Source organism: Malaclemys terrapin, chromosome 13 (genome assembly GCF_027887155.1).
Source record: "Malaclemys terrapin pileata isolate rMalTer1 chromosome 13, rMalTer1.hap1, whole genome shotgun sequence".
Taxonomy (NCBI): domain Eukaryota; kingdom Metazoa; phylum Chordata; order Testudines; family Emydidae; genus Malaclemys; species Malaclemys terrapin.
In genome coordinates this window covers 32,166,684-32,238,198 of record NC_071517.1, presented here as the reverse complement: position 1 = coordinate 32,238,198, position 71,515 = coordinate 32,166,684, and the positions used below count along the sequence as shown (strand labels likewise).

Below are 71,515 nucleotides of genomic sequence, written 5' to 3'. Positions count from 1 at the left end.
TAGCAGCCGTGTTAGTCTGTATCCTCAAAAAGAACAGGAGTACTTGTGGCACCTTAGAGACTAACAAATTTATTAGAGCATAAGCTTTCGTGGGCTACAACCCACTTCATCGGATGCTTGTAGGTACAGCGGTGAACGGGACCCCTCGGCCGGGTCCATTATGGAGTTCAGAGAGCCAGACACCCACGTCTGCCCTCACTCCTTAGAGACTAACAAATTTATTAGAGCATAAGCTTTCGTGGGCTACAACCCTGTCCAGTTTGGCCAATGTACATAGCAGAGGGGCATTGCTGAGGACTGTAGGTGATGGTAGGAAACTACGATACCCACACAAGGAAATAAAGAAACAAATCAACAGAGCCAGACGTGTACCCAGAAGCCTCCTGCTACAAGACAGGCCCAGAAGAGAAACCAACAGAACTCCACTGGCCATCACCTACAGTCCTCAGCTTAAACCTCTCCAACGCATCATCAGTGATCTACAACCCATCCTGGACAATGATCCCTCACTTTCACAGACCTTGGGAGGCAGGCCAGTCCTCGCCCACAGACAACCTGCCAACCTTAAGCATATTCTCACCAGCAACCACGCACCGCACCATAACAACTCTAACTCAGGAACCAACCCATGCAACAAACCTCGATGCCAACTCTGCCCACATATCTACACCAGCAACACCATCACAGGACCTAACCAGATCAGCTACAACATCACCGGCTCATTCCCCTGCACGTCCACCAATGTTATATATGCCATCATATGCCAGCAATGCCCCTCTGCTATGTACATTGGCCAAACTGGACAGACACTACGCAAGAGGATAAATGGATACAAGTCAGATATCAGGAATGGCAATATACAAAAACCTGTAGGACCCTCTGTTGCTTTTTACTAATCGGACTAAGAGTGCAATGTTTTAGCTGGTACCTAGGCACTACTCTCTCAGGACCAGATGTGATGAAGTGGGACTGTTCTTAATGTTTCCTCTGAATACTGTGTGGGTGCCTCAGTTTCCCCTATGCATTTCTTAAGTCTCTAGGTGTTGGGGAAAGGCCAGTGTGCATAAATCACTGACACTCTGTCGCCCTGGCAACAAATGGCCAGGGCCCCTTCCCCCCCCCCCCCCAGGCAAGGAAATAGCTAAAGGTGAACAAAGAGATCAGGTGACCTCCTGGCCCAGGAAAGAGAAAAAGCCCAGAGAAGGAGGGGCTGGAGGGGCTTTCTGAGTTAGAGCTACCTGGGGAGTAGGAGTGAGGGCAGACGTGGGTGTCTGGCTCTCTGAACTCCATAATGGACCCGGATGAGGGGTCCCGTTCGCCGCTGTACCTACAAGCATCCGATGAAGTGGGTTGTAGCCCACGAAAGCTTATGCTCTAATAAATTTGTTAGTCTCTAAGGTGCCACAAGTACTCCTGTTCTTTTTGAGGATACAGACTAACATGGCTGCTACCCTGAAATCTGTTTTAGACCGTGTTCCTGTAGGAGAACACTTCAACCTCCCTGGCCACACAATAGCAGATGTAAAGGTTGCCATCTTACAGCAAAAAAACTTCAGGACCAGACTCCAAAGAGAAACTGCTGAGCTCCAGTTCATTTGCAAATTTGACACCATCAGATCAGGATTAAACAAAGACTGTGAATGGCTATCCAACTACAGAAACAGTTTCTCCTCCCTTGGTGTTCACACCTCAACTGCTAGCAGAGCACCTCACCCTCCCTGATTGAACTACCTCGTTATCTCCACACTGATTTATATCTGCCTCTGGAGATTTCCATTACTTGCATCTGAAGAAGTGAGGTTCTTACCCACGAAAGCTTATGCTCCCAAGTACTTCTGTTAGTCTCAAAGGTGCCACAGGACCCTCTGTTGCTTTTTACAGATTCAGACTAACACGGCTACCCCTCTGATACTTAGTCTGATTAGGGACCATAGGGGGCACAGATCAGCATGCACCGAGGAGACTGAAACCAGTGTGAGTGTGGTTCTAGTCACATAAACTGAGTCCCACGGGGAACAGAATAGAGCAAACTCAAAGCCTGATGAAAATGGCCAGATCCCTCAAATTGACCCGGTGTTATTCGGGGACAGGGAATAGAAAATATGGGTAATAAACCACTAGTGTTAAGATGGTTCCGGGGAACTAAGAAAGGTGAACCACCCGTTACATTTACAGATGATTTTGTTATTGGTTTTGTGCATTGTATTAGTGAATGCTATCACGTGTAAGATAAAGAAGTGGACATAGAATGTTAAACATGTTAAATGTTTATATATATAAAATGCTCGTACATGTTGTTAATGTGGGACCTGGATGTGCTGATGTGGACATTCTGGATGTGGCAGAAAGGGGGAATGTACGGGGGTTGTTGGCCCTGTACTGAAACTTAGTGGAGGTTTGGCATGCTCTGGAAAGAAAGGGGAAAGGCTGAAGAGAAATTAAGATCCTAAGACTGGCAGTCCCCAGGACCAATGGGGAGAGGACAAGATCTCCAGGTCAACCTGATTGACAGGGCAGGCAGGCCAATGAAGGAGTCAGGAGCCCAGAGAACCATCCTCCATGTGAACTGGAGCTGCCTGACCTAATCCGTCACAATTAGCTACCCTGGACCAGAGGACAACAGAGATGAGATATAGCAAATTGTGACAGATGGTTGAGGCTCTGTCACAATTTGCTACTATGGGACCAGAGGATGGGAACGGCAAAAAATTAAGAGAGGTGTACCCCCATTTGTTATAATTTACTATCCTTAGAGCAATTAGAAAGGAGGGAGGTGTAGCAAATTGTGACAGGACATCATGGAAGTCAGTAACTGCTACTGGTAGCAAAATCTGCTTGACTTTTCCAACATGGAATTTAGTATCAGTTGTATAAGTCTGTCTGTATTGCTGGTCTTCAGAGTCCCTTCATTGCACGCAAGGACAGTTCAGGGACTAAATGTTCTCCACTTTACACTGTCTAAAGGCCAGGAGAATTTGGCCAATGCTTGCCCTAGAAAGCAAAGGGAGGTTCAAAATGGGAGGGGCGTTGAATCGTTAGTGTTCTGTAGCTTTTACAATGGCAGAAATTTCCAAAACTTCCATAACCCTGACTGCCTACATAAGCTTTGTGATATTCCTGCCTCTCCTGAAGAAGCAGAAAAATCTTCTCAGTGCACTTTTAACTCACTGGTGAATGTGAGCTATGTATCCGCCTCTGGTCCAGAGTCACAGAGTATATTCAGCTTTTACACCTCTCTACTCATTGTCCACCCTCCTTCCTTCACCATCTGCTCCTCTCTCCTGCTGTTAAACAGGATCACAGATTGTAATCGGGTCACAAATGACACAGGATGATGGGAAAGTTCAGTCTGAGTGTTTCTTTGCACTGGGTGGGGAGACTGGGTGGGGTCAGATCAGTCAGGCAAATTATTTACCAGGCGCAGGGAGAAATAGCAGCCGGTGAAGGTCTTGTGTCCTCCTGCTTGGCAATCAGGGTATTTCCACACTGGGGAGTAACCTGCATGTCACTGAGCTGCTAACATGGTATAAACACAGTGTGGAGTGGACATCCCCATATAATCACCAGGTTTAAAAGCCTGGTTCTGCCCTTGTAGAGGGAGGAGAGCAGGCTAAGGTGACGGATTTTGGGGGCAAGCAAGCTAAGGTGACTGGATTTTGCCCCGACATCTCTCTGGTGCCATGTGTGATACTGAGCCACTGGAAATCGCATGGGAGGTCCCCACATGGGGCCTGGCTGCAGCTCTCACTGATGTCAGTGGGGCTTTTAACCATTCACCCAATGGGAGCGGGATGGGGGCTCACAGGTTTGAAGCATTGAGCTGAGGAGTGTTGATTCCCCCTCCCAGCCTCAGGAACAGACAGACCACGTGGGGTGATCCTGAGGCTGGATTTGCCAAGGACAGAAGGGAACAGGCTAAGATAAGAGAAGGGTGGGACACTGGGAGCGGGCAGAAGGGGTAGGTGGCAGCAGGAGAGGGGGCGTTTGGGGCAGGGTGAGAGTTTGCCCCATGAGGGGTTCTGTACCCTTATCCCTGTCCCATGTGTGAGCCAGGACCTGCTGCTATTGTTACATTGTTCAATATTAGATGAAGTTTTCTAACTTCTCTTCCTTCTCTTTTTAAGAATGAAACTTCCCAAGAGCCAGACAGTTAATGTGTCACTGGCCGTCACAAGCAACCGTTGACCTGATAAGGAAATGTTTTATGGTGCTACCCATATTGTTTATTGCTGTAAAGTCTGAAGGTTACAACAATTCCTGCCTCCAGAGACAAGGAGTCTTTCAGCACAAACTGGTGTGAAGAAAAGTTACCAAATACGGAGGTGACTCATGTCCCCCTGCCCAGATCTGCTCTCACAGGAAACCTCTGCACCATCCCCTGCTCCTATGTGAATGGGGCTCAGAGGTCTCTGTGGCACTGCCCACCATGCAGAGTGTGCTCCATGGATCCGACAGCAGATGGTGAGGGGAATGGATGGGCGAGAGCTGGGGACACCCATCGTCCCTCCCTCAGCCTAGTGGAGATTCATTGGAAAAGGCAATATCACCTGGGGCTGTATGATATTTTCTGCACCTTCCCATTCATGGTGGGGATTCTCCTTTATGGGGTTCCCCAGGGGCAGCTGTGATCACAGGGGCCTCCTGCTAGTGCGGCTTCCTAGGTGCTGTGTTTCCCAGGGCTGGCCATGGGCACTGCCTGGGGCTTAGGGCCTCCTGACTTCCTGCTGGTCCCTCAGCATCGGCCAGTTTTAGGGCAAGTCTCTGGCTCTGTCTGTGGGAGAGCAGCCCCCACCCACTGACAGAGCTGTGTGAAGGGTATTCCTGTATGGGAGCCCCATGGAGACATCCTGCAGCTGCAACCCCTCCGGTATGTGTTACCACAGCAGGGGTGTGTGATCCTTCCTGCTCTAGTCAGGTTCTTATATTGCACTCATCCCTGTGTGCTCTGCGACCTTATCATTTATATATTTAGTCTTTAATTAATTTTGGAAGTGTTTAAAAAAGAAAAAGAAATCAACCTTACGGAAAAGCAGAATACAAATGTTCCCAGCAATAATTTGTACAAAAGATTCTGGGAAAATCCAGGGGAGATATTGAGGTATCAAACCCAGAAATCAAAGCAGCTAGAAGGACAAATATAATCCAACGATCCTTCAAAAAGGTTTCTGTTACAGGGAAGTGGCTGGGCATTGGCACATACCTGGCTTTCACCGCTACGGCACTGGTACAGTCAGTCAGTAATAGCATAGGACAATGATACATGGACGTCTGGTGACCTTTGTGAAGTGAGCTCCTGGGTCTTAGTTTTCATAGAGAACTGGCACCACATCGCATCATCCACCCTCACAATTGGCACTGATACAGATGCTGTTTGGAGTCTCAGCACAGAGACAAAACATCCACTGGACAGGGAGACAGGTTTCAGAGTGGTAGCCGTGTTAATCTGTATCAGAAAAAAAAATGAGGAGTCCTTGTGGCACCTTAGAGACTAACAAATTTATTTGGGAATAAGCTTTCATGGGTTATGACCCACTTCATCAGATGCATGGAGTGAAAAGTACAGTAGCGAGGTATAAATATACAGCACATGAAAAGATGAGAGTTGCCTTACCAAGTTGGGGCGGGGGGGGGGGGAGTCAGTGCTAAGGAGGCTAATATAGTCAGGGTGGATGTGGCCCATTCCCAATAGTTTACAAGAAGGTGTGAATATCAACAGAAGGAAAAAAGTACTTATTGTAGTGCTAACGAGGCCAATTCAATCAGGGTGGATGTGGTCTATTCTCAACTGTTGACAAGAAGGTCTGAATATCAGCAGGGGGGGAAATTACTGTTTGTAGTGACCCAGCCACTCCCAGTCTTTATTCAGGCCTATTTTGTCAAGTTTGCAAATTAATTCCAGCTCTGCAGTTTCTTGTTGAAGTCTGTTTTTGAAGTTTGTTGTTGTTGTTGTTGTTGAAGAATGTCTACTTTTAGGTCTGTTAGTGAGTGTCCAAGGAGATTGAAGTGTTCTACCACTGGTTTTTGAATGTTACAATTTTTGACATCTGATTTGTGTCCATTTATTCTTTTGCATAGAAACTGTCCGGTTTGGCCAATGTACATGGCAGAGGGGCATTGCTGGCATATGATGGCATATATCACATTGGTAAATGTGCAGGTGAACAAGCCCCTGATGGTGTATCTGATGTGGTAAGGTCCTATGATGGTGTCCCTTGAATAGATATGCGGGCAGAGTTGGCAATGGGGTTTGTTGCAGAGATAGGTTCCTGGGTTAGTGTTTTTGTTGTGTGGTGTGTAGTTGTTGTTGAGTATTTGCTTCAGGTTGGGGGGCTGTCTGTAAGCAAGGACTGGCCTGTCTCCCAAGGTCTGTGAGAGTGAGGGATCGTCCTCCAGGACAGGTTGTATATCCTTGATGATGCGCTGGAGAGGTTTTAATTGGGGGCTGAAGGTGATGGCTAGTGGCGTTCTGTTACTTTCTTTGTTGAGCCTGTCCTGAAGTAGGTGACTTCTGGGTATCCATCTGGCTCTGTCAATCTGTTTCTTCACTTCCCCAGGTGAGTATTGTAGTTTTAAGAACGCTTGATAGAGATCCTGTAGGTGTTTGTCTCTGTCTGAGGGACTGGACTGTATTAGCCTTGTTAGCACTGACCCCCCACTTGGTAAGGCAACTTATCTTTTCATGTGCTGTATATTTATACCTCAATACTGTACTTTTCACTCCATGCATCTGATGAAGTGGGTCATAACCCACGAAACCTTATTCCCAAATAAATTTGTTAGTCTCTAAGGTGCCACAAGGACTCCTTGGTTTTTTTGGACAGGGAAAGTGACTGACTTAAATTCCTAGAGAGACCCTGCCCTTGGGGTCTCAGCCTGTGCAGCTGCATGAAGAGAAGGTGGCCACAGACTCTGCTACATTGTTTTATTTAATTGCACCAGGAAATCTATGAATGAAACTGACACTGTGGAGAGGGTTTTCTCTGCTTGTCTTGGGCGGCTGCTGAGCTCCTGCCTGGCTGCCGGCCCTTGTCACACTCCTCACAACCAGATCTGTGTCAGGGTTTCTCTCTAGTGCGGCAGGAAGCCTGGGCAGGTGGGTGTTATGTAAACATTATTTCCTTAATTACACCTGGGCCCAGTGAATTCCTCAATTCTCAGGCTGCAGAATTCACCTCTTGCTGCAGAACTGGGCTCCAGAGTCTCCATCTACATCGTTAATAATCATAGGTGGGATTTTCAAAGCCCCACAGAAGATTTGGGTGCCCAGCCCCCATTTGAAATTAATGGAGATTGGCACCCAATTCATTTACTCATCAACTTCAAGGGCATAAGGGACCATTGTGATCATCTAGTCTAACCTCCTACATGGCACAGGCTACAGAACCTCACCCACCCACTCCTGTAATAGACCCATAGCTGCTGCCTGAGTTACTGAAGTTCTCAAGTCATGATTTAAAGACTTTTGAGCAATAAATGAGTCTTGAAAATGAGAACAGGCAATGACTGCCTGAGTCTGCAGACAGACTGAAACAGTAGCTCTGAGAGGAGTGAACTGCCCCAGACATCTGAGCTAAGGTCCCCTGGAGGGGAGAGAAAAGAACAGCAGAGAGAGAAAATGCAGCTTCTGTCTGTGGGTCTGACTCTGGAGAATCATAGCACATGGTCTGATCAGCCACTGCGAGGACAGAGCAAACTTGTACTAGCATCCGGCTGTTTAGGTCATTGCCTTTAGTGCCTCTTTCTGGCCACAGGCTTACAGCTATTTTGCAAAATTATACAGAAGGCAAAAGGAGAGGGACTGGACAGAATAAAAATAAGGTAGGGAAGGAAAAGGACACAGAGAGGTAGGGGTGTATGTGTGTGTATGTGTAAGTCTCTTATCCCAAGGATGTAGCCAGAGTCAGTGGAGGTGGTGATGTCATCTGGGTCCCTCCCTGGCTCAGTCTGGTCAGTGCATCTCGGTGAATCAGGGCTATGAGGGCCCAACAGTGTAATGGTGGATTCTGAGGTCCCAAGAGATGGTGGGGATGGCAGCCATGATGGTGAAGCTCGCTCTTTCCGGCCCACCTGGCTCCCAGTCAGTCAGCGGCTGCTAATTTCCCCCCCAGGTTCTCTTCTAGAGGTCCCCACAGGGGGAGCGGTGGGTGGAATAGCCCATCCCCTCATTATTTGGTTCACCAGCTAGGCCTAATTTCACACACACCCATTGTGCTCCATTGATTTCCCATCACACCCTCCTCATGATTACCAGGCATGATCTGAACACAGTCCTGGAGTTAAACCAGGAGTCTGTCTGTGGGGATTGATTCAGTCGGCCTCTCTCCCACCAGAGCCGGCGCTCGGCATAAGCAGACTAAGCAGTTGCTTAGGGCCCCAAGCAGCTCAGGGGGCCTGATTTGTGAAAATAATGCAGTTAGAATTCACAGGGGTGGGTAAAGGTCACCCCCCACCCCCACACACAGTATTCCTGCTTAAGGCCCCCAACGGGGTAGCACTGGCTCTGTTTGCAGCTTTTCCTATCAGCATTTATTGCTAGCAGCTATTGTGAGATTTTATCAACTTTCTCTCACTTCTCACAGCTCAGCTGACAATTTGGGTGGATGTGTGGCCCAATTATCACAACATTCCCCAGTGAGGGAATTCAGCATTTTCCAAGATCTCACAGAATTCAGGAGGTTTGTTGCATGCAGCCAGGCACCATTTTATTTTTTGTCTCCCTGCCCTGCTGGGACCTGTTTCTAGGGGAAGAGCAGAGCAGCCAGGGCCCAGGAAAGAGGATCTGGGCCAGGCTGTCTGAATAACACTGCAGGAGTGGAGGCCCAGGGAGTAGGGCTGGCCCACTGGAGAGCATAGAGCAAAACCCTGTCCCCCAAATCATCACTGGTTAATGTTACATCAGGGAACTGGAATGAATTAACATGGCCACGGAGTCTAGGGGCTGCTGCAGCAGGATTTGGTCCCTTTCTTTACACAGGGATGAAGTAATTACAGAGATTCGTAGAGCAGGGGACAAACAGCCTGCAGAACTGGCGGTCACCAGGCAACGTGCAGAGCTGAGGCTGCTGGCACCGAAGCTGCTCTCTCACTAGCCCTGTGGGTGTGTCTGAGAAATTTGATCTTTGTGCCATAACCATCCTGTGAGGCGGATCCAGTCACAGTCACGTTCCAGCCTCGATCCTTCTTTCACTTTTGAAGCTGGTGGATGTGCCAAGAGAGGACGGGGCTTCCATTCAATATAAAATGCATTAACTGAATGAAAAGCTCCGGGGCAGGCTGGAGTTAACCCTTGCGGCTCCCAGACGCCTCCGGCGGGATGGATGTTACAGCCTGGGAAAGGGAACCAGTCACTGGGAGCAGGAGCTCTGCCTAGAGGGAATGGCTCTGGGTGCTAGCGAAGCTGGGAGCCCCGTAGAGAGACTGGAACGGCTCAGAAACGACTCTACAGGACACCGCAGGTAGGGGGTCACTCACTGCAACCCCAGCTGAACTGCTCTCCTGGATAGTTCCAGGCTGATTAGCCAAAGGAGCTGCTGCTATCAACGGGCCTTGTTCCTGGGATTTGGGGAACAAACTGTCACTTTCCTACTGGGTTCACAGCTGTGGCTGTAGAAATGTCCACACAGATTCAGAGACCTGCCCAGTCCCTTCTCCACTGCCAGGTTTGTGTTTGTTTGCTGTTCTGCTCTATTTACTGATGGGGTAGGCACCAATCACCGGCTGTTATGTTCCTGTGGGGCGCTGTTGGGAGTGTGCAGGTGTTTTCATCATCAGCTCACTGCTGTGAGGCTCCAGAGTGAGAGGGTGAAAGATGGAAGGGAAACAGCTGGGACTGGATTGGGTGCAAGTGGTGCAGCAAGGGGGAGATTTTCTAAAGCTCCTAAGAGATTTGGGAGCATAATCCCATTCCCTGTTGACCCTAACTCCTCTGTTTGTAAAAATCTCCCCCTCCAGTGTCAATTGCACCTGTCTGTGCCCACGAGGCCCTTGGCATCCTGGGGGCCCCTTACCCCCAGAGAGGCAGGGGAGGCTGCTTCTGCCCTTAGGGGGGTTTCTGGCAGGGCGGGGGCAGCTTTACCTCTCACTGGCGCTTTATTAGCAGCTGCCACCGAATGTAGGTGCCCAGTGAGTGACTCCCCGCCAGCCCGGCTCTCACCTACTTCCTCTCCAGTGTGGTTGCTCGTTGAGCCATAACAGCCCCTGCAGCCATCCTGGCCAAGGCAGGTTACAGCCACTTCACCACCTCACAGTCCAGACCAAGCCAGAGCTTCCATCGGTGTAATGTGGTGTGAGCCCCATGTGGAAGCCCACTGCCCTTTACTACAGCAAAGAAGCCTCTTGCAAGCGCCCGGGGCCATAGAGGCCTAGGGCCACGTTTCCAAAAGAGCTCAGCTCTGAACTGCTCCCTGTGTGACAGGGCAGGTTTCCGGGGCTCTGAGCAGTTGGGAGGGCAGGGCGGGTGGTGACACAACCCCTTACTGGTCTGGATTCCACCCCAAAATATCACAGACACTGCAGAAACAGGTCACCAAAAAAATTATTTAGGGGCTGGAGCAAATGCCTCACATTAGGAGACTGAAGGAGATCAATTTGTTCACTTTAGCAAAGAGAAGATTGAGAGGTGACTTTCTGTCATGGATTCACAAGGTTTGATCTATGCCCTGGCCTTCAGCCAGTCCCTTGGGAGTGACCTTTTATTGTGCTGGGCCCCAGGATCCACACAATTCCACATTATTATGCGGAGGACCAGTGCTAACGAGGTCAAATTTGATCAGGGTCGATGTGGTCCACTCCCAACAGTTGATGAGAAGGTTAGAATCCCAAAAGAGGGAAAATTACTTCTTGCAGTGAGCCAGCCACTCCCAGTCTCTATTCAGACCCAGTCTGATAGTGTCAAGTTTGGGTATGAATTCCAGCTTTGCAGTTTCACACTGAAGTCTGTTTCTGAAGTTTTTTTGCTGAAGTATGGCAACTTTCAAGTCTGTTACTGAGTGTCCAGAGAGATTGAAGTGCTCTCTTACTGGTTTTTGAATGTTACCATTCTTGATGTCTGATTTGTGTTCAGTTATTCTTTTGCATAGAGACTGTCTGGTTTGGCCAATGTACATGGCAGAGGGGCATTGCTGGCACATGATGGCATAGATCACATTAGTAGATATGCAGGTGAACAAGCCCCTGATGATATGTCTGATGTGGTTAGGACCTATCATGGTGTCACTTGAATAGATATGCGGGCAGAGTTGGCAACGGGGTTTGTTGCAGGGATTGGTTCCTTGGTTAGTGTTTCTGTTGTGTGGTGTGTAGCTGCTGGTGAGTATTTGCTTCAGGTTGGGGGCCTGTCTGTAAGTGAGGACTGGCCTGCCTCCCAAGGTCTATGAGAGTGAGGGGTTATCTTTCAGGATAGGTTGTAGATTGTTGATGATGTGCTGGAGAGGCTTTAGCTGGGGGCTGTAGGTGATGGCCAGTGGTGCTCTGTTACTTTCCTTGTTGGTCCTGTCCTGTAGTAGGTGACTTCTGGGTACCCATCTGGCTCTGTCAATCTGTTTCTTCACTTCCTCTGGTGGGTACTGTAGTTTTAAGAATGCTTGCTAGAGATCCTGTAGGCGTTTGTCTCTGGCTGAGGGATTGGAGCAAATGCAGTTGTATCTTAGGGTTTGGCTGTAGACAATGGATTGTGTGATGTGTTCTGGATGAAAGCTGGAGGCATGTAGGTAAGTATAGCAGTCAGTAGGTTTCTGGTGATGTTTATGTGACCATTTGCACGGTAGTGTCCCGGAAATGGATCTCTTGTGTAGACTGGTCCAGGCTGAGGTTGATGGTGGGGTGGAAATTGTTGAAGTCCTGGTGGAATTCTTCAAGGGCCTCCTTCCCGTGGGTCCAGATGATGAAGATGTCATCAGTGTAGTGTAAGTAGAGGAGGGGCACTTGAGGGCGAGAGCTGAGGAAGTGTTGTTCTAAATCAGCCATAAAAATGTTGGCATACTGTGGGGCCATGTGGGTACCCATTGCAGTGCCGCTGACTTGAAGGTATACATTGTTGCCAAATCTGAAATGGTTTTGGGTGAGGACAAACTCACAAAGCTCAGCCAACTGGTGTGCCATGATATCATCAGGGATACTGTTCCTGATGGCTTTTAGTCCATCTTTGTGTGGAATGTTGGTGTAGAGAACTTCTACATCCATAATGACCAGGATGGTGTTTTCTGGAAGATCACCAATGGATTGTAGTTTCCTCAGGAAGTCAGTGGTGTCTCGAAGATAGCTAGGAGTGCCGGTAGCATAGGACCTGAGGAGAGAGTCCAAATAGCCAGACAATCCTGCTGTAACAGTGCCAATGCCTGAGATGATGGGACAACCAGGATTCCCAGGTTTATGGATCTTGGGAAGCAGATAGAATAGCCCTGGTCGGGGCTCTAGGGGTGTGTCTGTGTAGATTTGTTCCTGTGCTTCTTCAGGGAGTTTCTTGAGCAGATGGTGTAGTTTCATTTGTTATTCCTCAGTGGGATCAAAGGATAGTGGCCTGTAGAATGTGGTGTCACAGAGTTGCCTGGCAGCCTCCCGTTTGTAATCCGATCTATTCATGATGACTACAGCACCTCCTTTGTTAGCTTCCTTGATTATAATGTTTTCTCACCTTCTCATCAACTGTTGGTCAACATCTGCCCTGATTGAATTGACCTCATTAGCACTGGTCTTCCGCACAGCAAAGTAACACACCCATCTCTGCATGTGTATATATATCTGCCCACTGAAGTTTCCACTTCATGCATCTGAGAAGTGGGATCCAGCCCACGAAAGCTTATGCACAAGTAAATTTGTTAGTCTTTAAGGTGCCACAGGACTCCTCATTGTTTCCATTGATATGTGTTGATTCCAGCCCAGACACTCTGAGAGGCTCTACAGCTCAGATCTCTGGCCTGTTCAGCCTAGTCCCAGCAAAAGCAGCAATTATTTCCCCCAAAGCAGTAGCTATGCCAAGGGGAACGGTAGAGAGTCCTACTGATAGTTCATAAAAATATTTCAGTAAAGTTCCCCATCTGTCACACCTTCATGGAGAAAATACAGGGTACTAAGGTTCTCTTTAATATAGGTTAGAAAGGCATAACAAGAACCAATGGCTGGAAGTTAAAACTGAACAAATTCAAATTAAAAATAAGGCACAGAATTATAACACTGAGGGTGATTAATCATTGGAACAAACTACCCAGGGAAGTGGTGAATTGTCCATCTCTTGCTGTCTTCAGATCAAGGGTTGGTGACTTTCTGGAAGATGCTTTAGTCAAACACAAGTTTGGGCTGAGTACAGGGGTAAATGGGTGAGAGTGTTTGGCCCATGGCACAGATCAGACTAGATGATCTAATGGTTCCCTCTGACCTTAGTCTATGAATACTGGGAAGTGTGCTAATGTAATCATAACTGATCCATGGACCAGGGCTATGAAAGTCCGACAACCGTGGCACTGTCACTGCATCCCACTCACTCACCGTCTGGTTTGTTATTTCTCCTGTTCCCCAGACCAAGCTACGATGATGGGGAAGGTTCCCTCATTCTCCCCCGGCTCCACAGTGAGCTCCGCTCTGCCTGGCTATGTCGTTTTCTGCCTCATTCTACAGGTTCACAGGCTGGTGTCAGGTAGGAGCTCCGGCCTCCTCGCTGGGTTTGCTGCTGTTGGTATTGCTGGTCATCAGCATCCATCTCACATCACTGCCGTGTCTTGCAAACCACATCTGCTCAGCCTGCCCACAACCAGCAACATGGAGAAAGCACAGGGCACAGCTGGGTCCCCAGTAACCATGGTTACTATCTATACAACATCATGTCAGGCCTTGACGCTACATCCATCCTACTGCTCTGGCTGATTTCTGGCAGCTTCAAAAACACAGAACACAGTGAGCACCACTACAGGGCTTGCAAACTATTTAAAAAGACACCACCAATTACTAGACACTGCACTGCCAGACCGTATACGTCACAAATCAGACTCTTCAGTGACGAAGGAGTCCTGAATCCCAGACTCTCCAGTTTAGAAGTAACAACCCACAAGTCATTCATACTGCACTAGGCACATCTGACTAGGACTCAGAGCTAGACCTCATCTCACAGTGAGGATGTTTGTTGGCTTTTTCATCCCGTGCCTTCCGTGAACCCCTTATAGTGACCCCCTCCACCCCCAGGGCTGCCTCCACAGCTACTCAGGAATTTTGGTTCCATCCTCCTGTGGTTTCCATCCTGCTAATTTAACTGGCTCTCTCTGAATGCTGAGTCTCTCCACCGAGACACACACCCCCCCCACTCCCCACCCCCTCCTGTGCAGTTCCACAGTGACTAGCTCTCTGTTTCCTTTACTTTTTTATCTGCCTTCTTCTCCCCTCCATTATCTGGCCTCTGACTTTATCTTTGAAGCCATCGCCTGTGTAGTGATGATCTGTTTTCATCTCTTTACACCTTGCCGGCCTTTACATCACCCCTCCTGCAGATGAGGAAGCCCCTGTTCTGGAGCAGCATGAAAAAACGTTGGTGTATCAGAGACCCAGACCCCCAGCACCATTATCCCCAGGGCGCCCATGACACGTGTTGAGCCCCATTCAGAGATAATAGAGACAGTGTCTAACACTCACATGTGAACTCTGCATGGCAGATATTGCAGCCATTTTGGAGACTGTCAAATTCGCTTTATGAATGTTCTGTGTATTTTTGTGTCCCTGTTATCCATGGCTTCTATACATGTTATATGTACCTTTGTGGGCTGGGGATTGTAATCTACACCATGGGGGAGGGTTACCCCACCTCCCAGCCCCACACACTCTGTTTCTCTCTCACACACACTCTCTCACACTCCCCCCCACACACTCTGTCTCTCACACTCCCCCCACTCTCTGTCTCTCTCTCTCACACACATACACTCTGTCTCTCACACTCCCCCCACTCTCTCTCTCACACAGATTCTGTCTCTCACACTCCCCAACACACACACACACACACTCTCTCACACACACACACTGTCTCTGACACTCCCTCCCCCACACACTCTGTCTCTCAAACTCCCCAACACACACAAACTCTCCCCTCAACACACACTTGTACTACTGTTGTTGTTGTTGTTAATTTTTGGTACTTCCTGTCGAAATGCACAATGCACATATATTCCCTGTAATTGTATTCTTTCAAAGTTCCTTAAGGATAACAGTGCTGTTATTTTATTTATTTATTTACGTGTCTGTACATTTCATAATCTTATTTCTCTCTTATGCTTAAATTTAAGTCTTTGAGTAATGAGTTCTAAAATGCCCAACCTGTCCTGGCTGGAGTAATTCTCATTAGTACTTTTATTACCATATTGTGCTTTGCCATTCATTATTTAAAGTGGTACAATCAAATAATAGTATCCTTCTAAAACGTAAATTTAGCTTGTACTCACCTTAGCAGTGCCAGTTTAACAACAACAACAAAAGCTAAACACATAACTTTAGACATTGTGCAGATGAAGGTCACTTATTTTCAAATGGCATTTTTAGTTATACCTGTAAAATAACTTACAATTCATATGTAAATAAATGCACATCCAAGTCTGATACTAAAAGTAATGATGGAGTCAAATGTTAGTGAGTCACGTACATGATTGTGATAGGTAAACATGAATGCAAACATAATTAGAAAACTAAATTCCCATTGGTAATAAAAGAGATTTTTTTTTTTAAAATCAAGTAAATACTTTTTTAGTGGAGTGAAGAACAATTGACTAGAATAGAGTAGATAATGGCAGTAAAAAAGATTGTGTCTGTTAGCAAAAGTAAGCAGATTTAATTTATTTTTAATTATCTCTACTAAAGATAGAGTACAAAGTATCAAACTTGTGTTTCTTATATCTGTGTTAAAGCTCCAGACCTGTTAGCTCAAGGCTTGGGATTGGGAATATCTTGCTGTTTTATCTCCTGATTGTTCTAAATTTACATATAAACTTAAAAAGTGGCTTTAATTGGAGTTTGTATATATTTTTTCTTTCTTTTTATATGTAACCTTTCTGCCAGGCGGAGTCGGCAGCAACCAGGGCTGGGTTCAATATCTAGGGGTTCCTCGTCAACAACCCAGAATTGAGCTCCCACTCAGTAACCTGGGCAAATTACACACTACCCCGGGATCCTCTGAGAGACAATACTTCCCCACTCACAAGCACAGAATCTTAATGCAGGTCTACACTTACTTCCTGGTCCGTCCGTAAGCAATCGATCTTCTGGGATCGATCCCGGAAGTGCTCGCCGTCGACGCCGGTACTCCAGCTCAGCGAGAGGAGTACACGGCATCGACGGGGGAGCCTGCCTGCCGCGTTTGGACCCGCGGTAAGTTCAAACTAAGGTACTTTGAATTCAGCTATGTTATTAACATAGCTGAATTTGCGTACCTTAGTTCGAAGTGGGGGGTTAGTGTGGACCAGGCCTTTGTGTAGAAAAGAAACTTAATGAAGGGCGGGGAAGTCAGCTGACATTAATTAGGGAAAATGCCACAAGCAGGATTCATAATCATAAAACTGTGAGCAGGACACTCACCCCAAAGAGTGTAGGGAAGTGTCTTCTGCCTCAAGTTCTTGAGTTCTACAACCAAAAGTTCCTTTTCTGTGCCCCTCTCTGCTCCCTCACCACACCTCACTCACAGTCGTTGTCCTTGGCCAGCGAGGGACTAGGGATCAGAGGTGCATCTGTGTGGGTTCACGTCCCACCCAGGGAAGAAGGCACCTGGCTTGAGCTACCCTCTGAGCACTTGCTCTGGCTAGTTACCTCCCCAGCCCCTGTTCCTCTTGCCGATCACCTTCTGCCACCTGTGTCTGCTGTGACCTTGACAGTTTGGTCTCTTGAGGTTCTATCCAGCTTTTAGTGATTGTTAGCTCTGAGGCTGGGCAGAGACACTGTCCCACCAGAAATGATTATCAGCTCTTTTAAACACTAAATAACAAAAGACTCCTAATGAAGTCTATTTAGCACTATCGCTGAACCATGGGAAGGAACAAGTTAAACCAGACCAGGGATCCTTAAGGAGCATCATACCTCCTAACTAAAACATCTGCCTCCACTCCTGCTCTGTTTTCACAGGCAGGGCTGGCATTCCAGTCCCTGACTTAGCGAGGTCCTTTCAGCTCAGGGTGACCCCTCATTTGGGACAAGTTAAGCACAGTTCTGCTCCCTTCTACTCAGACAATAAAGACAACACTGATAACAGCATTTCACTACCCCTGCATTCAGTACTAAAGTGATCTGTAACACAGCACCAGCCACAGTTGATCACTTGGAGCTACACAGCTCCTGTCTGCTAGATATTTACGCAGAGTAGGTGTGTTCATGTAAATACAGTTTGCTCCTGAAGTCTCTCCCCCTCTCAGCTAGCTCTCAGGGGAGAGTTCATTCAGAACCTGCTTACCTCTAGGAAATAGATACAGTGCTCCTGTCAGCTAATTACTAAGTTATATAAAAAAAACACCCTAGAGTTTTCAGGTACCTAAGTAGCCCCTGTAATCACAGTTAAAGTTGCCTCCACTCCCCAAAATCAGAAATGACACCCGGTGAGCCAGGAGTGGCCCAAGGGGCTGTGGGCTCTGGCAAGATGCAGGCCCTGTGTGATAGTGTAAAGCCTGCCTTGAGCTGCAGGCTGAGTGCCAGGCACCACGAGTCATAGCAGCAGTCAGGGTAGCATTATACCATATATCACGCCACCCTTACTTCTGCGCTGCTGCTGGTGGCACTGTTGTCTTCAGAGCTGGACACCCAACCAGCAGCCACCACTATCAGGCCACCCTACCAGTGCCGGGACTGAGCTCTAGCATCTTTTTCAATATGAATTAAGCGCTTGGGGGAGGCAGTGGGGCAAGGAGGTGATGGGGAAGTGGGAAGACTGTGGGTGCCAAGAGTGATGGTGGGAGGCACCAAAATACAAGTTTGCCCAGGGCACCATTTTCTCTAAGCCTGGCCCTGAGACCAGGTCCAGAAGCCCAAGAGAACAAAGATTTTTGGTTTAAAAGCTGGATTTGAACTGACCAGAGACCCAAGATCTTGGGCTACAAAGTGACATGACCTGTTAACCAAGGGGACAACCTTTACAGAAAGGTTTGAAAGACTTTGAACCCTACCAATGAGTCCCATGTGCCAGATGAGAATCCTTTGGCACAAATGTAACATGTGTTCAGACCTTTGATTGATTTATGGTAACTTTTCTCTGTCAGGCTTTTCTCCTTAAATGTTCTCTGCTTTGGAAGAGCTTTTTGGTAGCCACTGGCACAAGCTGTTCATAGCCCTGAGAGAGAAAGCAAAGCACAGATGCTGGTCTTTGATCAGGCCTGCTGGGAAAACCACAGTGAATTGAGGGGTCTGAAACCCCAGTGTGGAGGGAGAGGGCCATGGGTCCCTGTTCAGAGAGAGGTGACGGCTGGAGGCCTGAGACATAAGGAGACATTCCTTGAGCAGACCACAGAGGGGTCAGAGGTGCAGTTACCCCAAGCCTGTGACTCTCTGAACTCACAGACTTGCCTAGAGCACGGCATGGGGCATGGTGTTCACTTCTAACCCAGGGTGCTCTCTTACTGTGAGTCTTACTGCTGAGTTAATGCCACCTCCAGCCACTCGCTGATTTAATTTCCATTTTCCATTGTACATTTCACAGCACAATTCACAGTGACTGGACCTAACCATCCAGTCATTGCCTCCCTAGGTGGGGAGGCCGTCCTGTACTGCCGCCTCTCCCCCAGGATGAGCGCTGAGAACATGGAGGTGAGATGGTTCCGATCCAAGTACTCTGAAGTCGTGCACCTGTACCGTGGTGGGCGGGATCAGTACGGAGAGCACATGCTGGAATATCAAGGAAGAACTGAGCTCTTGAAAGACGACATCACCAATGGAAGAGTTTCCCTGAGAATACGCAATGTCCGACCCTCCGACGATGGGCCGTACAAGTGTTTTTTTCAGTCCAGTGTCTCTTATGAAGAAGCTATATTGGAACTGCAGGTGGCAGGTCAGTAATTTCTTCTGATTCTTTGACGTCTTCAACGTGGAGCCTGAGGGTTCATTCTGAGATGACAGTCGACTTTTCTCGTTACAGTGGGGCAGTAGCTCTGCTCTGGTTAAGGTTTGTTCTAGTTCACTGTTTAACAGCTGCTTTTTTCCTAAGGGCTCTAAAATCCACACTCATACTCAGATTGTCTTGAAAATTTCTGTGGCTCATTGGAGTTTGGGGTACGGTTAGTGGCCTAAATTTGAGGTCATTAGAGCAGTGGTTCTCAACCAGGGGTACATCTACCCCTGGGGGTACGCAGAGATCTCCCAGGGGTACATGAACTCATCTATATATTTGCCTAGTTTTACAACAGGCTACATAAAAGGCACCAGTAAAGTCAGTACGAACTAAAATTTCATACAGACAATGACTTGTTTATACTGCTCTATACGCTATACACTGAAATGTACGTACAATATTTATATTCCAATTGATTTATTTTATAATTATGTGGTAAAAATGAGGAGTCAGCAATTTTTCAGTAATAGTGGCTGTGACACTTGTATTTTTATGTCTGATTTTGTAAGCAAGTAGTTTTTAAGGGAGGTGAAACTTTGGGGGTACACAAGACAAATCAGACTCCAGAAAGGTTAAGAGCCACTGCACTTCTGCTGACACAGCGTACAGACCTCAGCAGTCCAGTGAGACACATACGTGATCCCTCTCGTCATATCACAGTGACCTGAGTGACAGCTCTGCCAGCCTGCTCTAACTAACCCCTCCCCCAGTCACTACAGCGACTCCGAACACGGGGAAGGCAGTGGGAGTGCAGGCAAAGTGATGCTGGAATCCAAATCCGAGAAACACAACACCAGCAATGGCACCTTCCTCATGCCTGTGTATTATGGCACCATGCGCACTGAACCGCTCCCCGCGCCTATTGCCAGCCCCAGGAGGCAGAGTTAAGGTTGCAGGGCTGGGGCTCTGTGTGCCATTACTTTGTATCTCTTGGGTTTCAGGAATGTAAGTTTAGCTGCTCCCTGCATTTGGAAAGGCACCAGGCCCTGTGGGAAACTGTAATTCTGCACTGGGAAGTAGTTTGTGGGAATTAATATGTAACTATAGAGCCCTCTGCAGAGCGGCTCTGGCCAAGAACAGGTGCACACTGGAGCACAGTGGGGTAACTCCCTTCCACCCCAGGGGCACCTGTTCCAAACCCCACCGGTGTAAATACACACACACCAGAATAGATCAGTGAGTATAGGAAAGGGAAATATGTATTTACAGAGGGATGAAGGTAGAAAAATAACAGGGGGAAAATATGGGCGCACTGGTAAAAGAGGTTACAGTCAATCCAAGGACCCATGGGTCTAGTGGTACCACAATAAAAAATGGGAGATGCCAAGCACAGTGTCACAGGGCAGACACCGAGCTCTGTGTCTACACTCAGAGTTCAGAAGTCCTGGGCTGAGTTCCTGTGCAGCAGTGAGTCTTGGGTGCTCCTGGTCGTCTTTGACACCAATGCATTTTCCACAGCAAACCCCTCCAGTACCCTCTTCTGCTGCTCTCTGCAAAGCCCCACAGAACAACAACCTCCCCACTTAGCTAGCTAACAGCCTCCCACCTTAATCCCAATGCAAAGTCACAAGCCCCAGTACTCACAGCCCCATACAGCTCTGGGTGACAGCAAAACTGGGTCTGGCTCTGGTTTGTCCTTCTCATGTGATTCCTCCCTGGCACAGTGCTCTTCCTGGCTCCCATCCTGGGGTGTCCACGGTCAGCCACTTTGTCCCTCCTGGGCTTTGGGCAGGTTCTCAGCTGCTTCACTAGGCGAGGACCCACTCATGGTAGACTTCTTGTCAGGAGGTACAGACACACACGCCCTCTTGCTCTCCCTTTTTCCACTCTCCTTCTCTTGGAACACCCAGCACTTCCTCTGCCAAGGGGGTCACAAATGATTGTAAAATTATCTTTGTAACTAAGTGGAAGTAGTGGAAGACTTTAGCCTCCCTGCCCATCAGTTAAGCAGTGCACAGCTCCTTCCAATGGTTCTTCTGATCCAATCCTTTGTCCCTGCTGAGAGGCATTATCTGTGTTCATAAAAGGGAGAACCAGTCTCTTGTTCCTCCTCAGGAAACTGCAGGATTATGTAGCAGCTCCCCACGATTGGTAGATAATATGAAGCACGTGCACATAAGCTAGAACACCCTTAAATGAGAGACAGGGTTGCCTGGTGGATATCACAGTGGACTGAGAGTCAAGAGACAGGGGTTCTATTCCTGCCTTTGCTACTGAGCTGTGCATGGACTTGGGCAAGCCTCTGTTTCCTCTCTCATCCTTTGTCCATCTTGGCTGTTTAGACTGTAAACTCTTTGGGGCACAGACTGTCTTCTGTGATGCGTGTGCAGGGCCCCAGATTGGGGCCACTAATTGCTGCTGTAAGGCAGACCATCAGAGCTAATAATTCCAATACACTTGTAATTTGTGTATCTCATCATTTTAATGCACTGACAATTTTACATTCTACTTAAAACCCTTCCAGCCACTCACTGCCATCCACAGCACAATAACTATCAACTGTGGGAAACCTGAGCTGCCAATCATGGCCATGACTGGATATTACTTTATAACCACAAGGCATTCCCTTGTGTACTGTACATGTAACCCACCAAACTTTAGTTACACAAGCACCCACTGTAATTCCATTTTACTGCAGGAACAGAGAGGGGCATAATAACACATGAGATTAAATATGCACATTTGGAGAGTCATGGATGCTCATAGCCTGAATTTCTTCCAGACTGGAGCAAGACACCACAATGGAGTAAAGCTGCTCAAACTAAAACAATCATTAGGTTCATAAGAGGACAAGCTGAGGGTTAACTGAGACTCCTCATAAATCTAGACCCAATCTTATCATTATATCCAAACGCTTTGCAAACAACAACAACGAAATTAGCATCAAACATACAGATTTCTTCACTACCAAATGGTTCACAGGCCCCAAATCCTGTGCATTTAAAACATACATTACTGACATGGCATTAATATCACCACGCTGCCATGAGCTGAACAAGCAGCAAGCACCCAGTTCTTCCAATACGCTGATATCCTTGTTGTTGTGGTTATCTTCTTGCTGCAATGAGTAAAACAGGCCTGTGACTATCGTGCTCAGGGTGGAGATCTGGTATGGCTGACACCCTCTGGGTCTGGCTAAACTAACTTAAGATTTTGGCAACTTTTTTTCTTCATACAGTAAACGTTGTTTTATCTGGCACTTCAACCAGAAAGCTCTATAAACCAGCATTTCTGATCATCATTGAAATTCTAGTTTATAATCCACTTGGAGTGGGGCTGGCAGGGGGTTGGAGCACAGGAGGGGTTATGGAGTGTGGGCTCTGGAGGGAGTTTGGGTACGGGGGGGGGGGTGCAGGGCTGGGGGTTGGGTGTAGGGCTGGGGCACAGGCTCTGTGAGGGAGTTTGGGTTTGGGAGGGGGCTCAGGGGAGGGGGTTGCGGGGCGGGAGGGGATGCAGGGTGCCAGATTTTGTGGACGCTCCCCTCGGTTGGCTCCCTGCAAGCAATGATCTGTCCCAGCTGCTGCTAGGCAGAGGGGTGGCCAGGAGGATCTGCATGCTACCTCCGCCCACCGCTCCCATTGGCTGCGGTTCCCTCAGTGAGGGGTGGGGGCAGCGTGTGGAGCCACCTGCCATGCGTCCGTCTAGGAGCAGCAAGGACAGGTCGCCACTTGCGGGGAGTCGCCTGAGGTGAGCGCCCCAGGATCTGGCACCCTGCCCCCCTTTCTGTTCCCCAACCCCCTGCCCCAAACCCCCTCCATCACCCAAACTCCCTCCCAGAGCCTGCGCTCCACACCCCTTCCCATGCCCCAACCCCCAGCCCTGCACCCAAACTCTCTCCCTTAGTTAACTGGCATTTTTCCATCCCCCATTGCCCCAACATGCCGGATAAAACAGCTTTTACTGTATTTGGGAGTGGAATTGGCCCCCACCCTTGGAGATGCCTGCTGAGCTTGCTGCAGGGGCTCATGAACTTTTCCCTTTGTTTACCTGCTAGTCCCCAACTAGCTGGAATCATTGGGCTGTTTAAAAGGAACAGCAACAGAAGCACGGGGGGTTACATAGAATTTTAACATCAGGCCTTTAACCTCTGTCCTTGTCTGTGGCTCTTGGGCATTTCCTATGAGTCTGTCAGACCAAAGCCTTGTGAGTCACACCCCTGCTGGGTGAGCATTCCGCAGTCTGTGCTCTTCTAGTCAAGAATCCCATATGGGGAAGGCTCCAGACACTTGTAGCTTCTTTGTCTCTCTTTGTAGGTTGTTTTCCTTTCTAGGATGGTCTGTGTGAAATTTCCAAACAGTCTAAGGGCCTCTCTGCACACACACACTGAACCCACAATAATGAAATCTGTTTGAATTCACACTTTTGATTAAGGTACAAGACTCTTGTTTCAATTAAGATAATTGTATTTCAGTTTAGCTCATTAATAATAAACTCCCTAAGTGTGATCTGGTATGAGAGGTGTTACCTTAACCCTACATTTCCTTGTTGAGTGTTTGTGTTTCTGTTTTGCTGAGTGTATTTCCTGGCTTTCAGGTTTATCAGTTTTCTGCTGTTCATGTCTTTATTTTGGAAGGCTACAAGGCACTGCCAAGCAACCCAAACTCCCCTATGACAAGGGTTTTTTATTTGTGAATTAATTTAATGTTTGTCTTCACATACATGGGCACTGGTTTTGATGAACTAGTGCAAAGCTCTGTGTGGACACTCTTAAAAGAGTTTGGAAATGGCTTATATTGCTTTAGCTTGAGTTAATTCCTTCTTGATTTAAGAGTGTCCATACAGGGATTTGCACTTGATTAACTAAACCAGTTTAACTAAACTGGAACAAATTTGTGCATAGAATGGCCCTGACATTAATATTAATTTTACTGTCTATCAAATATGAATCTGACCAGATTAGCTGACCAGCCACACTCATGGACTCACCTTTGATTATTAGTTTAACAGGAAATGGCTTTTGATAACAGTGTAATAAAGCTTTTGGCTTCTTACTGGGCACTGCAGGATTATCACAAGTTCATTTATTTCTTTTGTAGGTTTGGGCTCTGATCCTGTCATCTCTGTGGAGGGACATCAGGATGGAGGGATCCGGGTGGTGTGTCGATCATCCAGATGGTACCCAGAGCCCGAGGCTCAATGGAGAGATCTCCAGGGGCAGAGCTTACCTACAGCCGCTAAAGAAATAACCCCAGAGGCCAATGGCCTGTTTCAAACAGAGATTGCCATTGTTATACCAGAGGAGTCTAACCAGAAAGTGTCCTGCTTTGTCAGGAACCTCCAACTCAACCAGAAGAGAGAGTCAGCAATTTCAGTAGCAGGTCAGTGTCCGTCTGTGCTGCACATGGATAGACTGAGATGCTACAGACATGAGCGGAGAGTATTTATCACTGTGCCTCCTGTTCATTGGCCTGAACCTTCAAGGTGCTGAGCATGTCTTGGAAAGTCCTGAGCAACCTCAGTTCTCTCTGGATATGTCTACAATGAAATCAGACACCTGTTGGTGGCCCGTGCCAACTGGCTCAGGCTAAGGGGCTTGGGCTAAGAGGCTGTTAAATGGCAGTGTAGACATTCAGGCTTGGGCTGGAGACCAGGCTCTAGGACCCTGTGAGGGTCCCAGAGCTTGGGCTTCAGCCTAAGCCCATCTACACTGCCATTAAACAGCCCCTTAGTCTGAGCCAAGCACACCTAAATTAGTTGGCACGGGCCAGCTGTGGGTGTCTAATTGCAATATAGACATAAATCGTGACTCCAGTAGCAGCTGAGGGTGTTTAATACCTTGCAGGCTGGGACGCCATTGGCCACATTTTCATAATAGCTCAGTACCCATCTGTGATGGATGGGACCCCCTTGGGATGCCACCTGATGTGTTGGGATGCCACTGAGTCAGTCTATTCTACTGGCCTGGGTCCCCTTTACCTGGTCTTGCTGGGCCAGGCTCACAAGCTTCTTCCAGCCAAGCACACAGGCAGGGACACGTCCTGTTGCAGAATGATACATGGGATCAGCTCTGGGAAGACTCAACTTAAAGGACTTGCTACAGCCCCAGGTGTTCACCTTCCTTGGAGTGCAAACCCAAATTTACATGAAATTTGCCCCTTCCCTCAATGTGGAGGAAGGTATGCACACACCCACCCCTAGAAATTATATAAACTGGATTACATTATAAACAAGAAATATGTTTATTAACTACAAAAGAAGGATTTTAAGAGGTTAAAGAGTTAGCAAACAGAACAAAGCAGATTACTAAGAAAATAAAACAAAGCACACAAACTAAGCTAGATTCACTAAAGAAATTGGTTACATATAGCAATTCCTCACCCTATATAGTGGTTGGTTTTAGGCAGATTCCTTCACAGGCCAGCTATCTTTCCAGCTTGGGTCAACCAGTTCTTGTTTCCAGATGTTTTTCAGTGTCTCTTTGGGTGGGGAAGCAGAGGAGAAATGAACTGAAGACCTTGATTGTTTCCATCCTCCACCTTATATAGGATTGCCATAAGGTGGGAATCCTTAGTTTGATTCCCCCGACTCCTAATGGAAAAGTTCAGCAGTCCAAAATGGAGGTTAGTATCAGGTGACCAGGTCACCTGACTCTGTAGCATCACAGCATCCATGAGTTAGTGGCACTATGGAGTATCTGCAGGAAGGCCAAGCCTTTTCACAGTCCATTGTCCACACTGATGGGTCATCAGCCCTGTCTGGTTTTCCATTGTTGTACCTGAAGTGTTAGCAGTGGGTGTCACCCTAAGTAGTATAGTTGGAATATAGATACATAGTCAATATTCCTAACTTCAGATACAAAAAAGATGCATGGATACAAATAGGATAATCACATTCAATAAATCACAACCTTTCAAATGATACCTTACTTGCATAAAGTACATCTCAGTTATGTCATATCCATATCATAAGCATATTTTCATAAAGAATATGGAGTCTAATGTCACACCAGCAATCATCATTCTTCTCAGTAAGGGTGGGGGAGGGAACTCTTTTTGTTCTTGTGGTGTAGTGAGGACTGTGTTGGAATTGCAAGTTGTCACTTTAAGAGAGGGGTGTTTGCCAGGTGCTGTTTGCAGAACAGAGGGCTCTGTAAAAAAGCAGAATCAGAGCTTGTCTACAGGAACAGTTAGGTTGTGGCAAGCTGGGGTGTAAATCTGGCGCACACTAACTGTCTGTGTGGCCCCTGATATGTGCACTCATAATTCCGTAGTGTGCTTTGATCTGCCCCGCTTTGAAATGGGAACAGATTTATGTACACCAGGGAACTTTCAGTGCATGGCAGCAGGGTGCACACAGCAAGCTAGTGCAAGGTGGATTTACACCCCAGCCTGCTATGCACTCTCTGTGCCTATAGACAAGCCAACATAAAGCAAGGTGCCCACTGCCTTAGAGAGCAGCCCCTCTCTGGTTTGGGTTCTTGTGTGTTATGGTTCTGAATTCTAAGAAGTAAAGTCCTGTTTGTGACATGCCCTAGGGTAAAGTCTGGGCTGTTGAACTGCTGTGTCCCTTTAACTCTCCAGCCCAGGGTGCCTGTTACATGGCTTTGCTAGTGAAAAGCAGCCTCTCTGGGCTCTGCTCACACACAGCCATTAGCCTGTAAAGTCACTCCCAGCAATGTTACATGAATGCTTTCCCAGCCACTTATGAACTACATATAGGGTGATACTCACAAATTCCCCAGCCTTGTACCCGGAAATGTGCATCCTGTAGTGTCCAGCACACTACTGAACAATCTTTAATAGTCAGTCATTTCAGCAAAGGAAATGATTCTGCACAGATTTCCCAAACACTTCAACCAAAACACACTGGTTAAGGTAAAAAAATGAAATAAGTTTATTAACTAGAGAATGGTAGATTTTAAGTGATAAGGCATAAAGATCAGAATTGGTTACAAAATAAATAAAAAATAAAACCAAAAACTAATTCCTAAACTTTACCAAGCTAAGTAAGATTTGAAAGCAAAAAGGTTTCACACACCCAAAAACTTACTGAAGTCCAAACTAACTGGAAAGCCTTCCAGCTAGGACCAACTCTTCCACCCGTCTCCCCCACCCTCACACAGTTCAATGATTCTCCTACTGACTTTCAAGCAATCTTATTGCTGTGAGTAGAGATGGGGGAGGAGAGGTAATGTGAAGATCACTGTCTCTTATTTTATACCCTCCTCCTCTCTTCGAGGATTACTCCCCACTGGGATGTAGACAAAACAGTCCCCTGTGTATGTGAGATTTGAAGAGTCTATCAGGAGAACTGTAAATTTCTTGTTCACACCAGCCTTGTACGTAATATTTGAGATGTCACTGGGGATGATATGCAAACCCTTTGTTTACAGTCCCCCTGATGGCAAATGATTGTCTCAGCAGTTAATAGCTTTCCATCACCTGTCGTCAGTTCTTTGTTGTCTCTGAGGAGCTAATCTGTGGATATTCCCCAGAATTACCATATATTTCACTAACAAACATAGTAAAATCTCATAGCTCCACATACAATATTAACGTACACATTTTAACAGAACAATTATGTTCATTGAATTATGATTTTTCAAGTGATACCTCACAAGGCATACTTTGTACAAAATATATCATAACCATATAACCGTGGTGAACACGGGGGTTCAGGGTGTTATATGGGGCACAGTGTGTCACAGTGTTACGTAAAGCGCGGTGCGATTAGTTGTGCCCGCTGCCTTAGGGACTCCATTGTGGGGTTCTTGTGGGTTAAGGTTCTGGATTCTAAGGATACAGTCATGTTATGCTGCAACCTTCCAGCCAGAGTATTTATGTTTGTTTCTAATCTCTCTGTGTGTGCTGTGAGGATCACAGTTCTCAGTGCAGGGAGGGAGGGAATAAGAGGTGAAAGTAAGCCGTTACGGTCTGGTACCGTGTACCGGCAAGAGCCAGTAGACTGTGCTGGACTGGACCGGCTTCCCCAGGCTGGCGCTTTAAAGGGCCCCAGGCTCCCCACAGCGGCCAGAGCCCCCGGGCCCTTTAAAGCACCACCTGAGCCCCACTGCCGGAGCCCCGGGGTAGCGGTGGCAGGGCTCCCGTGGTGATTTAAAGGGCCCGGAGCTCCGCTGCGGTAGCGGTGGCCGGGGCCCTTTAAATCACCCCTGAGCCCCAGGGCTCCCAGCTGCTTCTGCAGCTGGTAGCTCCGGGGGTGATTTAAAGGCCCAGGGGCTCCCAGCCACAGCCGGAGCCCTGGGGCCTTTAAATCTTGATTTAAAGGGCCTGGGTATTTAAAGGCCCGTCTCTTCTGATTGAGGCCACGCCCGCCTGCTCAGGACTCTGGAGTACTGGTAAGTCCTTTAAGTTATTTTCACCCCTGGAGGGAATTCTCCTTTCTTCTCACTGAGAGCTGCTGGGTGCTCAGTATTTATGAAAATCTAGCCAATTAAGTCATTTTTCCTGACTAGCACAAGAGAGCCCTGGATATGGTCTGAGCATTGCTACTTAGATTATACAGACGCCCCCCGACTTATGCAATCGCTCCATTCAGGAAAGCCTTGCGTAACTCAAATTTTGTGTAAGTCAGAAACATATACCTGTACATTACGCAAAAATTTCCACAACTCGAAAATCCTATTTCTGGCTTATAGAATTTTTTCTGTACGTGCGAATTTGTGTAAATTGGGTCTTGCATAACCGGGGGAGTGTCTGTATCTGAAAATACCACATCAGTATAAAAGCTGCACTCTGGGCCCTGAACTGCAGTTCAGACTCTGGCAAAACTCCAATCATCTTAAATGAGAGTTTTGCTCAAGTCATAACTGAGGATCAGGTCGTAACTTGTGCTTAATTGCACAGAAGGTCATAATCACAGAGCTCCACAGCCAGCATCGGCCATGAATGTACATTGTGTTTTTTTATTTCACGGTCACACAGTGGGACAGATCCTACCTTCCCTGCATAACCAGGCTGATGAGAGTTTTGGCAGTGCTAACAATAAAGGATCAGGCCCAAAACATGCAGAAACCAACTTTTAGCTAAAAGCATCTTAATTTTTAGAAAAAAGGTTCATATTTTTCTGTATTATTATCTACCAAATAACTTTGTTAATACAGAATGAGTAGTTCATCACTATAATAATAACTATGTTGCAGATGTTAATCACTATTCATCTGAGATCTCATGGTGCTGCACTGCTGATAAGCTTATGGTGTGCCTGGTATCTCATGATTGTTGTGTTCACAGCATACCAACAGAGAGTTAGAAATAAAACAAATACTCTTCCTGTAAGGTTGCAATGTAACGCTGCTTTATTCGCAAAAATCCAGAACTCTAACACACAACAGACAAATACAGAGAGAGACAAAGCAGGCTGCTCCCTGAGGCAGCGAGGCAGAACACAGCCCACCTTGCTCTAGGCTGGCTCTTTGCAGAGTGACTGCAGAGGACCAAGAGGCCCGCTCCCAGCAGAGCCCCCTAGCCTGCAAGCAGCATCAGAAAACTCCTCAAGATTCAGAGTGACAATTTGTGATTTCTACACAGTTTTCAATACACCACACTACTCACATAGCAAAGACCCTCTTGTCAGCATTGCCCGAGGGCCCAGGCAACAGGAATCTGGAGGAATTTTTACTCTGATTCTCCAGGCTCAAGTTTTGTTTGTATTAAAATCCTGCATTAACATATTTTGAGCCAGACTCTCTGGTGTCACTGAGCCCCTCTGAGCACAGGGGAGTTGGGGGTGTCAGGGAGCTGGTCACAACTCTGATTATGAGGGTCAGTCTGCACTGGCTGCAGCTTGGAGATCAGTTGGAGCATAAGAAGAACATAAGAACATAAGAACGGCCATACTGGGTCAGACAAAAGGTCCATCAAGCCCAGTATTCTGTCCTCTGACAGTGGCCAATGCCAGGTGCCCCAAAGGGAATGAACAGACAGGTTATCATCAAGTGATCCATACCCCATCACCTAATCCCAGCTTCTGGCAAACAGAGGCTAGGGACACCATTCCTGCCCATCCTGGCTAATAGCCATTGATGGACATATCTTCCATGAATCTATCTAGTTCCATTTTGAACCCTGTTATAGTATTGGTCTTCACAACACCCTCTGGCAAGGAGTTCCAGAGGCTGACAGTGCGTTGCATGAAAAAATACTTTCTTGTGTTTGTTTTAAACCTGCTACCTATTAATTTGATTTGGTGGCCCTTTGTTCTTGTGTTGCGAGAAGGAGTAAATAACACTTTCTTATTTATTTTCTCTATACCAGTCACGATTTTATACACCTCTGTCATATCCCCCTTAGTCGCCTCTTTTCCAAGCTGAAAAGTCCCAGTCTTATTAATCTCTCCTCCTACGGAAGCTGTTCCATACCCCTAATAATTTTTGTTGCCATTTTCTGAACCTTTTCCAGTTCCAATATATCTTTTTTGAGATGGGACGACCTTATTAGATAAGGGAAATGCGGTGGACCTAATATACCTCGATTTCAGTAAAGCGTTTGATATGGTACCGCACGAGCAATTATTGGTTAAATTGGAAAAGATGGGGATTGATATGAAAATCCAGAGGTGGATAAGGAACTGGTTAATGGGGAGACTGCAGCGGGTCGTATTGAAAGGTGAACTGTCAGGTTGGAGGGAGGTCACCAGTGGAGTTCCTCAAGGTTCAGTTTTGGGACTGATTTTATTTAATCTATTTATTACTGACCTCGGAACCAATTGTAGGAGTGGGCTGATAAAGTTTGCAGATGACACCAAGCTGGGAGGTATTGCCAATTCAGAGGAGGATCGGGATATTCTGCAGGGAGACTTGAATGACCTTGCAAATTGGAGTAACAGAAATAGGATGAAATTTAATAGTGAAAAGTGTAAGGTGATGCATTTAGGGATGACTAACAACAATTTTAGTTACAAGCTGGGGACGCATCAGTTAGAAATAACAGAGGAGGAGAAAGACCTCGGAGTCCTGGTAGACCGCAGGATGACTATGAGTCAACAATGTGACGTGGTGGTGAAAAAAGCCAATGCGGTCTTGGGATGCATTAGGCAAGGTATATCTAGTAGGGATAAGGAGGTGCTGCTTCCATTGTACAAGGCACTGGTGAGACCTCATTTGGAGTACTGTGTGCAGTTCTGGTCTCCCATGTTTAAAAAAGATGAACTCAAACTGGAACGGGTACAGAGAAGGGCCACTAGGATGATCAGAGGAATGGAAAACCTGTCGTATGAAAGGAGACTCGAGGAGCTCGGGTTGTTTAGCCTAACCAAAAGAAGGCTGAGGGGGGATATGATTGCTCTCTCTAAATATATCAGAGGAATAAATACCAGGGAGGGAGAGGAATTATTTCAGCTCAGTACTAATGTGGACACGAGAACGAATGGATATAAACTGGCCGTGGGGAAGTTTAGGCTTGAAATTAGACGAAGGTTTCTGACCGTCAGAGGGGTGAAATATTGGAACAGCCTTCCGAGGGAAACGGTGGGGGTGAAGGACCTGTCTGGCTTTAAGATTAAGCTAGGTAAGTTTATGGAGGGAATGGTTTAATGGGATAACATGATTTTAGTCAAATGAACAGCGTGCCATCGCTGGTAAATAGTATCAATGGCCAATGAGGGTCTGGCTGGAGAATCTTGCCTACATGCTCGGGGTTCTACTGATCGCCATATTTGGGGTCGGGAAGGAATTTTCCTCCAGGGTAGATTGGCAGAGACCCTGGAGGTTTTTCGCCTTCCTCCGCAGCATGGGGCAGGGGTCACTAGCTGGAGGATTCTCTGCTACTTGAAGTCTCTAAACCACAGGATTTGGGAACTTCAACAGAGAGTCAAGGGAAAGGGGTTGGGACGGCTTTGTGGCCTGCATCATGCGGGAGGTCAGACTAGATGATCATAATGGTCCCTTCTGACCTTAAAGTCTATGAGTCTATATCTGCACGCAGTATTCAAGGTGTGGGTGTACCATGGATTTATATAGAGGCAATATAATATTTTCTGTCTCATTATCTATCCCTTTCTTGATGATTCCCAACATTCTGTTCACTGTTTTGACTGCCACTGCACATTGAGTGGATGATTTCAGAGAACTATCCACAATGACTCCAAGATCTTTCTTGAGTGGTAACAGCTAATTTAGACCCCATCATTGTATATGTATAGTTAAGATTATGTTTTCCAATGTGCATTACTTTGCATTTATCAACATTAAATTTCATCTGCCATTTTGTTGCCCAGTCACCCAGTTTTGAGAGATCCTTTTGTAGCTCTTCGCAGTCTGCCTGGGACTTAACTATCTTGAGTAGTTTTATATCATCTGCAAATTTTGCCACCTCACTGTTTATCCCGTTGCGGGGCGACAACTCACCACTGAGGCGCCTCCTGCTGGTCGTCTAGGGAATCAGCTCTTTCCAGCGCAGAGCGCCCTCTGCAGACCGGTGTGTTGCCCACCGCTGGCCCCCGTGTCCCTCCTGGACCCCGGTGCTCTTCTAGATTAGGGTTCTGCCCCCTGGCAATACCCCCTTAGCTTGGGCCTCCCCTACCAGGGGAACCCCCAACTCCCTATCCCCTCCCTTGCCTCAGTGGCTACTGCCAGTCATTGTCTAACCCCCGCTCCCTGGGGCAGACTGCAGTCTGTACCACTCATCATCGGCAAGGGGGTTGGACCAGCTGCCTCTGCCTAGGTCTGGGCTGCCCCTCTGCAGCCCTAGTACTCTTTCGTGGGCCCTCACCTTAGCCTTTAGCCTGGGACTCTATTAGGCTAGAGCTCCCCAGCTCCCTCTGCCCTTCCCCAGCACTGCTCTGCCCTAGGTACCCTCCTCAGCTCCCTGGCAGACAGGTCCTTCTCTCTCAGAGAAGCTAGAGAGAGTGTCTGCCAGCTCCTCGCTCACTGGCCTTTTATAGGGCCAGCTGTGGCCTGATTGAGGCATGGCCCAGTTTTAGCTGCTTCCCCAATCAGCCTAGTAGCTGCTTTCTCCCCACCTCAGCCCTCTCCAGGGCTACTTTTAAGCCCTTCAAGGCATGGTGGGGTGGTCACCCCACCACAACCCCTTTTTCCAGATTGTGTATGAATATGTTAAATAGGACTGGGCCCAAAACAGATCCCTGGGGGACACCACTATTTATTCTGAAACCTGACCATTTATTCCTACCCTTTGTTTCCTATCTTTTAACCAGTTACCAATTCATGGGAGAACCTTCCCTCTTATCCCACGACTGCTTATTTAGCCTAGGGACTGCCTGAATGCCAGTGGGGGACAAGTGTAACATAGCAGAGCTCCACTCTACCCCCTCCCTACCTCCAACATGCCCCCTCCCATTAATTAACCATGCTCAGTAATGAGGCTAAAGATTGGACTTTCAGTGACTTAATAATAAAGCACAGAGGAACCACATCTCCCTGTGTATTTCCCTGTGAGAGTCTTAACTAGTCAGAGTGTCACCACAGTCTCAGTGTCCTGCCTTAATTCTGCGTGTGTTTGCTTGCAAGTCAATGGAATCTTCTCTTGCAGAGCTGTTTTTCCCGAGAGTCAATCCCTGGATGGTGTCTGTATGGGTGAGCCTGACTCTCCTGGCTGTTCTCATTGTCCTGGCCAGTTACTGCTTATGGATGCAACACAGAGCGAAAGGTGAAGTAACGAGAAGGAGGAATTTGGGGTGGAGGGAGAGATAAAAATGAAAAACAAAAGTAAAGATACAGGGATTAAAGGGGTTTTGATTCCTTGTTCAGAAGCGTTTCAGGCAATCGGATTCGGGAGGAGGGTGAATGATGACTTCATATTTGAACCGAGAAGTGTCAGATGGCTTCACCCCTTCAACGCTCACTAAAGGATCCCAATCGAATGTGACTCTGAACTATTCCACGAGGATCAGCCCTGCTTACATTGAAACACCCGGGTGGGGCTCAGTGAGCTGGGCTTGGAGTGCTGATATTTGTAACTTGGCAAGGAAAAACTAACAGAAAGTAGGAGGAGAGAGGGGATTTCTTTCGGTTCTAGTTCTGCCCCTCCCAGTCTGTGTATGCCTCTCCCCCTCCCCATCTAGGTGAGTGGGAACTGCGAATGGGAAAGTAATGGAGAGGTTAGCAATTACCTTATCTACACTGAGGCTATGTCTACACTAGAAACTTCAAAGCGCTCCCGGGGCAGCACTTTGAAGTGTGAGTGTGGTCATGCGTGAGTGCTGGGAGAGAGGTCTCCCAGCGCTCCTGGTAATCCACCTCCAGGAGGGGAATAGCTACACTAGTGCTTTAAAGTGCTCAAACTTGCTGCATTCAGGGGGGTGATTTTTCACCCCCCTGAGCCAGCAAGTTAGAGCGCTATAAAATGTAAGTGTAGACAAGCCCTAAGGCTTTGTCTACACTTAGCAGCTTAAAGTGCTGCTGAAGCAGCGCTTTAACATGACAGTGTGGTCACGCGCCGGCACTGGGAGAAAACTCTCCCAGCAATGTAGGAAAACCACCTCCACGAGGGGCATAGCTCCCAGTGCTGGGAGCCTGTCTGGAAGTGCTGGGAGTTATTGTGCTGAAAAACTTACTGCACTCATGGGGGAGGGGGGATTTTTCACCCCCCTGAGCGAGAAAGTTTCAGCTCAGTAACTTGCCAGTAAAGACAAGTAAATTAACTCAGCTGGAGGCTGGGTCTATGCTGCACACTTATGTCGGTATAATTACATCCTCACCTGTGAGCAACTCAGTGATCCCGACCTAGCTCTCGGGGAGGTGCAGTACCTACCCCAATGGGAGAGGCTCTCCTGTCGGTGTAGGTAGGGTCTCCACTAAGCACTCCAGTGGCGCATCTGCACTGGTGCGGCTGCAGTGCTGTAGGTGTAGACAAGCCCTGAGGTCCTGCTACAGGGACAGGGCAATAAACTCTCTATTGTAGTACAAGTGCTCAGCTGTAGGTTTTCCTCTGATCACAAGGGGCAGAAATTGGCTGTCAGTGATCTGGCCATTTCTAGCAATGCTGGGGTTTTCAAAGCTGCCTAAGGGATCTGAATACTCAATTTTTGTTTAAATTAATGGGCACCAAGTGTGCAAACCCCCAAGGCAGCTGTGAAAGTCCCAACCAGGGCTTTCTCGCCTGAAGTGCTGTGTGAGAATTTACAAGTATCTGAAGAATTGGGAAGGGGAAATGTCTGTTACAATGATTTCCCAGTGGGGACGGAAGCAGGTAATTCAGAGAAGCAGAAAGGAGCTGTGCTTTGTACTTGTGAAAGCTGGAACTGGGTGTTGCACCTTTAGAACTGTCACCTGTAAGCTTTCTGCCTGTTGGAACTGGCAGTAACAAGGGCCGGATTCAATATTTAGGGATTTCTCTTCATCAATGCAACACAAAACCAGCTTGAGCCCCCACCTAGTAACCTGGGACAATTACACACCACCTCCTTGATGCCTCTGAGGGGCAATACTTCTCCTCTTGCAAGCACAAAGTCTCAGTGTAGAAATAATTTTTTAATGAAAGGAGGGAAATAACTCAGCATTAATTTGGGGAAACACCGCAAACAGGGTTCATAAACATAAACAATGAGCCAAAGACCCACCACCAAGTAAGTTGGGCAGTGACCTTTCCCCTCAGGTTCTTAAGTCCAGCAACCAAAAGTTCCTTTAATGTGCCTGTCCCTTCTCTGCACCCCACTCACAGTTGTTGTCCTTAGGTCAATGCAGACCCAGAGTCCAGAGATGCATCTGCAGAGTTCACTTCTCACCCAGGCACATTACTAGTTCCACTGCCCAGGCACTCACTTGCCACTCCTCTTCATCAGCCACCGAGCTGGCTGATCACTATACCTCTTTGACAGCTACCCTGCAAGACAATTAGCATTCTGCTTCTCTTCCCCAACCACCCTATCACAAGATCTCCCTCCCAGCCACTCTGCTGGCCAATTGATTCACCAATTCAGCAGGATGTCTTTAGGTTCTCCCCACTTAGTACAGCTCTCGCAATTTCAGCTGTTAGAGTGTGGGAACCCCACTGTGGGTGCACACTAGGCAGCCTCTCACATCAGAGACACTGTCCCAAAGCAAATCTAACATTTAGACCTAAATATCAGTGATTTAAGCTCTAGGCTATATAACAAAACTCTCAACTAAACCCCAATTAACTTTGCTATAGAACAGTAGGAAAAACAAAAAAAGGGAACAAGTGAGTGAATGGCTAGCTAGTTAATCTCACTAGATTTTGGAGCCCATGTCCCCTGCCTAGTGACTGCCATTTAGTTGAGGGTGAGTCCCTCAATCAGCCAATGCCAAGTACAGCTTCCCTGGATTCACACACCAAGGATAACAACCATTTATTACCCTTGTCCCAATAACAAGGAGACTGGGGATCCCACACCAGCCAAAAGTGATCATTTGGGCAAGCAATCCCATCATGCTGAGCACCTAGGCACGGTGGGTGTGCCCATGTAAACGAGATCAACTCCTGACATCCTCTTCCCCAGATCACCACTAGATGTCATGGGAGAGCTCATTCAGGCTAAGTCTACACTAAAAACCTCAAAGTGCAGCCACGGCAGCACTGCCGTGGAAGTGTTTTGATCTGACAGTGTGGTCACCTGCTCTCCCAGTGCTCTATGTAATCCACCTCCACAAGGGGAATAGCTCCCAGTGCTCGGAGCCTGTCTTCACTGGCACTTTACAGCGCTCAAACTTGCTGTGCTCAGGGTGCGGTGTGTTTTTTCACACTCCTGAGCCAGCAAGTCACTGCACTGTAACTTGCCATTGTAGACAGGCTCTCAGACTCTGCTTACACACCCTGTCACCACCAGGTGTGAACTAGTTTAATTTGTGGTTTTAACAGATACATTATGTGGGCTGAGTCCAGATTAGGTGGCACGGTTTAGCAGGATTTCAGGTGGTCAAGGAAGGAAAAGAGGGAAAATGTCTCCTTTCCCTGAGTGTGGCTCCTTGTGGTTGGAGTAGCGAGGCCTAGTAGCTGGAGATCTGGGACATGCCCTTGCTCTCAGGGCAGAGAAGCCCTCTGGCCAGAATCTATGGGGTTGCCCTTGCCCTTAAGGCAGTGAGGCCCCATGGCCAGAGTCAATATGGCTGCCCCTGTCCTTAGGGCAGCGAGGCCTAGCAGCCAGATTCAATCAATCCGAGGCTGTAACACCCAGTTGCTCTAGCCTCCAGTAGCAGTGCTCAATAGTCACCATCTCAGGCAGTAGCACCCAATATCTCTTGGGTGGCTGTTGCACCCAGTGGTAGGCGCGGGAAGGGGTAGGGGGACCCAGGTGCACTCTACTCCCCTGGGCCCCAATCCAGGACCCTCTGAAACCAGTAGCTCTGCTTTCAGGTTCAGGTTCCAACCTCAACAAATGCTCTTCCTGGGCTGCTTCCCACCCATGATTCCAGCTCTGGCATTTCCTCCCCAGGCAGTGGCTGTCTGTCTTCCTCTGTCTCCGCGGTCAACCAGGGTCCTGCCAGGGACTCAGCATCTTCAGCCTCCACAGTCTGCAGCTCTAGCAGCTTCCTGGCAGGAGCTCAGAGCGTGCGTACGCTCTCTTCCACTGTCAGCCCAGACTGGGCTGAACTGCTCCCTTGTATATCCAGCGTCCAGTTGGAGTGCATCCAGGAAGGGGGAGGAAGCATGGCCTCTTGCACCCATAGGCTGTGTTCAACCCTTGTTGGACCAGTGCAGGGTTGATAGGCCAGGGATTAACTCATTTTCAGTCATATGTAAAATTTGTCTATGTGTCCAGGGAGAATTAGCTTGGGCTCATTTCCCACCACTAAAAAGTCAGAACAATGAACTGTCACTATCTTGTTCCCTGGGCCTTTCAGAGAATTATCCCACCAGCTGCACTGGTGAGCTGTGGCTAGGGTGCTGTAATAACACAAACACACCCAGGACTTGCACGGCTGGTCTGAGACGCTGCTCACACTGGGTCACAAGATGGTCCGGCTTAGGATGTGCTCAGCAGTGACTGTCAGGCATGATCCTACCTCCATTTCCAGCAGTGTTGGTACCCCAGGGCTGACACACCAATGGGATGAGTTCCAAGTAGGAAAGAGCTGATCTTAGAGGTGATGCCTGTAGGGGCCCATCCACACCCCCCTCCCTGGCTCCTGCTAACCTGAGCACCCAGCCAAAGAAAGGCATCTCCACCTGTTCTTAGCAGGGGCACTCCCATCTACCCAGGCCCTAGGAGGAGTTGTTCCCAGGTATCACTAGGATCAGGGGGCAGGCTAGGATGCAGCCAGCCAGACCCTATCCCTTATCCAGCTCAGGTCAATGCCCCATTCCCATCACTCACTTCCCTCCCCCATCCCCACAGTCAGGAGCTGGGGAGAGCTGGGACTTTTCAGGGATGGGCACAGAGGGGAGCAGACAGGGAACTGGATAAAAAAAGAGACCTTCTCTCCTCTTCCCCGCAACAGCCAGATCAGACAAGAGTGTGATGAGGCCCAAGAAGTGGGGATGGCTCCCGGGGGAGACAAATAGAGTAGCTCCTAGAGGTGATGGTCAGTGGGGGAGAGAAGTGAGGAATGGTCAGTGCAGGGATGTTGAGACAGATCTGTTTGTATGTCCTGTTTGTCAGTCTGTCTGCCTCACTTTCATAGTTACAGCACAATTATGTTAATAGCAGGAACTGCACCATAAACACGATGGTGAAATCTCACCTCTCGCCCTTTTCTCCCTCTAGAGACCCTGCGATCGGATAAGGAGAGTGAGAAAGGTCAGTGTCTGGGCCCATCACATTACCTGGCAGTAGAGTTATCCCCATAAACACAACAGAGTGAAATCTTGCCATTATTAATTAACGATTGGAACAATTTCCCAAGGGTCATGGGGGATTCTCCAGCACTGCCACAAAAGCTTATACTCAAATAAATTTGTTAGTCTCTAAGGTGCCACAAGTACTCCTGTTCTTTTTGCAGATACAGACTAACACGGCTGCTACTCTGAAATAAATCAAGATTGGATGTTTTTCTAAAAGATCCTCTCTAGGAATTATTGTGGGGAAGCCGACAGGCTTGTGTTATACAGGGGTCAGACTAGGTGATCACAAGGGTCCCTTCTGGCCTCGGAATCTGTGAATTGATTAATCATCTCTTGCCCCTATCTCTATCTAGAGACCCTGCTGTCTGAACGGGAACAAGAGAAAGGTCAGTGTCTGGGCCAGTTACAAAATTAACATTATTCCCATAAACCCGACAGGGGGAAGTCTCATCTCTCCCACTTTTCTCCCTCTAGAGACCCTGCGATCTGAGATGGAGAGACAGAAAGGTCAGTGTCTGGACCAGTTACATTAGCTGTGGGATTACTGTTATAAACATGACAGTGAAATCTCACCTCTTGCCTTTTTCTCCCTCTAGAGACCCTGCAATCGGAGATAAAGAGACAGAAAGGTCAGTGTCTGGGACCAATGGGATCCGATGGGTTGAACATGTCATGTCATGTCAGTCGAGTTAGCTCAGTCGAGCCAACTTAACTCAGCTCTCTCAGCTCTCACAGCACTCCCAAGCTCTCACAGCACTCCCAAGCGGGACAATGCCACAGTGCCTCTCGGGCCAGCCGGGTCTCCCATTTACTGCCAGTGGAGTCACAGTTTAACACCTTGAGCTCAATTTTAGCAGGTGGAGTTACAGCCTGTTTGAATGAGTGATGGGGAACGTCTCCATCTTGACACCAAAGCCCAAGCAGGGAGCTCAGAGCTGCTCACACTGACACAAAGAGGCTCTGAAGGGTGAAGGGCCCATTTGTCCTAATAAACCCAAAGGGAATTACAGAAATGGCATCTTGAGCCCAGGGCCCTGAATACACCAGCGCAGCTGAGTCAGTCTCTTTACTGGAGATGGTAGGGACATCCAGAGGCGTCAACATTTATCGGCGCCGGTGGGTGCTCGTGCCCCCATCCCCGTCCCCACCCCAACTCTGCCCCTCCCTGCCCCTATTGGATCCCTCTCCAAATCCCCGCCCTGGCCCCGCCTCCTCCCCCAAGCGCGCCGTGTTCCCCCTCCTCCCCCCTCCCTCCCAGGCTTGCCGCGTGAAACAGCTGTTTTGTGGTGCAAGCACTGGGAGGGAGTGGGGAGAAGCAGGACCCAGCGGCACGCTCAGGGGATGAGGCAGAGCGGAGGCGGAGGTGAGCTGGGGGGGGGGGCAGAGCACCCACCAATTTTTCCCCATGGGTGCTCCAGCCCCGGAGCACCCACGGAGTTGGCGCCTAGGGGTACGTCTACAGTGCAAAAAACCACCATGGCTGCGAGTCTGTGAGCCTGGGTCAACTGACTGCAGGGCTAAATCTAGCAGTGTAGCCGTTCCTACTCAGGCTGGAGCCCAGGCTCTGAGACCCTCCCTATGGTTGTGCTTCAGACCCAGGAGCCAGCCCGAGCAGGAACATCTACACTGCTATTTTCAGCCCTGTAGAGTGAGCTCTGCAAGCCCGAGTCAGTTGTCCCAGGCTCGGACCCACTGACACAAGGTTTTTTGCAGTGTAGATGAACCCAGAGAGACTTGTCCAGTGTTTGACAAGATCCCTCACCTGGGAACCCCCAGTGTTCTGACCCTTCTGTGCCCATGCAATATGTGGGGGGAGGGATTTCACCCTCAGTGACCACGCACACCCACAACCTCAGCTCCAGCCTGGAGCGACTCCGCACAATAACCATACAGGTCTGGTCAATGCAGAGCAATGGGTGTGTGGTTCTACATTAAATGAAACTGATTTTTAAAGGCACACAATGTTTTTCTATTTTGCCCTCAAGATGTTACTACAGGGCTGAGTTAAGGTTGTTTAGATGCCTTAGCTGCATTTCTAGACCATAGATTTCTTTTATAATTTAACTATAATTTGTATTTGTATTTCCTTGGTGTATTTCCTTGTATTTCCTTGGTTTGGGAATAATTACAACATTCCTCCTGTAATGTCTTTTACCCTTAAGTTACAAGTATGTTCTCTCAGCCTTAGCTCCACATTAATGTAGTTTTTATCTGGGACTTGCATTGTGCATTATGGCCCAGATCTATGAAGAAACTTAGTCACTTAAAGCCCAGGCATAGGCCTCTCAATCCCAGTTTTAGGCACCATGATCCACAAAATCCCACTTCGCTGAAACCCAACCCTGTAGGTGCCTAAACTCACCCAGGGCATAAATCTCTGGTGTAAAAGTTCTCTCGGTGTCTAAGTTTCTGCCTCTGGGCACGAGGATCACACGGCTAACTTGCTGTAGTTCTCTGGGCACCTAACTCCTACTTGTACCCCTGGCGACACATAAACTGAGGGGAGGAGCATCTATCTCACTCATGGGGCCTGATCCAGTAGATGTGCTCAGAGGCCACCCAACAGCACATAGAATGAGGTGGGGGATGGAGATCGTAGAATCATAGAATCTCAGGGTTTGAAGGGACCTCAGGAGGTCATCTAGTCCAACCCCCTACTCAAAGCAGGACCAATCCCCAGACAGACTTTTGCCCCAGATCCCTAAATGGCCCCCTCAAGATGCAGTGAACCTCCCTTGTAACATTTAGCCCGGGGGTTAGGGTACTCATTGGGGCTGTGGGAGATTCTGGTTCAAGTCCCCCCTCTCTGCCAGATGAGGAGAAAGCATTTGAACAAGGATCTTCTACCTCTCAGGACAATGCTGTAACCACTGGGCTATGGGACATTCTGATGTGAGGCTCCCTCTGTCTCTTTTGTTCAAGTTGTTACACTTTAATTAAATATTAACTCAGAATCACTCTATAACACCCCTCTGCCCTTCAGCCATCTTGTGTGGAGCGTGGCCAGTGCCTTACCCTGTCTCACAGACACACTGCCTGGCTCCAGAAGAGGGGCTCCTGGCTGTGGATCGCTAGCAGAGAGAGGCACCAACGTCAGGAGAGGGGCGGGGCTTAGCACAAACCCCTCTTGTCGGCCTCTCCCATTGGCTGGCTTACGTGGCTCCTAACACACGGGGTTCGGTGGATTCCATTCTAAGGTGCCTGCTTCTCCCCATTCATTGTACAGGGAGCTCTGAGATGCCTTTGGGGTTACACAAGTTCTCCAGGGTAAATCGCTGCACCTGCTCACAGTGTGAGAGCCTTGTCTGTGCCCATCGGGGGAAAACTCTCCCAAAGCTACTGGCTACAGGCAATACGAGGTGCTGTGCTCTGGGCTCCATGAGCCCCGCGGTGTCTCTCTGCAGGCTAGCAATTCACACCCCAGCTTTGTTACACTCGCGTGCCCAGTCCCCTGTCTCCTCCTGGACACCAGCAATGCACGCCAATCTACTGCCTCAGTGGAAGCAGTGGATGCCCACCTACTGGCTTCACCTTGGTTCAACACACTCCTTTGCACCAGGCACTTAGACACGTCTACAGTAAAACCAAACTGAAGTTTAATTAATAGAGCCTGAGACAGAGTCTCAAATAAAAGCAAGTGTAGATTTGGAAACATAAAGTTACATGTATAAGAAACACAATCTATAGCCTATACTTGTTAGCTGGTTATCCTATCTGACAAGGTATTTCTCACCCACTGGTCAGTTCTACTCACAGTGGCTGCCAGAAGGCTGGTGCAGGGAATGGAGTTACGAATTTCCAGCCTTTCACACAATGAGGGTGAGGTTTTCGAAGCTGCCTCAGAAATCTGGATGCCTGTCCAAATTCCTGTTTGAAATCTTGTTAAAACTTTGTTTTCATATTTTTGTTACTATAACATTAGTTTATAGGTGACTTTCAGAAAACCCTGAACTTCTAGCTAACAGCTTTTACATCGGGATAGTTCTCTAGGTATCTGTAATGAACCATCCTATAGATGTATAGTCACTAATGCCCCAATTCAGCTAACTACTTACGTATCTGTTTAATTTCTTTGCTGAACGGACGCTTAAAACAGGAGCTTTGAAGAACCCAGGAGTGGTCAGAGTAAATCAGAGCAGGAGCCCTGAGCCTGGGATCCTCTCTGGGACAGTGGCCAGTACCAGCTGGTTCAGAGGATGTTGCAAGAGACACCCTAGAGGCCAGTGATGGAAAATCTGCCTCTAGCCAAAGTGTCTTCCTAGCCCCCCTCACTCAGAGGTTGACTTAGGCTCTGAGGCAGGAGGGTTTGTCTCCTTCCCAAAGTTCTCCTTCCATTCCAGCTAAACAGATGAACTTCCCCACCTAACTGACTCCCACAACCGACCCCAGCCACCAATTTGCCAACTGTGACTCCCTCCTCAACCCCCCCCCCCCGCCCCATGTTGCTCTGCACAGGATCTCACTAGTTTCTTTAAAGAGAAAATGCACAAGTTCAAACATGACCTCACCCCTCCATCCCTTCCAAAGTTACACCTCTTCTCTCCGCCTCCAAACCCTCCAGCTGCTCCCACACCCATCCCCTGATCCCTCACTCACATCCCTCATGCACCCTTTTCTTTAACTAACCTCCCCCTCTCCTCCGACCGTTCCCCTCTCCATACCAACGTGGCTTTGTGACAGCCAGGGGCTGTCCCACCAGCCTGTGCCCCACAAACACTCTCCAGCCACAGGGTCTCAGGGCCCTTCCCTCCTAGCCTTGGTTTTACTGCTTCAAAACTGTTTAACACAAGTTCAGTATATCAGTCACGTCCTTTCCCCTGAGCTGGGCTCTTCTGCAGGGGCCAGGCCTCTCCCTGCAGGATCACACCCCACAGGCCCTTTGTCTGACAATCAGACATGAACAGAGCTCTTTTCCCTGTCCTAAGGTGTCCTGCAGGTGTCTTCCTGCTTCCTGAAGCTCTCCTTAGCTGAGGGACTTGCTGGCCAGGCCTTTATGAGGACCAGGAGATCTTTAAGCCGTCACCTGATCCCTGGCCTCAACATCAGCTGATTAGTCACAGGGTGGGGCTGGGCCCAACTCCCCTTAAAAGACCAGACACCTTGTGACACTTAGTCTCTCCCATCTTCACATTTTCCATCCCTGACCCCAGTTCCCTGTCTACTAATTGCCCCTTCTGTCTTCCATCTCTAAGCTCAGTGAACGCTCTGTCTACAATCGCTGTCTGGAGTTCCTCTCCTCCAATTCCATCCTAGACCCTCTCCAATCCAGCTTCTGTCCCCTGCACTCCCCAAACCGCTCTCACCAAAGTCTCCAATGACCTTCCTGGCCAGATCCTATGGCTTCTGCGTGATCCTCATCATCCTTGTTCTAGCTTCATGCTCCTCCTTCTGACACCACTGACCAGAGCACTCGTCTCCATTAAATCCTTGCTTTCTCAGCTCCATCCTCTTCCAGTTCTCTTCCTGCTTCTCTAATTGCTTCTTCGGTGTCTGTTTTGTTGGGTCAGTCTCTTCCTGTCTCCCCCTTTCAGAGAACACCCCCCCAGAGCCCAGTGCTTGGACCTCTGCTCTCCTCTCTCCACACCCTGCCTCTAGTAGCTCTTACCTACACGCATGGCATCAGATACCACCTCTATGCCAATGTCTCTCAAACTCTTTCTCCGCTAAAGACTGTTCCCACATCTCAGTCTGTCTGACGTCTCCTCATCAATGTCCAGAAGGCAACTTAGGTTCTTAGGTTCAACAGCTGAGTGTTTAATCTCTTCTGCACCCCTCAGAGTCCTCCTCATTTCCTAGTTTCTTCATCTCTTTGGATAACACCACGAGCCCTCCCAGAGGCAGGGGGCTGTGGCATCTCTCCCTCCCTCCCTGCCTCCCATCCACACTGGGCCCCACCAGAGCTAGGTACCAGAGTCTCTGCCCCTCCTGTGGGCCAGATATTGTAGCCCTGACCTGGGTTGTGAGACCTGAGCTGGCTGCAGAGAGCCCAGAGCAGAGTGGGAGGCCTGGGGTCTGAGCCCTGCTTGAGGTGGCTCCTTATGGGAGGAGACCGGGGCTATTTCCCCTGCCCTGGCTAGGAGAACCACTCCATGATGTTGGCCTGGGTTGGGAGTTGGGCAGGCGGAGCAGAAAAAACTGTCCTGTATTTTTGAAATATAGCGTTTGCCACTCTAACAACACCTCCATCCGCTCAGTCACTCAGGCCAGAAATCTGGGCGTCGTCTCTAACTCAGCATCTCGCTGGGCCCGCATGTCCTGACCAGGGCCGGCTCTAGCTTTTTTGCTGCCCCAAAGCGCCGCCGGACCCCCCTCCCCCTGAACGCCGAGCCCCGCGATGCCCCCCGCCGCAGGAGCCCGCCCCCTGCCAAGCGCCGCCAGAACCCCCCTCCAGAGCCACGCCCGCGACGCAACCCCCTCCCCGAGCGCTGAGCCCCGCGCTGCCCCCCGGCGCCGAGCCCCGCGCTGCCGGAGCCCCTGGAATCTCTCCCATCTGGCATTGGGCACCTGCTGAGCTGGGCTTTGGTTTGTTTTTACCTCCCCCTTCAAACCCCTTCACCCCACTTGTCTATTTCATCCCCCTGTTGTACCCGGTCTGCCATGCAGAGGGCGAGCTCCCTGGGCCAGGGACTGTCACTTTGTTAGATGCAGTTTCTGTGGACAGAAGGGGGACAGTGGGTGTGTCTGGGAGCAATAGAAGAGGCTGTTGTTTTAGTTGTGGCAGGATATAATGAGGGTCTGAGAGAGAGATTGTGCTGCAAGGATGGAGAGAAAAGGGCAGATGCTGGAGATAACACTCAAGAAGCAGCAGCAGTGTTTGGAAATGACCTAGGTGTGCAGAGGGAGAAACCAAAAATAACCACCAGGTTGTGGGCACTGAGATTTGGCCAGGGTGATCACTAGGGACCCCAGTGAGAGTGGTCTGAGTGGAGTGGGAAGTCAGACTGGAAGGGATCTAGGACAGCTGGAGACACAAGCATTGTTTGCAGACTGGGTTCACTGAGTTCAGAATCAAAAGGGAGGAGGGAGATGGGGCAGCAGTTAGAGGGGTGGGTGGGGAAGAGAAAGAGGTTTGTGGGTAAAGTTAGACCAGGGCATAAATATTTGCCGGGTCAGGCCCTGAGACTCTAAACTCTTTGGAGTAGGGATTGTGTCTTCTTATAGTCTGGAGTGTGTGCGTACAGGTCCTAGTGCTGTGGGGCCTGGCCCTGAGTGTGCGTGCACAGGTCCTAGCACAGTGGGGCCCTGCTCAGAGTGTGATCTCTAGATGCAATTGGAATGCAAAGAATAATGTGCAGTGGGGCAGGAGACTGGCCATGGGATATGGAGGTATGGCATTGGGTGGGGCTTAAAGGTAGGTTTGCCAACCCTCCAGGATTGGCCTGGAGTCTCCAGGAATTAAAGGTGTGTGTGTCTGTGCAGAGGATGGGGGCTGAAGAGGGGCAGGTGGGGAGGGTTTCAGGGATCAATATGGGAGGGACAGAGAGTAGTGATGTGGATCCAGGAAGCCCTGCTCTCTGGTCCAGGTTTACCTGTGCAGTGTCTGAGGTGTATAACATAGTACATGTAACAGCTGGGGCAGAACACCTTGGGTCCCTGTCTCCATAAAAGGCCGGCTGCATTAAGTTTTGTTAATTCCCGATGTCTTTTACTTTCCAGTGCAATACGAGGCAGTGAAAGGTATGTGTGTTTTTACTAGTTTTGATTATGCTTTAAATTGGAAAAGGAATACTGTGTGTGCAAAGAAATGTTAGTGTAAAAAATTAATGTGTTACTGTTACAGGTAACGTACACGACAAGGGGAAATCTAGATATTACCCAGAAATAATGAATGGAAAATGTGTGGTATTGAAATATGAATACTAACTACAGTTGCCAATGGCACAAAACCATACACCCTTGCCCCACCCTCTTCCCCGCCTCTTCCCCTAGGCCCTGCTGGGGCAAGGGTTTGGGGTGTGGGAGGGGGTGACGGCTCCAGTTGGGGGTGTGGGCTCTGGGGTGGGGCCAGGGATGAGGGATTTGGGGTGCTGGATGGGGTACTGGCTGGAGCCGAGGGGTTTGAAGTGTGGAAGCGGGCTCAAAGTTGGAGCAGGGGTTGGGGTGCGGGAGAGGGTGTGGGCTCCAAGAGGGAGTTTGGGTGCTGGTGGGAGCTCAGGTCTGGGGCAGGGGTTTGGGGTGTGGGCTCTGGGAGGGAGTTAGGGTGCAGGAAAGGGTTCCAAACTGGGGCTGGGTGTTGGGGTGCTGGAGAGGGTTTGGGGTGCAGACGCCAAGCTGGCGGCGCTTACCTCAGGCGTCTCCCAGTCAGCGGGGCTCCCTGCCTGCCCTGGCTCTGTGTAGCTCCTGGAAGCAGCCAGCATGTCCGGCTCCTAGACGCAGGGTTGGCCAGGTGCCTCAGCGCCCGCAGGCACTGCCCCCGCAGCTTACATTGGCCTTGGTTCCCTGCCAATGGGAGCGGTGGAGCCGCCACTCAGGGCAGGGGCAGTGCTCAGAGCTTCCCTGATCACCCCTGTGCCTAGGGGCCACAGGGACATGCTGGCTGCTTCCAGGAGTCACATGGAGCCAGGGAAGGCACGGAGCCTGCCTTAGCCCCACTGCACCGCCGACTGGACTTTTAACAGCCTGATCAGCACTGCTGACCGGAGCCGCCAGGGTCCCTTTTCGACCAGGTGTTCCAGGCAAAAACCGGACACCTGGCAACCCTAATATTAATAGTTTTATTTTTCACATTAACCCTTGGAAATACAATCTTAAACACAAACAAACACACTTCACTTACTGACACCAGAGACACCCTGTAACGAGAACAATAATTATTTTACATGAATAGGGCCCACCCTGTGAACTTGCCATGGATGTTCTCCCGCACACATAGGTTTCCTTGGAGCAGGATTGGGCCCTCTGAGCCCTATTGGTTTCCACACACCACACACAGAAGCTGTAGGATCAGGCACATGGGTCTGATCACACTGAAGCTGGCAGGAATTGTAGGAGCTCAGCACCCCTTTGGGTCACCAGCATCACCCAGATGATGGAGACACTTATGAAGGAAGAGTTCTCTGAGCTGCAGGCCCAGGTTCTCTGCTGGGCCAGGACTTGCTTGAGGTGGGGGGCGGGGGCAGGGCCGGAGCTGGTTATGGTTCCCTGGTTCTCAGGCTGCCCCTGGGGCTGGTCTGATTCACTTCAGCAGGCTGTGGTCCCTGAGAATTGGTGATGTGCCCTCCCCTGCCCTGGCATACACCCCCCCAGCCCCAGCCCTGACATGCTCCCTACACCGGGATGAGGGGGGCAATTGGCACAGGAGACAGTGACGCTGTTTTCCCCCAGCTGGGCTCTCCCTACACCAGGGGAATTCTCTGATGTCCAAGGCCTGGTCCCAGCCAGTCTGCACCATCCCAGCACACAGTGACTGAGCAGGGAGAGAACCGGGCCCTTTATCTGCCCCCCGACTCACATGAGTGATCCACACAGTGATCCACCCCCATTGATTTCTGGGGGGAGGTTTTGTGGGATCAGGTGCGATAAAGCAGAGGCCCTAACTACTTATTAGGAGCCCAATCCTCAGGCAAAATTCCCACTGAGGCCAATGTAATGTGGGTTTAGAACTGGGCACTTTTGTTACTCAATCTCTCCTATTGATTCATTTATGTTCTTTTTTCCCTTTTCTCCCCTCTTATTCCCATGGACCCTCTGGCAGAACTGGGTAAGCTCCGTGTCGTTTGTTTTTCACAGTGTGTGTGACTTGCTGAGTCTGCATTTCGTTTGTGTAAATTCTCATGTCTGATTATTTCAGGACTCGCCAGAGCCCGAGGATACGCAGGTAACTAACGCTGATACTGCTGCAGTCACTCTCAGACCTGGGATACTCGGTCCCTGCTCAGTCCTCTTACAGCTCTCACAGTAACCACACACACACAGTGGCAGAGTGTGGGTGGAGGGCAGAGGGGCAGCTGGTGGCTCTAGAAGGGTTGCTGGGGTGAGGAACAAAGAATTTAAACCGCCTCTCCCCACACTGAGGGTTTGTCGGCGTGGGGAATTCACAGGGAAGAGCCAAGCATGGCTAGTGTGGAATCGCTGTTCTGCACCCTAATAGTGAGGGTGTGAATTTAAAGCTATTCCACACTAACTCCCCGTGTGGACACTATTATTCTGCACTCAGCCTGCAGCAGAGGGTGAGGGCACTCAGTTCCAATGTGGATTAACCCAAAGCAGACAAGGGCACTCTTAGCATGGAATCAGAGTGTCCGCACAGGCAGTCAGTGCTGACTAGCTGTTCTGCACTAGCCACTCAGGGCTTTTCCCTGTGTAGGCAAACTCTTAAAATTACTTCCAAGGGAAAGAGGAGAACCATCCCCTCCCCTCCTCTCCCCTAGATCACACGCTCTGATTGTCCCTTGCTCAGCTGTCCACACTCCAGCTCCCCCATGACAACTCCACACCCCAGGTGCAGGCTTCAAAAGGAACATCTGCAGCACCTGGGAAATTTGAGGGCAGCATAAAACAAATAGAATTTCTTATTGAGTTAAAGGCCGGATTCTGCCACCCTGGCGCAATGGGATTCGAAGGGCTGCCCAGCGTGAGTCAGTGTGGCACAATCTGACCCTAAACACACTGGTATTATTTGCAGTGCAGAACAGCTTGGAGTTTCCAGCCACGCTCAGGGCCCTGGTGCTGGGAGCTGTAAAACACAGAACAGACCGTCCCTGCCCCAAAGAGCTTCCAGTCTGAATAGACCAGACGGACATAGGGTGGGGGAAGGAAGGATGATTATCATGGGTGGCATGTGAGTCCCCCTTCGGGGAAGCTAGCCACACGGCCCAGCCCCTTCTGCCCAAGGCCCCGTCTCCCCAACCCCCCCCATCTGCTGAAGCCTCAAATGTCCGCTCCCCCCATCAACCAGCGCCCTGAATGCGGCCCGCCCCCCCCTCCAGCGGCCAGAGGAGTCCTGGCCAAACTGTCCTGAGCCACTGGCCAGCACCAGCACTGTACCACCCCCAGCACCGGCCAGGTCACTGGCTGGCCACAGCACCACCCCCAGCGCCAGGTTGTTAGCCTCTGGCCAGCGGCGAAGCTGAGCTCCCATTGGCTTGGGCAATGGCTTCGGGGAGAGCGCGGAACATGGGCGGGGCCAGAGCGTGGCCTATTTTACCCACCGCCCATGACGATTATCCCCATTTCACAGCTGGGGAAGTGAAACACAGAGAGACTCAGTGACTTGTCCATTGTCACACGGGCAGCCTGTGGTGAAGCTGGGCCTAGATCTGCTGGTTCCTAGGACAGCACTTTAAGCATGGAGGGAGTTTGTTCCGGGTAGAGGGGGTGCTGGTGGGAAAAGGGAACAAAGTGAGCATGAGGGTGAGTGGGGCTGGTAGTGGGGGAGCAGCAGGGGGTTAGGGGTGAACAGGGCAGAGCCTGGGAGGGGAGGACAAGGAGTGGAGCCAGCGAAGGGGATGGCAGTGGATGTGAGGCATCCAGGGTGGTGAGGAGAAGGAGTTGGGTGGCAACAATCAGAACAGAATCGCAGGGCAAGGCAAGAGTCAGGAAGGCCAGATGCTCTTTCCAGGCACCAACCTAGGCTCTGGTTCATTTCATCCCTGCTCTCCTCCCCATCTCTGCTCCTCTCCCCCCTCACTGCCCCCAGCCCAGTGCAGTCTGTGTCCACTGGGCCTGGTCACAGATGGATCTGGGCCATTTCATGTTCCTGAGTCTGTAGGGATCCCGAGCCTCCCATCATCACCCCCTTCTCACATTCCTCTTCCACACTCCCTCAGCTGGCTCAGGGTGGCCCTGCAAACACCCCACCTCAGTTTACCCTCATCACATTCCTTACATTACTCCACACAGTCCAAAAGGTCTGAGACAAAAGTCCCCTGCTGGGGTCTGTTTTCAGTTCACGTAAACCCCAAAATAAAATATTTTCCTTCACCCTGCTCCAGCCCTGACTCTCACTCCAGCTCCTCCCTCTCTTCAAGTCAGGAGTCCCTCAGTGCCCCCCCATTCCCAGAGCTGGGCTTGGTTCAATCTCCCTCATGGAACCAGGAGCCCCCAGAGCTGGGTTCAGGTCAGGCTGTACCGTTATTCCCTGCAGCTCTCAGCTTTAGGGCTCTGTCCTGCTGTAGGCTGTTATTGTCACCTCTGGGTGCTCTTCTCCCTCAGGGGAGCCCCTCTCTCTGGGGGCATCCCCTCCAGGCTCCTTGCTTTGTGAGCTCTCCTGGGATCCCTTCTCCTCAGCAGCTTCCTGTCTCTAGGACCCTTCAGCTGAGCCATGGTAACCCTTTATCAGGCTGATTAGCTGTTTAGCTGCCAACCAGCCACCTAGGGATTTAATTACTTCCAGGTGGGTCTGGGTTGGCTGGTTCTCCCTTACAGGAGCCTGTCATAGGTAGGCTGGTCCCTGAGTCCCCTTAAAGGTCCAGCTCCCTGTGACATCTCTTCCCCCCACAAAGCCAGCCTGTACCCAAAGCAAGTCTTGACCATGGCTCACACTTGGTTATTGTCTGCACCCAGAGGGGTACTTCCTGCCCTGCTGCCACAAGAAAATCTGCAAGGCCCTTGGCCATATTTTTATTCTCCTCACTGAAGTATAAAGAGACCAGGAGTTGTGTCCCCAGCATTCTGTGTAGCTCATGTGACAGACAAAATCCTCCATAGTCTGCAGCGTGGCGTAGTTCAGAACTTGTACCCCCTGTAAGGGGATGTCTACACTGCAAACTTAAGTCAACCTATGTTAGGTTGCCTTACAGCCACGGCAGTAATTACTGGGGTGGCTGTTGTCCACACTGCCTTCCTTTTTTCAGCTGTGCCCAGCTCCCCGCCAGGAGCCCAGCTGCCCCATGGGGATCTTGGGCAGCCACCCAGGCTTCTCACCTCCCTTAGCAGGGAGCTAGGATGGAGGCAGCCGGGCTTCAGCTGAAGCCCACCATGGGACGGGGCTTTCTTGATAATTTCACTGCAAAATTAATGACAGCCAACAGCTGATGTAAGTAAGGCAATAACTACACCAACACTGCATCACCCTAACTACACCGAGATTAGCCCTATGCCTCTTGCGCAGGTGGAGTTATTATGTTGGTGCAGTACAGCACTTATATCAGTGGGAGCAAGGCTGTTGTGTGTACACTGACATAATTAGGTCAACATAAGCTGCCTTACGTCAGACTGACTCTGTAGTGTAGACCAACCCTAAGTCAGGCTCTCTGGCCATCACAGAGGTAGTCAATAGCACTGACCTTTCACCACTGGTGTCATGCTCCTGTGCCAGATATGGACTGGCCAGATACACACCAGCTGTGTTCAGTGTAAGCAGGGGCGGCTCCAGGCACCAGCGCTCCAAGCGCGTGCCTGGGGCGGCAAGCCACAGGGGGTGCCCTGGCGGTCCCTGCGAGGGTGGCAGTCAGGCTGCCTTCGGCGGTGCACCTGCGGGAGGTCCGCCGGTCCCGCGGATTCGACGGCAATTCGGCGGCGGGTACGCCAAAGCCGCGGGACCAGCGGACCTCCCGCAGGCATGCCGCTGAATCTGTTGGACCGGGGACCTCCCGCAGGCGCGCCACCGAAGGCAGCCTGCCTGCCGTGCTTGGGGCGGCAAAAAAGCTAGAGCCGCCCCTGAGTGTAAGATCAATTAATGCTCTGCCAGGTCTGACTGAGGATTGTTTAAAAAAGATATTTAGCACACAGCAGCACCTAGTGGTTGACCAGTATAATACAGTTTAGCATTCCATTACCTCTTCCCCTTTAAATCCTACATTCCTACCATTTACAGTATTGACACTGTCACACTGTATTTGGAGTGCTGTACGGGTCAGTCTGTCAGGTGTCTCTGAGTGGTACTGGTCTTCTAATTACATGACCCGAATATGTAACAGATTGGTCCTCTGGGTGTTCATTAGTTGCAATGACTAACTGTGATCCGTCTGGAATCCTTGAATCATCTTCTTACTCTCCATCCACCATCTGTAGAATTTGCTCTGTCGATTGTTCTTTCTGAGAAACAAACTGTAGATATTGACAGTTTCTGCTGAGCTCTCCTCTGTCAGTCTCGATCACATACAACCTGGGTGCTGAATTATTTTTTACGATAGCTGGAGTATTCCATTCTTTTTCTCCATCCAGTTTGACACAAACACTGTCACCAGGTTCTAGACCTGGTAGGTCTCTGAGTGATGTCTGTTGTAAAAGTGTTCCTAAGCTCTTTTTGCCTTTTTATCAGATTTGGCTACTCCCTACGTTGGGAGAGTAGTTCTGAGTTGTCTTCCCATCGGGAGTTGTGCTGCACTGTATCCAGGAGCTGCTATTGGTGTTGATCTGTAACTCAGAAGAGCAAAGAATGGATCTTTCTGCTGTAGGATATTCTTGGCTGTCTGTACAGCTCTTTCAGCTTCTCCATTCGCTTGTGAGTAATATGGGCTGCTAGTAATATGGGGAAGACCATATTTTATTTGGATAAATTAAATTGTGCTGCAGTGAATTGTGGTCCATGCTCTGTCACAAGTTCTTCTGGAACCCTGAAATGAGCAAAAGTGCACTTCAGTTGCTCAATAACACTGTGGTGTGTTACGTCTTTCAAATACACTATTTCTATATACCTAGAAAAATCATCCACAACTACCAAGTAATGATGTCCCCTGAATTCACATAAATCTGCAGTGAGTCTCTTCCAAGGTCTCTTTCATTCAGATTAGCTCCTTCTTTGCATCATTAATTGCTACTGGCCATATCTTTTTTCCTGCAGCCTTCAGCAAAAGATCTTTGGGAGCCCATTTTGGATCCTCCTCTGCCCACATGACTGTGTGTAATGTTATCAGCTGGAAAAGCACCTTCCTGCTCCTCCCCTGGGGGCACGTCTTTTCCTTTCGGATGGACTTCTTTATAGCCCAGCTCCGGTTCAGGCTTTGTGTTGCTCTTCCAGGCCTCTGCAGGGGAGAGGTCCCTTGTCTCTTCCCTTCTTATTTCAGCTTCCTCTGGGATGTAGGGTGACCAGATGTCCCGATTTTATAGGGACAGTCCCAATATTTGGGGCCTTTTCTTATAAAGATGCCTATTCCCCCCACCCTCTGTCCTAATTTTTTTCATTTGCTATCTGGTCACCCTACTTGGAGGTGTGTTTTTATGTTATTAACATGGTGGCTTTTCCTTTTAGCAACTGGAATCCCCACCTCAGACAGCCCATCTTCCACCCGATGGTCCTGTACCTCTGCACCCACCACAGCGCTGACCTTGTCTCCAGCTGGCTGGTGTAGCTCACTGCCCGGCTGCTCTGTTTTCTGGAGAAGATTCATCTTCTCTCTCTGCCATAATGTGATCTCTTTCCACAAGGCCTCTGGGGTCTCCTGCTTCATATGCATCTCAGAACTGGGCTACATTCCACACTCGATCTTAAGCTGATTCTGGAGCATTGTCAGCTCCTTCTGCAGCAACAAACACTGTTCCCTGGTCACCTTCCAGTGCTGAGACTGGATAGCTCCTGCTCCCACTAGATGGCTTGGGCTGAGATCCAGTCCCTTGGGCAGCGCATCTCCTCTAGCTCCTGTGGGGCCTCAGCCTTTGGGCCTGGAGGGTGCTCAGCTGTGCAAGGCCTTCTGCCCTGCTCCCCTCAGCTGCAGCGACCTTTTCTTCTAGCTCTTCCCAGTCCATTAGTGAGTGGGTTTGTTGGGTCGCTGTAGAGGACACGGCTACTAGTGCAGCTTCCCTTTTAGCCAGCACCTCCGTATCTGTGCCCGTCGACATCCAGCTCTTCAGTGGGTGATCAACTTGTTCCCCTAAAAACCTCCAAGGACACCCATGGCATCACTCCCCTCCCCTGTGTAAATTCAGCCTCCTGGTGATTTATTGCTGGGCTCTCTCTTATCGCACACACCAGAGCCCTCAGCCTGCACCTCTGCTCCCTCCTAAGCCATCAGCTTTAATCTGTCCAGTTCTTTAACTTGTTTCAGAATCTGTTCCTTCTCCTCTATTAGGAAACATCTACATTGGAGCTAAGAGGTGTGATTCCCAGCTCATGTAGACGTAGCTGAGCTAGCACCTAACAATAGCCATGTGGCCAGGGTAGCACAGGTGGCAACTTCAGCTACTGCCTGAGTACAAACCCGCCCAGACCCCTTGGTCGGTACTCAGGCAGCTGGCCCGAGCTGCCCACACTACCCTGGCTACACTGCTGCCTTTAACATGCTAGCCTGAGCAGAGTTAGTGCAGGTACGTTTACATGAGCTGGGAATCGCACCTCCCAGCTCAGTTGCAGACATACCCTCAGTCTCACCTTCTCCAACTCTCTTCCTTCTCATAGACTCATAGACACATAGACTTCAAGGTCAGAAGGGACCATTATGATCATCTGGTCTGACCCCCTGCATTCTGCAGGCCACAAAACCGTCCCTACCCTTTCCTTGACTCTGCTGATGAAGTCCCCAAATCCTGTGTCTTAGTGACTTCAATTGGCAGAGACCCTCCTGCTAGAGATCCCTGCCCCATGCTGCGGAGGAAGGCGAAAAACCTCCAGGGCCTCAGCCAATCTACCCTGGAGGAAAATTCCTTCCCGACCCCAAATATGGCGATCAGTAAGACCCCGAGCATGTAGGCAAGAGTCTCCAGCCTGACCCTTGTTAGCCATTATACTGTTTACCTACCATTGCTTGGTATTCCTCAGCTAATATGTTTTACCATTAAACCATTCCCTCCATAAACTTGTCTAACTTAATCTTAAAACCAGACAGGTCCCTTGCCCCCACCGTTTCCCTCGGAAGGCCGTTCCAATATTTCACCCCTCTGATGGTCAGAAACCTTCGTCTAATTTCAAGCCTAAACTTCCCTACTGCCAGTTTATATCCATTCGTTCTCGTGTCCACATTAGTACTAAGCTGGAATAATTCCTCTCCCTCCCTTGTATTCATCCGTCTGATATATTTAAAGAGAGCAATCATATCCCCCCTCAACCTTCGTTTTGTCAGACTAAACAACCCGAGCTCCTCCAGTCTCCTTTCATACGACAGGTTTTCCATTCCTCTAATCATCCTAGTGGCCCTTCTCTGCACCCGTTCCAATTTAAGTTCATCTTTTTTAAACATGGGAGACCAGAACTGCACACAGTACTCCAAATGAGGTCTCACCAGCGCCTTATACAACGGAAGCAGCACCTCCTTATCCCTACTAGATATACCTCGCCTAATGCATCCCAAGACCGCATTGGCTTTTTTCACCGCCACGTCACATTGTCGACTCATAGTCATCCTGCGGTCTACAAGAACCCCTAGGTCCTTCTCCTCTTCCGTTACTTCTAACCAATGCGTCCCCAGCTTGTAGCTAAAATTGTTGTTAGTCATCCCTAAATGCATCACCTTACACTTTTCACTATTAAATTTCATCCTATTTCTGATACTCGAATTCACAAGCTCATTCAAGTCTCCCTGCAGAATATCCCTATCCTCCTCTGAATTGGCAACACCTCCCACCTTCGTATCATCCGCAAACTTTATCAGTCCACTCCTGCAATCGGTTCCAAGGTCAGTTATAAATAGATTAAATAAAATGGGTCCCAAAACCGAACCCTGAGGAACTCCACTGGTAACCTCCCTCCAACTTGACAGTTCCCCCTTCAATACCACCCGCTGCATTCTCCCCAATAACCAATTCCTTATCCACCTCTGAATTTTCATATGGATCCCCATCTTTTCCAGTTTAACCAATAATTCCTCATGGGGTACAGTATCAAACGCTTTACTGAAATCCAGGTATATTAGGTCCACCGCATTTCCCTTATCTAATAAGTCCGTTGCTTTCTCGAAGAAGGAGATCAGATTCGTTTGGCATGATCTGCCCTTCGTAAAACCATGTTGTAATTTATCGCACTTGCCATTAACCTCGAGGTCCTCAACTACTTTCTCTTTCAGAATTTTCTCCAGCACCTTGCACACTACAGATGTAAAACTAACAGGCCTGTAGTTGCCCGGATCACTTTTTTTCCCTTTCTTGAAAATAGGAACCACATTAGCTATTCTCCAGTCTAACGGAACCACCCCCGAGTTTACAGATTCATTAAATATTATCGCTAATGGGCCTGCTATTTCCCGCGCCAATTCCTTCAATATTCTTGGATGAAGATCGTCCGGTCCTCCCGACTTAGCCCCATCAAGGTGTTTGAGTTTTGTTTCTACCTCGGAAACGGTAATCCCCCATTCTGTTTGCCCCTCTGTCACGGTGCTAGTATCCCTAATACCTTCATTGGCCTCATTAAACACCGATGCAAAATATTCGTTGAGATATTGCGCCATGCCTAGATTATCTTTAATCTCCTCTCCGGCTATAGTCTTCAGCGGTCCTACTTCTTCCTTCTTTGCTTTCTTCCTATTTATATGGCTGTAAAACCTCTTACTATTGCTTTTAATTCCCCTCGCTAGGTCCAACTCTACACGGCTTTTGGCCTTTCTCACTCTATCTCTACATTCCCTGACTTCACTAAGGTAAGTTTCCTTACTGATCACTCCCCTCTTCCAGTCTTTGTATGCTTTCTGTTTCTTCCTAATTGTCCCTTTGAGTCTGTCGCTCATCCAGCTCGGTCTAAATCTCTTGCTTAGTAATCTTTTACCCTTTTTTGGGATAAAGGCCTCTGACAGCTCATGCATCTTTAACTTAAAGTAATCCCAGGCTTTATCTGCCTTAAGATTCATTAATATGTTTGCCCAATCCACTTCCCTTACCAGTCCCCTTAATTTATTAAAATTAGCCTTTTTAAAATGATAAACACTAGTCTTTGATTTAATTCTGTTACTCCTTCCATTTAGTTTAAACCGGATTAGCTCATGATCACTGGAGCCCAAGTTGTCCCCTACTACCACTTCCTCAACGAGGTCCTCACTACTCACCAAAATCAAATCTAGAATGGCCTCCCCCCTTGTTGGTTCTGCTACCACTTGATGAAGGAAATGATCAGCAAGCACATCTAGGAACATCTGAGCCCTATTATTGCTACTAGCGTTTGTTCCCCAATCTATATCCGGGAAGTTAAAGTCCCCCATAATTACACAGTTCCTATTAGTATTTACTTCTCTAAACACATTAAATAGTTCTTTATCCATATCCTGGGTCGATCCCAGTGGTCTATAGCACACCCCAAGCACTATCCCTGGGGAGACTCTAGTAGTCCTTTTACCCATTGTGATTATTGCCCAGACGGATTCCGTGTTATCTATTCCATCAACTATTATTTCTTTACAGCTTATCTCACTATTGACATACAATGCCACCCCGCCACCTTTACCTATGTTCCGGTCTTTCCTAAACAGCGCATACCCCTCCATACCTGTATTCCAGTCGTGACTGCCGTTCCACCACGTTTCAGTTATTCCTACGATATCCGGTTGCAACTCTCGGACCAAGAGCTCCAATTCCTCCATTTTGTTACCTAGGCTTCTCGCATTGGTGTATAAGCACCCTAATGTATGTTGTTTCGCCTGTCTCCCATTAGTAACCCTATATGTTACAGGCCTCTTTGTGTCCTTCCCCCTATCCTTCTTGTGTCCAATCTCATCTCCCTGGCTATATCTCCTCTTATCTCACTCACTTTTTCAATGTTGGAATCTGGCGTGGAGATTAACTGTACATCTCCCAACCGTCTCCCCCAACTTCCTAGTTTAAAGCTCTTTTGATAAGATGAGCCAGCCTCCCTCCCAGAAGTCTATTTCCTTCCCTACTCAGGTGAAGTCCATCCCGCGAGAACAGCTGTCTGTCCCTGAAAGCCTCCCAGTGGCCATATATTCCAAAGCCCTCCTTATAGCACCACTCCCTTAGCCAACTATTTATTCTAACAATCCTATCAGCCCTTTGCTGCCCTTCCCTAGGAACAGGCAGAATCCCACTAAAGATAAGCTGAGCCTCTATCTCCTTAAGTGTCTTCCCCAGCCTGGCATAATCTCCCTTGATTCTCTCTAACGAGAACCTAGCCGTGTCATTTGTTCCCACATGAAGGATTATCAAGGGGTTCTTACCTGCTCCTTTTAGGATCCTTTTCAACCGCAGGTCCACATCGCGTATCTTTGCGCCCGGTAGACAGCACACCCTTCTATTCTCCGGGTCCGCCCTGGTCACAGGCCTGTCCAATCTCCTCAGTAAAGAGTCTCCAATTACATAGACCTGCCGTCGCCTGGCAGCATTGCGATCTAGTAATCTAGTCTCTGATCCCTCTAGTCCTGACCTGTGTCTGTTCCTATCTTCTCTTATACTCCCCCTTTTGCCTTGCTCTATCCTCTGAGGGCCCAGGTTTTTCGCTGTCTCCATCATCACCTCCCCTCTCTCTATTGGACTAGCTGCTCTTCTCTTCTTCCTCAACGTCCCACCTTCAGTCACCACCTGCTGCCCCTCTACCTCGTTATCCAAACACCCAAACCTGTTCCTGAGTTCTATTCCCCCCTCACTGGCCCTCCTTTTCCTTGGCCTGCTTCTCACAGTCACATGCTTCCACTTCCCTTGTTCTCCCCCTTCCATTCCCCTCTCGCTGTCATCTATTACTGCCTCCTCCTGCACCCTAGAGCATTCCCCTTTGGCCCCGCCTTGCCTGTCCTCCATCAGCTGCTCAAACCCCCGTCTACACTCCACCAGGGTATCTACCTGCATCTCCAGCCCCTTAATCTTTTCCTCCAGTAACACTATAAGGCGACACTTCATACAAACATACCTTTGTTCCAGGTCCCCTGCTAGGACTGTATACATACCACAGCTCCCACATACCGCCATCTGCATTCTGTCTGCTGCTGCTGCTTGGCTCATGGCTGCTGCAGTCTCTGCCCACAGCACCTGGGGACACAGAGCACACACCACACCACGCCACGCCCTCCTGCCTCCCCCTCTACCTCCAATGAGAACTCCCTCTCAAACTCCCCTGTTAGCCACCCTGTTTGCTGCCTCCGGTGCCGCTGCTCGCAGCTGTGCCGCTGCCTGGCTGGGCGGCCGCTTTTATGGGCCCCCTACTCAGCCAAGTGGTGTGGCAGGCTCATGTGTCCCAGCAAACCGTCCTCTAGTTTCCCAGCCACACCATTCACATCCTGCAGCCCTTTCTGGCCCCCTCCTTCGCAAGGCCTAGGATTTGTTCAAGCCCTTCCCATTTTGGGTCCTGGGTAACTTTCCTCTTGCATGGCTCATTTTCTACCTTGGCTGCCTTGAGACTGTTGTTCTCCATCTCCCTGTTGCTTTACTCCTCCGTTGGCTGAACTATTCTGGTCTCCAGGTGCTGCTTCTCCTCTAGGGCCTGGGCTCCTTGACCAGGGGTATTGACAATTCCAACTGCCATTTCCTCCCTGTGGGGTGGTGCCTGGTACATTCAGCAGCTGCGAGTTTTTCCTGAATATCAATAATCACACCAGTCCTTGGCTCACATGGGTGCTGGAGCTTTATCTTTGACAGCTGGGTTTCTTGGGAGCTAGAGCAGAATTTCTTCTGCCAAATGCCCTGTTCCTTTTTCAGTGCATTGACCCATTTGCTGTTCAATAGCCCTCTCAGAGCTCTAGTAACACCGCTCTCCTGGGACCACCAGAAATGCTGAATCACATTTAGCTTCTGCCCTGGCTCCCCTGGCCCAGAGAGCCGGCTGTCCACTAAGCTGCTGGTTGGATCATTTTCCAAAGGAGTCCTTTCAGGTTCTTGGGGGAAGCTGCTCAAGCACCCCCAATTCCCAAGCTTTGAACCTGGGAGTGAGGCTAAGGTATCCCTGGTAAGCAGAGGGATGTCTGAAACCCAATGGCTGGCCTCTCCTTCTGATACTTATACCCCAGGGCCTGCTTTCTTAGCTACCCATTTTACCCAGAAACTCTTCCTGCCCCATAGCAACATCCCCTCTGCCCAAAATCCAAAGTTCTTGTAGGGCAGCATCTTTTTACATGTCCCCTTTCCCTGCACTCGAAACAAATTAACCATGGGGGGCGGGTCACTTTTCCCAGCCCAAAATGGGGTTCCCACAGTCCTGGGCCTGACCTCCCCATGGCAGGGTGTCTTTAATAACCTGGGACTCCCCTGTTCCCTGAGTGTTCTGGGAAACCAGGCCAGTCTGCCCATCCTTGCTCCTGGAGGCAGCCCCATCTTATGTGCCCGTCCTGCCCACAGTCAGTGCACAGCATTGGACCCCAGCCCTGTCTGCGGTGGGTCAGGGTGACTCTTTCCAGTCACTGGTCCTCCTCAGTGCGTGTACCTGGGCACTTCCAGCAATGGAAGCTGGAACACCCTTGGCTGTTGCTGCCCTCCAGACACCAGCTTGGGAGAGTGAATGTCCCACTGTCATGGAAGGTGTCTGTGCTGTGCTCCTCTGTCAGCCCTCCTGGGCAAGTCTCAGAGCCAGAGTAACAGACTTTGGCTCATGCAGTTTGTGCTACAGCATTAAACACAGCTGTGTAGATGTTGTGTCTGGGGCTGGAGCTTGGGTTTGAAGCCCGCCTGCTCCCTGGGCTTAAGAGCCTGAAATTCAGACTGAGACAGAAGGTCTGTATGGCTCCTTTTAGCGCCATAGCAGGAGCCCCACAAACCTCAGTCTGTGGACTGAGCTCTGGGACTTGCTGCTGTGGGCTGTGTAGACAAACACAAAGTGTCTCCAGAGTCTGGGTGTGAAAGTTCCCAGCATGTCTGACCCAGGGCCAGTTAATGAGAGCGAGGGCGGTGGCTGGCACAGTCGTTAGAGGGAGACGCCTGAGCCCCTGAGGATCTGAGATGGTCTCTGTGACCATTATCCACTCTAGGAGACACCCAGGTGCAGCTGCAGAGGGTCTGTGCCACTCGCAGAGTCCATGGGACAAATCTCTCTGGGCAGAGAGTTCAGGCTGGAACCGTCTCCATTTTCAGCCTGATGTGGGGGTGAGATTAGGGTCTGGAGGGGGGAATTTTTCTATCAAGGGCAAATTTAACAGCAGCTGTGGAATGTTTCATAGCTGATGCCTGAGCCTGGCCTGCCCATAACTGTGTGTTTCTGGGGATGTTGACAGTCACTCACTGCAAGTCTCTGGAATTTGGACTCCTAAGTTGCTCAGACAGGTTTGAAGTGGGGCTGGGAGAAATGTTTTGGAGAAATAGTTTGTATTTTTGGTTTCATTGAAACTATTCCTGAATCCATGTTGACTTTGCTGACTAGTTTCAATGAACAGAAAAAGGTGTCCTCTGTGTGATGTGAGGCAGGAATTAGAATGTGGGTCTCCTCCTCTCAGATGAGGACTGGAAGTGCTGGGCTCTGGGTGTCTGATGTGGGGCTCCCTCAATCTCTCCTGTTGAAGACGTCCCCGTGTCTGAACACTGCCATGGACCTGGGCCAGAGCATGGGGGTGAGAATGACTCTGCAGCCCAGTGGGTTGGGCCATATCTTGGAGCCAGAGTCCAGGTCCCCTAGTGCAGACGCACTGCGCAGGTATGGGCTGGGACTGGCACCTTCTCCCAGATGGAGGGGGCAGAAGTGAGGAAATCCTCCCTCCAAAGCAACAGGGATTCCCCATCCCTCATATGCCTCTGCCTCCCAGGTGCCTGCAACTCCACAGTACCACTTGGCCCTTGCCTCTATTCATCCATAACCCCAGTGAGGGGAGGGGTTACAGCAGGGGATGGCCACTGACATACCCAAGCCAGCCTCCTCTGACTTTAGCGCAGTCAGGAAGGGGTTAAGCCCTAAAGATGCATTGTGCACCAGGGCCCAGGGAACCTGACTGCAGGGGCTTCAGAGAACCAGGCCAGAGAGGTGGCTTAGCAGGGAGGATGCCTAGGGGATGGAGTAGTGCCTAGGGGATGGAGTAGCTCCGCACTTCCTGGGGGCAGGACCCTACCCTGGGGGCTGCTGTGGAGTCTGCAGGTTTGGGGCGTGAACAGGCTGGAAATCCCCCCCCCTCCACAAACACTCCAGAGCTTAGCTGAGGAGAGGAGAGGCTTCCCTGTGCCACTGCTGTGGGGGGGTGGGGGAGAGGTTGGCACATGCGGAGCTCAGCTCCTCTTGGCCAGTGCCCTGGGCCGGAAGGTCTTGGGCTTTCCCTGAGTGCTGGCCCAGCCAGAGGCAATGGGGGAAGGAAAGAGCCTGACGGCGAGGCATCTGGCGAGCTGCTGAGCACTCGGATCAGGGGCTGGTTCTTCACACAGTGCTGGGAGCAGGATGTGCCCTGCTGGGGGGCAGCAGATATGGAGGAGCAGTGGGGCTAGGGGCAGGAAGGAGCAAAGCAGGGAGAGGACAGCAAGAGGGGGAACACATAAAGGGCCTAGGGGGGCAGGGAAGCAGGGGCAACATGTAACTGGCTGCTGCCTCCTGCCTGCCTGCACTAACCAGCTACCACAGCTTAGGGTTACCATCCATCCATATTTCCCTGGACAAGTCAGGCTTTTTCATCTTTAAAAAGCCATCCAGAAGGAATTGGTAATAAGATAGGAAGATCCGGGATCCCCGCCCCCCCCCCCCCGAATGCAGAGTGCAGCACGGCTGATAGGGTGGCTGGGCCCGATTGAGCCGCTCCCATTGGCCTCCAGCAGCCAGAGCCCCTCCCCCACTCCCCCTCCCCCTGCCTCAGCACTCTGTGGGGGAGGGGCTGTTCGCTCGGCAGCACAGAAGCCTGCTCCACATGGCTCGAGCAGCATGGTGGTAAGGGGAATCCCGGGGGGCAGTCAGGGAGCAGGGAGAGGTTTTGATGAGTTGGGAGTTATGGGGGGGCTATCAGGGGGCGAGGGTGTGGAGAGGGAGCGGAGCAGTCAGGGGACAGGGAGCGGGGGGGTTGGATGGGTCGGGGGTTCTGTGGGGGTGCTGTCAGGGGGCGGAGGTGTGGAGAGGGATTGGGGCAGTGAGGGGACAGGGAGGGTTAGATGGGTTAGGGGTTCGGGGGGGCAGTCAGGAGACAGGCAGTGGTTGGATAGGCGTGGGAGTCCCGGGGATCTGGCGGGGGTGTGGATAGGAGTCAGAACAATCAGGGGACAGGTAGGGAGTGGGGTCCTAGGGGGGAAGTTAGGGTGGGGGGCTCTCAGGAGGGGGCAGTGGGGGACAATGACAAGGGAGGCTTAGATAGGGTGGGGTCCCCGGGGGTGGTTAGGAGCAGGGGTCCCGGGAGGTGGCGATCAGGGGACAAGAAGCAGGGGGGGGTTGGATGGGTTGAGGGTTCTATGGGGGGCAGTCGGGGGCAGGAAGTGGGAGGGAGTGGCTAGGGGGTGGGGCTACCCCCCCCCAGAGTGTCCTCTTTTTTGAAAGTTCAATTATGGTAACCCTACTGCAGCTCGCAGTGCGCAGCTGAGAGCTGGCACGCAGTGAGGGCTGCACTGATAGACCAGCAGGGGGAGAGTCCAGCCCTGCGTTCTGCATCTTCGTCCCACCCCCAGCCTTGCAAACCCACCCCCATCGTCAGCCACTGGCCACCTCCTCCTCACCACTTGTGGGTGGGCGTCTGGTGAGCAGGGATCTGGCCAGCAGCAGGACCCACCACTATTGATGGGGCAGAGACAAAAAATACAGAACAATTTGCCCATTTTTAAGAAAAAGCTGGGACACCGGCAGGAGAGTTTAATATGGGACTGTCCCTTTAAAAAAGGGACGTCTGGTCATCCTATCCCTGAGGCGACTCTGGCCCGTCTGCCTGTGAGGGGACAATGAGACGGGAAAGGGCAGGGGGAGCAGGGGGTGGGGGTGGGAAGGTATCAGTGGGGGAAGGGGACAGGATGATGCTGGGAGAGGAAAGGGGAGGGGCAGGTGACAGCATCAGAAGGGGAAGGGGGAGGGGAAGAAGGGAGGGGCAGGCACAAGGGCAATGGGGGGGCAAGAGGAGCGGGCACCAGGAGGTGGAAATGATGAGGGGTGGGGCAGGTGCCAGGACCATGGGGCAGGGGAGCAAATGGGCAGGCACCTGGAACAAGGATCCGGGGATTACAGTGGATGAGAAGCTGGATATGAGTCAACAGTGTGCCCTTGTTGCCAAGAAGGCCAATGGCATATTGGGCTGTATTAGTAGGAGCATTGCCAGCAGAAGTGATTATTCCCCGCTATTCGGCACTGGTGAGGCCACACCTGGAGTGTTACATCCAGTTTTGGTCCACCCATTACAGAAGGGATGTGGACAAATTGGAGAGAGTCCAGCAGAGAGCAACAAAAATGATGAGGGGGCTGGAGCACATGACTTACAAGGAGAGGCTGAGGGAACTGGGCCTATTTAGTCTGCAGAAGAGAAGAATGAGGGAGGATTTGATAGCTGCTTTCAACTACCTGAAGGGGAGTTCCAAAGAGGATGGAGCTAGGCTGTTCCCAGATGACAGAACAAGGAGCAATGGTCTCAAGTTGCAGTGCAGGAGGTCTAGGTTGGATATTAGGAAACACTATTTCATTAGGAGGGTGGTGAAGCACTGGAATGGGTTACCTAGGGAGGTGGTGGAATCTCCATCCTTAGAGGTTTTTAAGGCCTGGCTTGACAAAGCCCTGGCTGGGATGATTTAGTTGGTGTTGGTCCTGCTTTGAGCAGGGGTTGGACTAGATGACCTCCTGAGGTCTCTTCCAACCCCAATCTTCTATGATTTCATGACACAGAGTGAGGTAGGAGCCTGGGGGCAGAAGCAGGAGGTCATCTAGTCCAACCCCCTGCTCAAAGCAGGACCAATCTCCAATTTTTGCCCCAGATTCCTAAATGGCCCCCTCAAGGATTGAACTCACAACCCTGGGTTTAGCAGGCCAATGCTGAAACCACTGAGCTATACTGCCCCCCGCTGCTGAGCATCCAGACAGGAGTTCAAACCCTGGACCCTCAGATTAAGAGCCTGATGTTCTACCGACTGAGCAAACCAGGGCCATAGAGTATGCATGAGGGGCAGGACTGGACATGAGGGGAGGGGTGGGCATGAGGGGCCAAAGAGGAGCAGGAGAAGGGGTGGGCACTGGGGCTCAGAGCGGGGGAGAGGGACAGGGCTTGCACCAGGGGACAAAAGGGGTGAACAGAGTGGCAGGCACGGGGAAGGTAGAGGGTGTGTAGAAGGAGGGGCTGGCACCAGGGGAAAGGAGGTGGTGGGGGAAGGTGCTGGTGACAAGGGGAGAAAGAGGGGTGAGGGGTGGGGCAGATCCCAGGGGGCAACAGGGGAGCAAAGGAAAGGGGCAGTCATAAAAGTGGTGAAGGGCATGAGGGGTGGGTGTCAGGAAGACAGAGGGGGGCAAGGGAAGGGGCAGGCACCAGGAGGGATGTGGGGACTGAGCAGAGGGGAAGATGCAAGGAGAGGGGTGGGGCACCAGGGGCAGAGTGGGGGCAAGGGAACAGGTGAGCACAGAGGGGCATAGAGAGGGGTGTGTGGATGTGTGTACCAGGGAGGCAGAGGGAGGGGGAGGGGTGGGTACCAGTGGTGCAGAGATGGGGTGAGGGAAAGGGCTTACACCAGGGGTCCAAAGAGGGGAAAGGAAGGGCAGGCACCATGGAGGCAGATGGGGGCAATGGTAGAGATGCGACTTGGGGGGCACAGGAGGAGTGAACAGAGGGGCTGGCACCAGGGCACTAGAGGGGGGTGAGGGGTGCTGGTGTCAGGGGGGCAGAGGGCAAGGGGAGGGGAGGGTGGAGAACTAAGGGGAAGGTGCCAAGGGGAGGGGGTGCGAGGGAAGGGGCAGGCACCATGGGGAGTGACGGGGATGCAGGTTAGTTTCCCTTTGATGCCAGTGACCAGCCCCTGCCCCCGGCACTGACTCTGTGACTCTCTCCCCAGTGGACGTGACTCTGGATCCAGACACGGCAAATCCCAACCTCGTCCTGTCTGAGGATCGGAAACATGTGACACACGGAAACTGGGATCCGTCCAACAAGTCTGAGGGATTTGAGCATAATATCTGGGTCCTGGGCACTGAGGGGTTCACGGGCGGGAGGCGTTACTGGGAGGTGGAGGTGGGAGGCAAGATAGGCTGGTACCTGGGGGTTTGTAGGGAATCTGTGAGCAGGAAGGGGAAGGTCACACTCACACCTGAGGATGGATACTGGGTCATGTGGCTGAGGGGCGGAGTATACCAGGCCCTCACCTCCCCCTCGACCTCCCTCCTCGTGACAATAAGGCCCAGCCGGGTGGGGATTTTCCTGGACTATGAAGCGGGCGAGGTCTCGTTTTACAATGTGACTGACAGGTCCCGTCTCTTCACTTTCACTGACACCTTCTCCGGGTCGCTCCGCCCTTATTTCAGTCCTGGTTACTATGTTTGGGGTACAAATGCAGCTCCCCTGAAAATCTGCCCGGTCCCAGCTGAGGCCGGAAGGAATCTCTCTCCCTGACAGTGACCCCCGCGGCACAGACTGGCCACTCCCAGCGCTGCTGCTCTTCCCACCCCCACCTCCCAGGGGTGGGGGGCAGTTACTGCAGATAACTGGACTTTTTGTGCTGACCGGACACTGCTAATTTCCCATTTCAACTGGAGGTTCCAATCGAGAACTGGACACCTGGCAACCCCAGCCCAGGCTGGGTGAATGGGTCCCACTTGCTGGAAGGAGCAAGACAGATTTTTCCCCCCTCCCTCTGTGTTTGCTCCACCCCTGGCACAGGGCAAAGCTGGTAAGAAATACTGCCAGACAGCTGATGGTTTTTGCTGCCCTCACCTTTCCCCGTCCTCTGTCCCAGGGGTAGCAGATGGTGATGGACGGGGATCATTCACTCCTGTCAGAATATTCTACCCCTGTGAAATATCAATGCAAAATATGAAAGAAAAAAGATTATTCTAATTTAGAAAATATTATTGTCACAAGGTGTAAATGCAAGAACATTTTCATTTACATTTCAACTGCATTTCAAAAACAGGCATCTAAACATATTTTTAGAAATGGAATTATTTACATTTATTTTTTAATTCTTCCCTCAAATCTATATTGAAGTTTAACTTCTCTAAATAGTATAATTTGTATTTCAGCTGTGGAATTTCAAGAAATCCAAAATATTTATCTTAACAAAAACAATTATTAAATTGTCAGACTGGGTTGTTCAGTTACAATGTACATGTGTCATAAACATCACAACTACAAATATGTGCAGCTGCTCTTGCTCTCTTTTCCTCTCTTTATTGTCTTGACTGGTTCTCTCTGGCAGGCCAGGCACATACACCCAACCCCTTCACTACACCTTTGACAATTAATTGGTGAAAAAATATACTTAAGTTAACTCACACAAGATTATAAAATAGTCTTTGAACTTCTGTTAGTATTAATTCATGTGATTTTTAACTTTCTAGCTTCATATAATCAGTAATCAAGATATGACACTTCCTTTCTTGTTCTCACATCAATTAAGAAAACACGGTCCGGAACCTCAAACGCTATCTGCCTATATATAGAAATCTCTTTTACAATTTCCTTTTCTTAGTTTATTTTTCTTTAGAAATATTATTTGCAGGAAATGTACTGTCAGTGTCCACTGTTGATTTCAATGTACTGCTGGCTCTTCATGTTCTTGGTTCTAAGGATGAAATAAATGTAGTTTGGTAAAGAAACAGAGACGGGGTTGTATTCCTTTACTGAATCATCATAAATTAAGTTAATTATATTAAAGACGCTGGCACTTGATGACACATAATATGAAATTTGGTGATGCTTTATTAGGAAACCTTTCTTCTCGGCCATAAATCAGTCGAAAGGGTGATATTTTGTTGTCATGTGAGATTTAGAGTACAAAGAAAATAAAGTTGCTCCAGGAAATTCATCTCAGTCCCTCTGGGTTCTGTCCACCACCTTCAGGAATGCGCTGTAAAAAGCAACAGAGTCCTGTGGCACTTCATAGACTAACAGATGTATTGGAGCATAAGCTTTTGTGGGTGAATACCCACTCTCTGTAAAAATCAACAAAGTGCACAGGACTCTTTGTTGCTTTTTACAGATCCAGACTAACACGGCTACCCCCTGATACTGTAAAAATAGTGACTGATTGATCTAATTCCTTGAAATTAGCAATTGAACCTCATTTCTTGAAGAGCTAGCTGAGCAGAGTATGAGGGGAGGCACATCACATGGCATTGCTAGGACTACTTTTTGTTTTAAATGTGATGCGTTATGAACATTTTCAATGTAATAATTCAGTTTTGAAAATGTATTGACAATATGCCATTCATGTCAGAGTGCCCTAAACTTACCTTGATTATTTGAAAATAAACAGCCTAAGTTATCTTTTGATGGATTCATTTGCGTTTTTATCCAGTCTGCTGGTGTGTAGGTGGCATGAGCTGCTGAAGCTATCTGCTTTTCCTAGTTTTTAACGCAGGGGAATGTTAATCTAAAAATAGATAATTTTCCCCTAAAATTACCTTCAGAAATATCTGCGTTCCTTTCCCTATTTCTCACTGAATTATGTGTAATTACTGTGGCTTCTTATCCAATCTCACTGTGTTATTACGTGGGAAAATATGTTGGCAAATAGGTTAATATACAACATGGTTTTTACTATCTGACAAGACATAAAAATGTGTTGTCACTAACAATTTACAGCATGAAATGTCATGAAGAGATTGCTGGCAATGTTCTCTTTTAAATTTCTAACTATGAATGGGCTCCCCCATCAGTTCCAGCAACCCCAGGCTGGCAGACCTGTGTGTGAATTAAGCAGCCTGCAGTCTGCCAGGGCACCTCCACCAAGTGTCTTTATGACCTTTTATGGTGCATCACATGCACAGGGACAGTGCAGTGGCTGTAATGCTATTAGGAGATCTGACATTGCTCCTTATGGTATACAGACTAGCAGTACATGTAGCTTTCCTGTGCTATGCTTCCTTACATGTTATACAATAAGGATTTCTTCCATACCAAAAAAATCATTTATTAGAAAAATACAATAGCTGGAGAGACACACAGGGCAATGGGTGAAAGGAGACGGGGAAGGAAGGGGAGGCACCTGGACATTCACAGATTGGCATATGTCCAGGTATCATATGCTGACTTGCTGTCTGTAGTGACGTGAAAAGGGTGCTGCACTTCATCAAGGGTAAACTGCAGTGGAATGGGGGTTGAGTGCAGTGGGTACTGCTGGGAGTGGGCTGTGCTGGACAGGGGCAGGTATCGGAGATAGCGGGTGGCGACAGGGGACTGGATGGTGGCTACACTGTGTTGGCGGTGATATGCAGGGGAGGGCGGGTGTCGAGCTGCTCTGTCTGCAGTGCTAGGAGCTCCTGGAATGAGTCCACTTGGTGCTCCATAATGTTTAGGAGCCGCTCCGTGGTTTCTTTGTGGTGCTCCATGTTCTCCTTCTTTTACCGCCTCTCCAAGTCCCGGCACTCCCACATTTTTTTATTTTCATCAGCGGCCTGCTGCATAACTTCATGCAAAAGGTCCTCCTCTGTTTTTCGAGGTCGCTTCCTCAGTCTGCACAGCCATTCAGCTGGTGATAACAAGGGTATTTGCAATCCCAAGGTTGCATCTGTGAAGGCAAAATGCAACATTTTACAGAGGGACCATTGTTTGCACTAGACAGAGCAATGATACGGCCAATCTTAAACACAAGCACAACTACTCACACACCTATTAGAATGTGAGCGCACAGAAACCACAAGACCCCCGACATGGTGAGTAGCCACAGGGTCACGGTAACTCATTGTTCCAGGGCCTGCTGCGGTGGGGCCCTACACTCAGCACCATCCCCACACTTTCCACAGGCTGTTTTTATCCTAGAAGATATCTCGCTGCTGAGAGTGAGCAGGGAAGCAAGGAAGGGTCTTCTTTAAGACTGTGGCTTCTGTCCTGGCCCTTATGTGGCTTGCCTGTGTGACGCAATGGTCCACCCCCACCCCCCCCGACGGCACAGTGGCGTGGGAATGTTACCCTTAATGGGACAATGGAGACAGCAGCTCTGCCAAAGAACCTGCGGAGGCAGATTGCCCAGTATCTCCATGAGACTTTTGATGATATCTGTGAGGCTGATTATCATGAAGTGAGAGATTCCATCAACTCCCTCTTCTGCCTCTAGGCATATGTCAGTACGAGCACTGGACAGAGCCAACCCTGCTTTTGGCAAACCAACTTTCCCAGACATCTTGCCCCCAACAACCCACCCCCAACAACTCACTTCCCAACACAAGATCCGCTTACCGGGCGCCTCCTCTGCTGTTCGCACTTCCACAACCACCAACTGCTGAGACTGGCTAGCCTCTTCTGGGGTACTAAAGAGCTCCTCGCTGTAAGCACCTATGGACGCCAAGTTGTCCTCTGTCTCTTGGTCCCCCTCTTCCTCAGCATCCTCGTCCTCGATTTGCTCCTGCTGGCTTGGTGCACTCTCAGCTGGAACAGCCCCCGAAGTGTCCATGAGGCTATTCGCATTGGAGGTGGGGTCGCTCCCAAGTATTGCGTCCAGCTCTTTGTAGAACCGGCAGGTGGTGTTCCACAGCTCCTTCACTTTAACCCTGCACTGCAGGGCATCCCGGTCATGGCCCCTTTCGGTCATGGCCCTTGATATCTGCTCGTAGGTATCAAAAGTCCTCTGGTTGGAGCACAACTGGGACTGGACAGCCTCCTCTCCCCAAACGCTGATGAGGTCCAGCACCTCGGTATTACTCCAAGCAGGGGATCACCTGGCGTGTGGAGGAGGCATGGTCACCTGGAAAAATGCGCTGAGAGTATTGCACATGTGGCTGAGCAAATAGGAAAGGGACTTCCAAATTTCCCGGAGAATTTAAAGGGCGGGTCTGATGGTTGGTCACCTGAGGACAGGGCAGTAGAGTTCAAACTGATGACCAGAGAACAGGCATTGTGGAACACATCCTGGAGGCTGATCAGTGCATAGTAATAGACCAGGGCATCTACACTGGCACAGTGGCTCTGGAGCCTGGGCGCAGAAAGCTGTACACCTCTTGTGGAGGTGGATTACCTAGAGCGCTCCGACTGCGGAGTCCGGGCCAGTGTAGACAGCTCAG

General features: G+C 49.6%; 1 protein-coding gene across 1 annotated transcript; it reads left to right on the top strand.

The window, feature by feature from the left end:
• The first annotated feature begins 13,524 nt into the window (after positions 1–13,524).
• LOC128848288 (butyrophilin subfamily 1 member A1-like) lies at positions 13,525–67,753 on the top strand. The gene is made up of 11 exons (XM_054048199.1): positions 13,525–13,630; positions 18,644–18,991; positions 24,088–24,369; positions 33,499–33,615; positions 38,633–38,665; positions 39,063–39,095; positions 39,184–39,216; positions 46,366–46,386; positions 48,404–48,409; positions 48,500–48,526; positions 66,355–67,753. The coding sequence occupies exons 1-11, from the start codon at positions 13,525–13,527 to the stop codon at positions 66,906–66,908; spliced, it is 1,560 nt and encodes a 519-aa protein (XP_053904174.1). The 3' UTR covers positions 66,909–67,753.
• The last annotated feature ends 3,762 nt before the right edge of the window (positions 67,754–71,515 follow it).

Coding starts and splice junctions, on each gene's coding strand:
- LOC128848288 (XM_054048199.1), top strand. CDS start 13,525: ATGATGGGGAAGGTTCCCTCATTCTCCCCCGGCTCCACAGTGAGCTCC. Junction 13,631..18,643: donor GGTTCACAGGCTGGTGTCAG/GTAGGAGCTCCG, acceptor TACATTTCACAG/CACAATTCACAGTGACTGGA. Junction 48,527..66,354: donor CAGAGCCCGAGGATACGCAG/GTAACTAACGCT, acceptor CTCTCTCCCCAG/TGGACGTGACTCTGGATCCA.